The sequence below is a fragment of the Azolla caroliniana genome, unplaced genomic scaffold (assembly GCF_043228905.1).
Source record: "Azolla caroliniana isolate FFs.n. ecotype wild unplaced genomic scaffold, voAzoCaro1.0.p SCAF_15, whole genome shotgun sequence".
In the NCBI taxonomy this organism is placed as follows: domain Eukaryota; kingdom Viridiplantae; phylum Streptophyta; class Polypodiopsida; order Salviniales; family Salviniaceae; genus Azolla; species Azolla caroliniana.
The window spans coordinates 2708713-2779747 of record NW_028230450.1 but is presented as its reverse complement, the minus strand read 5'-3'; the positions used below and the strand labels follow the sequence as shown (position 1 = coordinate 2779747).

General features: G+C 39.8%; 6 protein-coding genes across 9 annotated transcripts; 4 read left to right on the top strand and 2 right to left on the bottom strand.

Moving 5' to 3' along the window:
- The first annotated feature begins 18445 nt into the window (after positions 1-18445).
- Positions 18446-22044, top strand: LOC147854351 (putative E3 ubiquitin-protein ligase BAH1-like 2). 2 transcript variants are annotated; one of them, XM_087331731.1, is made up of 6 exons: positions 18448-18721; positions 19927-20176; positions 20507-20752; positions 21265-21402; positions 21481-21539; positions 21730-22044. In XM_087331731.1, exons 1-6 carry the CDS (start codon positions 18531-18533, stop codon positions 21833-21835), a joined length of 990 nt encoding a protein of 329 aa, XP_087187857.1. In that variant the 5' UTR covers positions 18448-18530; the 3' UTR covers positions 21836-22044. The 2 variants fall into 2 exon arrangements, with proteins under 2 accessions (XP_087187858.1, XP_087187857.1); XM_087331732.1 differs by lacking the exons at positions 21265-21402; positions 21481-21539; positions 21730-22044 and adding an exon at positions 20843-21245 and having other exon boundaries at positions 18446-18721.
- Positions 22045-25348: 3304 nt separating this feature from the next.
- On the top strand, positions 25349-33786 carry LOC147854350 (uncharacterized). The gene is made up of 6 exons (XM_087331126.1): positions 25349-25493; positions 25614-25653; positions 26518-26598; positions 31870-32053; positions 33086-33344; positions 33424-33786. The coding sequence occupies exons 1-6, from the start codon at positions 25416-25418 to the stop codon at positions 33616-33618; spliced, it is 837 nt and encodes a 278-aa protein (XP_087187252.1). The 5' UTR covers positions 25349-25415; the 3' UTR covers positions 33619-33786.
- Positions 33787-37016: 3230 nt separating this feature from the next.
- LOC147854349 (cytochrome b5-like) lies at positions 37017-39516 on the top strand. Its single transcript, XM_087331274.1, has 4 exons — positions 37017-37073; positions 37357-37467; positions 38727-38793; positions 38877-39516. Exons 2-4 carry the CDS (start codon positions 37390-37392, stop codon positions 39128-39130), a joined length of 399 nt encoding a protein of 132 aa, XP_087187400.1. The 5' UTR covers positions 37017-37073; positions 37357-37389; the 3' UTR covers positions 39131-39516.
- A 1712-nt stretch (positions 39517-41228) lies between these two features.
- Positions 41229-43925, bottom strand: LOC147854348 (uncharacterized). 3 transcript variants are annotated; one of them, XM_087331344.1, is made up of 3 exons: positions 43827-43923; positions 42173-42401; positions 41378-42073 (listed from the first exon to the last, which is right to left on the bottom strand). In XM_087331344.1, exons 2-3 carry the CDS (start codon positions 42302-42304, stop codon positions 41717-41719), a joined length of 489 nt encoding a protein of 162 aa, XP_087187470.1. In that variant the 5' UTR covers positions 42305-42401; positions 43827-43923; the 3' UTR covers positions 41378-41716. The 3 variants fall into 3 exon arrangements, with proteins under 3 accessions (XP_087187471.1, XP_087187470.1, XP_087187469.1); XM_087331345.1 differs by lacking the exon at positions 42173-42401 and having other exon boundaries at positions 41229-42073; positions 43827-43925; XM_087331343.1 differs by lacking the exon at positions 43827-43923 and having other exon boundaries at positions 42173-42683.
- Positions 43926-44780: 855 nt separating this feature from the next.
- Positions 44781-46725, bottom strand: LOC147854347 (large ribosomal subunit protein uL6-like). The gene is made up of 3 exons (XM_087331733.1): positions 46266-46725; positions 45111-45233; positions 44781-44973 (listed from the first exon to the last, which is right to left on the bottom strand). The coding sequence occupies exons 1-3, from the start codon at positions 46626-46628 to the stop codon at positions 44887-44889; spliced, it is 573 nt and encodes a 190-aa protein (XP_087187859.1). The 5' UTR covers positions 46629-46725; the 3' UTR covers positions 44781-44886.
- A 2393-nt stretch (positions 46726-49118) lies between these two features.
- Positions 49119-50919, top strand: LOC147854346 (small ribosomal subunit protein eS25-like). The gene is made up of 4 exons (XM_087331759.1): positions 49119-49251; positions 49362-49439; positions 50414-50548; positions 50670-50919. Exons 1-4 carry the CDS (start codon positions 49249-49251, stop codon positions 50781-50783), a joined length of 330 nt encoding a protein of 109 aa, XP_087187885.1. The 5' UTR covers positions 49119-49248; the 3' UTR covers positions 50784-50919.
- Positions 50920-71035: the final 20116 nt, after the last annotated feature.

Below are 71035 nucleotides of genomic sequence, written 5' to 3'. Positions count from 1 at the left end.
ACTATAAGTATTCATTTTATTTTTAATAAATAAATAAAATAAAATAAAAGTTCATTAATTTTTCACTTTTTATTTCCTCAAAATTTATGGATATTTTTATCTTGACATTAAAAATAGGACTTGAAAGTTCACACTAATCATATTTTTATAATAAATATAAATATATTTATTTTTAAAAATTAATTAATTAATTAGCTAATTAAAATAAGTTTCATAAACTAATGAATAATTGTTCATTTTTTGGTGAAATAAATTTATTTAAATAAAACGAATGGATTTATAATATTCTTGGGGCGATTTCGTATTCTTGAATATTACGAATATCACACATGTGTTAATCTATGGTAACAAGAGAGATTCACTTATGTGACACCAATCCAAACCGAGGAGGCACAGGGTGTACAACACTTTCGGTGGGAGGATCCGAACTCAGATTGAGTGGTCACTATATTGTGTCTTGATGTTATACACAAAGGCTCCGAGGCAGCGTGATGTCAAACCATTGAAGCCAAGGAAGTTGTCGTTGCACGCTTCGAGGTCCGGGAAACCTAGATGCTCCCACGTTTCGAAAGAGAAAAGGGTTAGTGATGCTCCGGTATCGATTATTGTTGTTAGGGATACGCCTTCGGCGAAGCATGGTAGGTGTGTTGTCACGTCATTAGGGTATGTCGACCTAGCAATAGCCGTAGAGTGGGCTTCACCTTGTCTTTTCAGTTTCGCTTGCGCATTGGGAAGGTTGGTTTCTAGTCGGGCCATTTAGCCTTCGAATGCTTTAAGTTTGGCTTCCACTTCTTGTTTTCGAGCCGTGAGCAGGGCTTCCAGGGTGAAGGGTCCGTAGTAACGTTTGAGCTTGCTCCCATTGATGAATCATGGGATGTCGATTCCTTCGAGTGTGCGTATTCGACATGCTCTTGTCTTGGTAATCTCTGAGACTACGTAGGGGCCTTCACCTCGTAATATGAGCTTCTTCTTGTGTCGTTGAGAGGCGAATTTGAGAGCCATGTCCCCTTCAACTAGATCTTTATCCCTTACTTTGTTGTCGTGCTACGCCTTTCTATTGGCTTTCTCTGTCAAGAGTGCTTGGAATGCGAGAAGGCGAGTTTCGGTCAACCGTTCTAGGTTCTCTAGGCATGACGGGAGGAGGTTCCCATCCCATCGTTCTTGAATAGCTATCCTAAGGCTAGGGACGAGGAACTCGATGGGATGTACCTCCTCTTGTCCATATACCAGTTTGAATGGTATGTTGCGCGTTGCTACTTTGTAGGCGGTGCGGAAGGCCCACAATGCGGCTTGAAGTTTGGTGCTCCAATCGGACCGCGAAGCTGCAATTATCTTCGTGAGTACTGCGCACAACACCTTATTAGTGCTTTTCGCTTGTCTGTTGCACCGGGGGTAATAAGGGGAGCTCTTGCGGTTCATCACCATAAACTCGCCTAGTAGGTGTGTTATCACCTCATTGAGGAAATGGGAGCCTTGGTTGCTAATGATCTCAAGCGGACATCCAAACCGTGTGATGACATTTTCGAATAGGAATTTGGCGGTGCGACGTGCATCAGCATTAACACAATATTTGGCTTCAGCCCACTTGGTAGCATAATCAGTGGTGGTGATTATGTATCTATTGAGGTTGGAAGCTGGACTAATTGGGCTGATAAAGTCGATACCCCATTTCTCGAATGGTTGCCAAGCCACTACCGGGTTTAGTGTGTTGAAACCCGCTTTAAACGGGTGCTTGAAACGTTGACACTCATCACACCGGCGTACATACTCGTATGTGTCTTTGAATAGTGTTGGCCACCATAGGTCAGACTGGAGGATCTTGCGTGCGGTGGACTCATTATTGAAATGACCGCTTCCGCTTCCATAATGAGCTTGTTCGAGGATAGTGATGGCATCATGGTCGGCTACACACCTTTGAAGTACATAATCGTTGCCTCTTCGATACAAGCTGCCTCTGAGCATCGTGAAGGGGCCACATTTTCTTAACAAGACATGTGTTTGTGCCCGACTTAGTTGTTTTAGGAAGGATGCTCCTTTGGTTAAGACATGAACAATGTCGGATGCCCATGATGGTACAATGTCAATCGTGAATAATGCAGCATCTGGCATTTCATCATCAATGCCAGTGGCTTCTTCCCCATTTGGTATTCGTGAGAAATGATCGGCGAGTACATGGTCTTTTCCTTTTCTCACCACCACCTTGAAATCGAACTCGAGTAGAGTTACGATCCATCGTGATATGTGTCTTGTGGCGTGAGTCTTGTTTACCAAGTAGAGGAGGGCTTGATGATCTACAAAAAATGAGAAACATGACGCCAAGAGGTAATGTCGGAACTTCTTCACGTTGTAAACCATTCCTAAAGCTTCTCGTTCCGTTGTGGAGTAATTTCGTTCCGTAGAGTTCAATTGGCGGCTAGAAAAGGTGATTGGTAGATCAAGTGCACCTTCGCCAGGTTGAGCGAGTATTGCGCCAATCGCAAAGGTGGAAGCATCACTGTGAACATGGAACTCTTTGTTCTAGTCTGGGGATCGGTGGATGGGGGCTTTAGTTATGCACTCACTCAAGAGTTCGAACGAACGGGCGCACTCTTCCGTCCAGGTGTACTGCTTTAGTAATGCGTAGAGTGGTCTTGCTTTGTCTACGAACATCTTAATGAAGCGTGTATAGTAACCTACGTACCCCATGAATCCTTGTAGTTGTTTCTCGTTCGCGGGAGGTGGCATGTCAAGGATGAGCTTTGCTTTTACCTCATAAGTCGAGATCCCATGTCGGGACACAACATGACCTAATATGATTCCATGTTTGACCAAGAATTGACACTTGAGAGAGTTGAGGGAGAGTTGATATTCCCTGCACTTTTCAAACGTCAAGCGGAGTAGTGCCAGGTGGGCATGCCATTTCGAATGGCAACATAAATCATCAACGTAGGACTCCACTCCTTGTCGTAACCTTGATGTGAAGATGTGGTATGCTACCCTTTGATAGGTGCTTAGGGCACTTGTGAGCCTGAAAGGCATCTGTTTGCACGCGAACGTACCAAATTCGGTTGCAAAGGCCATCTTGTGTTGATCTTCGGGCACCACCGAGATTTGGTTGTACCCAGAGAACCCATTGATGAAGCTATAGGCTTTTGCTCCTGCAACTCTTTCGAGTAAGTGCTCGATGTAAGGTATCGGGTAGTTGTCTTTGATGGTGGCGTCGTTGACTTGTCAATAGTCAACACATATGCGGATTTGGCCATTCTTCTTCGAGATGACTACGATCGGGGAGACCCAAGTTGTTTGCTCAATCGGGTAGATGATGTCAACGTCTAACATTTTATTGATTTCGGCTTTTACTTGTTGAGCATAGTTAGGGTTCATTGGGCGCGGTCTTTGTCGAATTGGGCGGCCGTCGGCTCGCATGGGGATGCTATGGGTGACGACTTCGGCCGGTACACCTTTCATATCTACATACGACCATGCGAACACGTCTCTAAATTCTATGAGAAGGGTGATCAAGGACATCTCCTCGTCCGACTGGAGATTCATGGCAATGAACACTTGTTTGGGGTCCACCCCATTTCCGAGATTGATTTCTTTATCTCTCGTCGGTCCGTCGCATGCCTCGCCTAGGATGTTAGGGGTGTGTTGTGGTCTCTTACAAGCCACTGCCCTACTTCCTTGTTCATAGGTTTGAATTGCTCCGGGAAGTCCACTTTTGTCGAGGTCTTCCGAGTGGTCGCATTCTCTTCCTTGCACGTGATTCGTTGCGCTAGGTCTTCGTCTTTTACGTCCACCTATTTTCGTTGGGGTACGAGAGTAGTGACATTAAAACACGAAATCATGTCTCCATCCTCATCGCAACACTTTGTACCAATGGGGTACATTGCATCGGTCATGGCAAGAGTGTGCACCCAATTCATCTCGGACGCATCAGAGGCCACGGATTGGTCTTCCCTCGCATTCTCTGTCCTTGGGGTAGTGGATTTTGGGGAAGGGGTTGACCCCTAGCCAAGATTTGAATTGTCTTTGTGGGATTGCATGCTAGGAGGTTGTTCTCGAACTCGGTGGTTTCTGACCAGTCGTCCACGAGAGGACTACCTTCTTGTTCATGAACTTTTTGTGTGTATGCTTTGATGCGGAAGGTTTTGTTGTTTTTACGCATATAGATTGTATCCTTCCCAAAGTCCATCACAAGGCAGCTTTGACCTTTTGTTTTTCAGCCACTGGGTTTGGGTATGATGCTAGGTGTGCTGGCAGCTCTTGGTTAGGGTTGATAGGTATCGTTTCTACGTCTCCCTCCGGTTCTTGATCTTGCTTTGAGGTCCGTGTGGATGCATTTTTTTTTGGATTTTCGTCTCTTACACGTAGTCATGGGGAGGTCTTGGTCGTGATACTTTAAGTTATGAGCTATTCTTTGAGTTCGTGTAATGACGTTGGCGCCCACCGTTGATGGCACGATAGATAACAAATGGTATTAAGTGCTCTTTACCACACCCTGGGCATGATTCTTCTCTTTGGAACCACTCGATAAGGTCATGTGACTGTTGGGTGAGACTTTGTACCAGTGGTTGTCGGGGTGTTTCGAGTGGGGGGTGTCGTGGTCGTTGTGCCATCCTGTTGTAGTACTCATGTTTGGTTGGGCACTCGCTAACCATGTGTGGGCCTTGGCAATTGAAGCATTTCAATTCTGACCTTCTTAGACCATTATTGTTGCGATATCCCATCGACAGGCCCCTTTGTTCTCCTCTTAGGACGTACATTGGTATTTGGTCGCCTTCGAAGTCCACAAAGTGGGAAAGCTCCTCTTCTTCAACACCATACTCCCGATATGAATCTTCATATTCGGGGGCGCCCTCCCAACTTGGGTTGGGTTATCGGTGGTGTATTCTAGTTCGGCGAGGCAGGCTCCAATGCGCGGTAGTGGGGGTTGTTGGGGAAGTATTGCCGGTAGTTGTGGGCAGCTAAGCGGTGCAGGTGATTGTGGGAACTTGACCATTGGTGTTTGGCTATACCTTCCGTTTGGGGCTTGCCAGCAGTTCTCTTGAGAATGCATCACGAAGGCTTTGCACCACTTATAGTATTGAGGCCGTCCTTGGTGGAGGAGGGGACACTCATGCCCCGTGTGATGGTCGTGGCACACCATACACCTTACATTTTCACTTGGGGTCTTTCTATACGGGGTGGTCTTGGCGGTGTGGGTGGAGTGGGATCCGAGGGCTTCTCATGATTTTTCGTAGGCGCTTGGGTGGGTATCCGTAACCCGCTCATTGAATCTTCGAAAGTCATCACTACCGTGGAAGCTTCAGCGAATGACCGACACATCTTGGCAATCAGGAAATTTTGGAGTGTCAGGTCAAACAACCCATTGATGAAGTGGCTCATCAATTTGTCGTCTGACATCTTGTCCCCCGGGCTACAATGATGGTGAAGGCTTTTCATGCTGCGTATGTAGTCCCTGACAATCTCGTTCGCTTCTTGCTTGAGGGTGAAAAGTTGGTCGATCGGGTTCCATTTATTCCCTCGACAAGCGAAGTTTATCAAGAAATCTTCAATGACATTTTCGAAGTCCGCGACGATGTCCTCATTCAGGGTCTTAAACCAAATTCCGGCTTGGTCGTCGAGTGTAAGTCCGAATGCAGCTACTTTGGTAGTCTCTATGAGGGATTCATAAGCTCGACATATCTACTTGAACCTCTCTACATGGTCATATGCGTCACCGAAACCAATAAAACGAGGTACTAGTTTAGAAATGGAAGTGCTCTTCCCGTTGTCGTTTGTGGGGTTTCTCGAATTGTCCGTGGGTGCTTGTTCTTTTTCCATCAATGCCACGAGGGTTTGGATGGATTGTAATGCTAGTGCGAGTTCGGCATTCGGGGGTGTTGGGGTAGTTTTGTCGGGTGTAGGGGTTGTGTCCATAGGTGGCGATGTCGGGTGTCGTCGCCTGTGTGCTTCGTTTGGGCTGTTGCCCGCTGTGCTCGAATGCGGTGCAAGGCTAGGCTCGCAGTCTTGACAATGCGTATGTGACGATGCTTCTAGGAGGTTAAGTTTTTGTTGCACTCATGTGAACATGTCTTTCCTTTCTGCCAAAGTGGCTTCAATATCTCAGGTGATGATTTCCTATTGTCCCCCTTTTGAGAGTTGCATCGTCCATATATTGATTTCTTGTTCTATCACACGTAACTCTTGTGCGGCATCCTGTATGTGTCGCTCTACACTGAGCGGGTCTGCCATTGGGCTCTCCTATAGTGGGGGTGTGTTGAGAGGTGCTTTGATTGCTAGGTTCGATGGGAGGTTCATGTTTGGTAGCGTCCCTAGGGTTAACCACCCTCCGTGGTATCGAGTCGGGTTAGATGGGTCAGCACTGTGTGTTTGGTTGGTTTGTGTGAACTCCTCCTGGCATGTGGGTCAGGTTTTGAACATCCATGTCCATGAGGATCCGATCATGTTCTCTTGTCAAGCTTTGCGGGTTCTTCGAAAGATGATCTTTTATCAAACTTTGTGGGTTTGGCCGACTTTGATCTTTCATCGAAAGATGTGGGTTTGGCAAACTTTGATCTTCCGTCGAAGGATGTGGGTTTGGCAAACTTTGATCTTTCGTCAAAAGATGTTCCCCTTATCGAACTCTGATCTTTCAACAAAGGATGATCTTCCGTCGAAAGATATCCTCTTGTCAAGCTTTACGGGTTTGTCGAAAGATGATCTTTCGTCGAACTTTGTGGGTTTAGCAGACTTTGATCTTTTGTTGAAATATGTGGGTTTGGCAAACTTTGATCTTTCGTCGAAATATGTGGGTTTGGCAAACTTTGATCTTTTGTCGAAGGATGAGGGTTTGGCAAACTTTGATCTTTTGTCGAAGGATGTGGGTTTGGCAAACTTTGATCTTTCGTCAAAAGATGTTCCCCTTATCGAACTCTGATCTTTTGATGAAGGATAATCTTCCGTCAAAAGATATCCTCTTGTCAAGCTTTACGGGTTTGTCGAAAGATGTGGGTTTGGAGAACTTTGATCTTTCGTCGAAAGATGGTCTCTTGTCAAACTTGATCTTTCGACGAACTTTGAGTAGGAAATTTGAATTTTTTGGTGCCAACGGTCATTTTGTGTCCTGTAGGATGATCGTAATCAACGAGAATCGCGGTGATTATTCTTGCCCTGCAACGGCTAAATCTCAACCATGCTTAGCATTAACCGGACGAATAGTTTGCTAATGTCCAGTCGATTGAGGGGGAAAAAAAAACAGAAAATTAACTTAATGAAAACGTGAAATAGTGAGAATTTTAATTAACACAAATGGTGGTTTCCTTTCGATTTCTTCCCTCATTAAGTGGGTTGCCTACGAGTGTTTGGCCACTCGAAGTCGGCTTCAAGCGCCAGTCGTATCCCCAACAGCGGCGCAAATAGATGTGTAGGATCTATGTATCGACGGAGTTAACTCCTCGATGTCGTTTGCGGAGCTCGGACCAGCGTATACCCTTTTGATGGCGAATCGGGCAGAGATGGTTGTTGGACACCTCCGAGCCTCACACTCAATTAGCGATTAATAGATGATTAAGCACGATATCTCTCTCACTCTCTCAAGCTCGCTCTCATAGACAATAGGTTAATGAATATAGACAATAAGAGTAATGGATATGTTTATTAACCCTCTTTGCTAAGAGGTCTAGCACCAACAACGAAGAGAGGTAACTGTTCTCTAACTAAACACCTCACTAATCTCTCTTAAGCTTAAAGGTTACAAGAAGGAGGAGAGGAAGCTCTAGCTCTTAATCAATAGGGTGATCTTTACAAATGGAAGATACAAAGCCACCACCATGTGGTTTATATAGCATTTACATTTAGGGTATAGACCTTTCACATAGGAATGGCCTCCCTAGTAAACACTCGTAAGCCACATGATTGGATGATCTTGTGACGACGAAGGTGAGATTGAACTCGACCCCGTGGATAGTGAAGTGGTGTGCAGGAATCATGCCTTCTGGCCGTTGGATAGACCCATCTGCCATTCAGAGTTTGACGTCCGAAGGAAGCATTTTTAGGCTCCCCCACTTACACCAGCATTCGTAGCTAATTATGCTTACCCCCGCTCTGGTGTCAATGATCGCGTCACACGTCGTGCCGTTGACGCAGACGGGGAGAGTGAAACTAGTGTCGTCGCTCTCGAAGTGAGCTTCACATATATCTATCGGTGTTCCTTCAGGTTGTTTGGGGACTGTTGTAGACAAAGTCGTCTGTGCGGAAGATCAAGAAGCATTCGATTGCTGTTGAGTACCTGCGTATGACAGTTTGTAGGTCGTTGCACAGAGAGAGAGAGACAGAGAGAGACAGAGAGGCACAAAACAAATTTCTATTTCACAAAGCAATAATACAACACCCAACCTTACAAAAAGGTTACAAGGTCACTATATATAGTGACCGACTTAGGGCAACTACCCTTTATGCTAATTACATAAATGGCCAAAACGGGATAGTGTGAATACGTCCATTATACACATGTATTCGACACTCCCCCGTAATGGGCGTATACATGGGTTATCTAAGATTACAGGTATAGACTTAGGTTCTCGGACATATCAGCTTTGTTCGAGTCGGCAGGGTCCGAAGGCAGAAGACCGAACTGGTCGGGTCGGAACAGTTGAAGCCGATCATTAAGGAACTGATGTCGGTTGTCGGGAACCATCCTGCTCTATGTCCGGCTCTAACCGGACTGGTTTGTCGTTACGCCCATCTGATGCCGAAGAGACCGAAAACGGTCTGCCGAAAGACACTTGGTCATTCCATCTGCGACATTGTCGGTTGTGGATATTTTCTCTAGACCGATTTTCCCTGAAATGACGCAGTCCCGAACGAAGTGATATCGAACGTCGATATGTTTGGAGGCGTTGTGGTGAACCGGATTTTTCGACAAGGCAACAGCACCTTGACTGTCGCTGTAGACAACTGGAGCCGAGTCATGGTCGACTTGTCGAAACGTGTGTGCCAGCCGACCGAGCCACAAAGCTTCTTTTGCTGCGTCGGACGCAGCTACATATTCTGCTTCGGTCGTTGAGGTCGCTGTGCACTCCTGAAGTTTCGACTTCCACGAGATTGCTCCATTGCCGAATTTGAAGCAGTATCCGGTTGTTGATTTCCGACTGTCTATACAGCCGGCGAAGTCCGAGTCGGTGTAACCGACTACGCCTGAGGTTCGGTTCGGACCGAAAAGAATGCCATGGTCTTTTGTGCCAGCCAGATATCTGAACACATGCTTGACTGCGTTCCAATGCGATCGGCCAGGATTGTGCATAAATCTGCTAACGACTCCTACGGCGTGAGAAATATCAGGCCGTGTCGCGACCATCAGGTACATAAGGGAGCCGACTGCCGGTGCATACGGTACCGACTTCATATCTTCCCCCTCCGGACCGGATGTCGGGCAGTCTCGCTGAGAGAGCCGAAGATTCATAGGGAGCGGGGTTGAAGCAGATTTGGCTGATTGCATGTTGAAGCGTTCTAAGACACGTCGGATATAGTCGGTCTGAGACAGAAAAAGATGTCGTTTATCGCGATGCCGACTAATCTTCATGCTGAGTATGTGTCGTGCCGGACCGAGGTCCTTCATGGCAAACTTCAACCGCAGTTGCCGAATGAGATCGGCAAGTTCGCCCGCGTGGCGTCCAGAAATTAGCATGTCGTCCACGTAAATGATGAGGAAGATGGGTGATCCATCTTGAGCTGTGTTGGTGAAGAGACAATGGTCCTCATCGCTTTTGGAGAAGCCGATCGATTGGATGAAGTCGTCGAACTTCTTGTACCATTGTCGTGGTGCCTGTTTGAGGCCGTATAGACTCTTCCTGAGGCGGCAGACTAGATGTTCTTGGCCAGTTGCCACGAAGCCTTTTGGCTGCTCCATATAAATTTCCTCCTCGAGATCACCATGGAGGAAGGTTGTTTTGACATCTAGCTGAATCAGCTCCAAGTTGTCGGCTGCCACTACGCCGAGTAGGAAACGAAGGGTTGTCATTTTCACCACTGGTGAAAAAATCTCGTCGAAGTCGACGCCATATTCTTGTCGGAAGCCCTTCGCAACTAGTCTGGCCTTGTACTTTGGGGTGGTCGAATCAGACGTCTCTTTTAGTCGATAGACCCACTTGCAAGGAAGAGCACGTCGGTTCCTAGGTAATTCGACCAGATCCCAAGTCTTGTTTGCCCGAATGGAGTGCATTTCCGACTCCATCGCCAGATGCCAGGTGGCTGAATCGACAGATGTCGATGCTTCTTCGTAAGACGTCGGCTCGCCGGCGTCGGTGAAGAAAATTCCAGGAGAATACCTCTCCGGAGGTTGCGACAGTCTCTCAGATCGTCGAGGTAAGATTGGACTGGTCGCATCGGGTATCAAGGTCGGATGGTCCGAAAGCGGATTGTTCTGCTGTGCCGAGTCGGGGTTGTCCGAGTCGGTAGTGTAAGGTTCAGCTACCCGTGAAGCTGACCGTGTGTTAAGAGCGGGGCCTTCTTGAAGGGTCGGCACATCGGAAAATGTTACCCTTCGGACTTCGATCGGTTTTTCGACTGATGGATTCATAGCCGACTCGTTGAACACAACGTCCGAACTTCGAACGATTTGTCTGCGTTCGGGGTCCCAGAGTCGGTATCCCATTTCGCCGTCGGATCCATATCCAAGAAAAATGCATTTCCTGGACCGAGGTGCAAGTTTTCGGCGATCATCTTTCGGAATAAGGGCGTACGCCTCGCATCCGAAGATCCTCAGCTTGTCGTAATTCGGCTTACTGCCGATCCATAGTTCCTGAGGAATTTGAAGTCCTAGAGGTCTACTTGGCGACATATTGATTGTGTGTACTGCCGTGAGTAGAGCCTCTGCCCAGAAGCCATCCGACAGTCCGGAGTGTTGGAGCATGGAAACTATCCGTTCTTGGATTGTCCGATTCATGCGTTCGGCAATCCCGTTTTGCTCCGGACTGTGTGGTGCCGTAAATTCACGTCGGATGCCGCGTTGTCGGCAGAATTTGATGAATTCTTCGGATTTAAACTCTCCCCCATTGTCTGTCTGAAAGCATTTCAGCTTTCGGTCGGTTTGATTTTCTACCATAGCGAGCCAATCGGTGAAGATCGAGAAGACCCGATCTTTGGTGCGAATTGGATAAGCCCACACCTTTCGAGTCGAATCGTCAATAAAAGTGACGAAGTAAGAGGCACCGCCGAGAGACTGATGCGGCATTGGGCCACAGACGTCCGAGTGGACCAAATCGAGAGGTCTCGTTTCTCTTGGTGCTGATGTCGGGTGTGATCCGGCTGCTTGTTTGCCATACTGGCAATGCTCGCAGAATTGATGGTCCGAGAAGGAGAGTTTGGGGATGTATCCGGCTCTAGATAGGTGCGTGATGCCGGCCTTGCTGAGGTGTCCTAATCTTCGGTGCCATAGTGATGACACAGGAATATCCACCAAAAACAGGTTACCCTCTCTGAGCGTAACATGTAACGGATACAGGGAGTGTATCTTGGGTCCTCTAGCAAGCAGGAGGTTCCCCCTGTGGAGTGTCCACCCTCCCGAAGAAAAACCGGCACGAATGCCGTCTTCATCTAGTTGTCCGACTGAGATCAATGGCCTTGAGAGCTCGGGTACATGTCGGACATTGTGGAGTACAAGTGTAGAGCCACCTGCAAGGTTGAGCTCTATTGTGCCGATTCCGATGATGTCACAGTGTTGTGAGTTGCCGACTCGAACTGAGTCGGAGTGACGGATCGTATATTGCCGAAATTGGGATCGATGAGGAGTCACGTGAAATGACGCGCCCGAATCTAAGAGCCATGTGCTCGATTCTTCAGTCGTGAGTAGAACTTCTGATCCGACTGGATTTTCGATTGATAGTATATTCGGGTCGTCCGGTAGTACATCAGCTGAGAAGCTAACGTAATTGATCTCCTCATGCCGGCCACTCTTCTTGTTGTTCTTGTTCTTGAGTGCACGGCAGTCGGCTTTGATGTGTCCGGGTTTCTTGCAATAGTTGCAGATTCGGTTATCCCGTGACTGGCTCCGTCTTCGCTAATTGTTCGGCGGCCGTGAGGAATCTCTTCCTCGTATGTTCGATCGGTCTGTCGAACCTTGTACTACGTAAGCGTCGTCTGTTGAGTCTTTGGCGAAAGACTTTCTCCGAGCTGCTTCGGTCAGGATTGCGCTCGTGACTTCGGAGTATTTAACAGCCGTGGTTGACGCGTTGCACACGGTTGTGACGAAAGTTTCCCATGATGAGGGAAGGCTGCTCATGAGTATCATTGCTCTGAGTTCATCCTCGATTGCCGTCCCCTGTGACGAGATTTGGGAGCTTATGCTTTCGTACTCATTGAGGTGTGCTTGGACCGAATCGGATTCTTTCATCCGCAAGTTGTAGGGGCGCCGGATCAGAAACATCTTCGTTGCGGCGACCTTCTTTTCGTAAGTGTCCGACAGTGTTTTCCACAGTTCGAATGCTGTCGTACACGATTGCACCGTAAAGTATACCGATTCCGATAGGTGCATCCGAATCGTGGCGCGGACGATTCTGTCCAGCTTCTGCCACTCAATTGGTTTGTATCCTTCTGGAGGTTCTTCATTTTCGATGGGGTCGATTTGCCCCTTGACTATGAGATAGTCCTGCATTTGTTCCTTCCAGAAGTTGAAGTTCGATCCATCGAACTTTCGTAGACTCATTTCTGACGAGCCGGATGTTGATGCCATCAAATTTGGTTTCGGTTGACGAAGCTCGGTTCGGAGTTGACTACGAACCTTGTTGGAGTGCAGCCGGTTGGCTCACCCGATATCGTTCTAGTCGGATTTGAACTCGAGTCGGTTCGGCTTCGGAACTTGCTCGAATTGACTCCGGTAGCTTGAGGGACAGAACCGACTGGTCTTCCCGAATGTTGCCGAGTCGGAGTGAGCCCGGTTCGCTTCGGATATATATGCCGAATACCGATTATTGAAACCGATTATCTGGACCGATTCGGCTTCGGGTGACTGCAGCGACGAGAGAGATGGATCCAACTGATCCTCTCGAATGTCGATCAGCCGGATGAAGCACGAATTGGGGTTGTTGTCTTGAGACCGATCTGCACCGAGTGGTTACAATGAGCGGCGAGCAGCGTTTGATGACCTCTTCGGATGCCGTTTAACCGAATGGAGCACGATCGTGTCAAAGTTGCACAAGGGGATTTCACCTCGAGCGGTTACGATCACAAGGAACGGAGTACAACCTACTGGCTTACTCCAAGCAAAGATGATCTAACGCGATGAGATGCAGGCCTCGTTTTTCTTCTTCTTCTCTCTTCTTCGAATGACGCAGGAAACCGAATGCTGAGACGACGGCCGACAGCGGATTGAAGGACCGACTACTGTGCAGGCTCTGATACCAGATGTTGTAGACAAAGTCGTCTGTGCGGAAGATCAAGAAGCATTCGATTGCTGTTGAGTACATGCGTATGACAGTTTGTAGGTCGTTGCACAGAGAGAGAGAGAGACAGAGAGACAGAGAGGCACAAAACAAATTTCTATTTCACAAAGCAATAATACAACACCCAACCTTACAAAAAGGTTACAAGGTCACTATATATAGTGACCGACTTAGGGCAACTACCCTTTATGCTAATTACATAAATGGCCAAAACGGGATAGTGTGAATACGTCCATTATACACATGTATTCGATAGGGACTGTGGTCGTAAGAGGGATGTGGGTGTGTATCTTCTCTCCATAATCTGCTGACATGCCTCCATTGAGGCGGCGAAGGACGTCGTGCCATGGTTGGATGTTGAGTTTGAGCAGCTCTTCAAGTGTGAACTCTATTTCTTTGGCGAGTATAGGTCGTAGTTGGGGGTTGTCAGTCATGAAGGTGCCAGTGTAGCTCTGTACTTCGCGTAATGTGAGTCGTAATTTTAAATTTAATATTTGTTGGAGCAAGACCGTGTTGACTTCTTTGATTGGGGTAGATTAGGAGATGGGGGTGTCGGTTGGTGTTACGACGAGGGGGGGTTTCCTCTTGTCATTTCCTCTTCATGGGTTCTTTAGCCATACTACATCCTTGTTGATGCGTTCTTCTTCATGATTGGTCGTGGTGCAATCCAAGTGCTTAACAAAGGTCTCCTTCGAAGTCGATAGAGACATCGTAGAAAGGCCGACCCACCGGGCCGACTCAGAGATTCAACGAACAACTGAACTCAAACAAGCCGACAACACACCCGCCGACTCCGAATCGGTAAGAGGTCCACTAGTTGAACTCGAAGACAAAGCCATCAAAGACAAAAAGGCAAACTCAACAAGGGGCGAGCCGACCCACCCAAGGCCAAAGGGAAAAATAGAACCGAGTTGGCTAAGTCTTCTACCTCTAAGTCAATTGATCCCGAAGAAGGGGAGGATGCCATGACATCACCGAAATCCTACTATAGGGACGAGTCATCTAATAGGACTCCTGAAGACAGTTCAAGCAATTATGATCGGCCGACCGAGTCGACTGAAGAAATCGAACTGGCAAAACCGGCTCTCAGGAGATCCGAATGAGTCAAAAGGTCAACAGAGTTCTATCAACCGGGCCTCAACTATGCCAACTACACCAGTGCAGGTGAACCAAGCACATACGAAGAAGTTATAATTGCACCAAATGTCGATACATGGCTACAAGCCATTTAATCCGAGATGGACTTGATTCGACAGAATCAAACATGGGAGTTGGTCGAACTACCAACATGAAGAAAGCCACTACCTTGGAAATGGGTATTCTGATACAAATATGTATCTGATTCAAAGAAGCCCAAATACAAAGCTCAGCTCGTTGCGAAGGGGTTCAAGCAAGAACATGAAGTCGATTATGACGAGATATTTTCTCTAGTTGTCAAGATGACCACCCTTCGACTCCTACTCAGGCTCATGGCGACAGAAGACCTAGAGCTAGAACAAATGGACGTAAAGATGGGGTTCCAACACAGAGATTTGGAAGAAGACATCTACATGTCTCAACCGGCCGGCTTCACGACGACGGGGTAGGAAACTTACCTCATATGTCGATTGAAGAAAAGTCTCTATGGCCTAAAACAAGCGTCGAGGATACCAAAAGTTCGCCTCCTACATCAGGCAGCTTGGATACCGCCGATCTGACTCCGACCCATGTTTATATACTCGGCAACTGGCCGACGAGTCCCAGATCTATCTGATCTTATACATCGACGACATGCTCATTGCATGGAGCAATCGAGTAGAGATCGGAAAAATAAAGTGAAGCCTTCACAACAAGTTTGCGATGAAGGAACTTGGACAAGGCTGACACATGTTGGGCATGAGGATAGAGCGAAATCGGAAGACACGGACTCTTCGACTCTCCTAGTTTGACTACATCTGAAGGGTGTTGAGACGTTTCAACATGGAAAATTCCAAGCCAACACCAACACCGCTTTCGACGTCGATCCGACTATCGGACAGAGACTCTCCTTAGATGAACGAGGAGAAAGAGCTTAATGGAAAGATACCTCGCGCATCAGTCATAAGAAGTATCATGTATGCGATGGTGGTGACTCAACCCGACCTAGCCTATGTCGTAGGGGTCGTTAGCCGGTACATGTCAAACCCAAGACGGAAGCATTGGGAAGCCGGCAAGCACATCTTCAGGTACCTAAGAGGAACCGAAGATGCACAACTGACTTTCAAATCCGCAAATTCGACGTCGAAGCTACACCGACTCCGACAAGGTCGGAAATTTGACAATTGGAAGTCAACATCAGGCTACACATTCACCTATGGAGGCAGCACCATATCATGGAGGTTGAAGCTGTAAGAGTGCACGGCCCTGTCAACCACAAAGGTCGAGTACCTAGCAGCATTAGGCAGTGAAGGAAGCAATCTGGTTGCACCGACTGTCAACCAACTTCTCAGTAACAAGTTGAACCGACCATCCAGCGCTTACCATCTACTACGACTCACAGAGCGCAATACACCTCATTAATAATCATGTCTATCATGCGAAGACAAAGAACATTGAGGTGCGATATCATCATATTCGGGAGCTAGTAACCGAGAAGAAGCTCGAAGTTCAGAAGATCGACACTGAGGCGAACATCGCTAATTGCCTGACAAAATCACTCCTAGATCAACGCTTTGGAGCACTAAAAACACATTCACGTTCACAAATGGAAGGATAAGTAATATTCTATCTAATTTTGGGGCTTTTTTGGCCATTTCACAAAACACCTTGATACTAATATCACATGTTCTCGAAAACTTGATGAAAAAGCTAAAATTTTGGCCAAATACAAAAAGTAACTTTGTGTATTTTTAAGGAGAAATTACAACTAGTAGTATTTTAGATCCTAATGAAATCATAAACAAAAGATTTCAAAACAATCAACTTTTTTATTTCATTCAATAAAATGTTGTCTAAATTTGTTACATATCGTTGCACAAAAAAACATTTAGGAATTATTTGCATCACTATCATCGTTCCTTTCATGAGAATCACCACTATAGATAATATACAATTGTGACGCTTCCTCCTAATTTTCAAATGTACCAATCAAATCATTGTCTTCACTAAATGGTGTCTCCATATTGTGTGCACTAAATCTTGTTCGCCTTCAATCTAAGATATCTTCTAGACTTGGTAATATCTCTTTTATTATGTCTATTGTTGTCGTCCTTAAACATCCAACTTTTGTCAGTGTAAAGTCATACACAATGATATCCACCTCACTAATGTCAATGATAGATGTATTACAAAGGTTTAATGCATCACCACGTCCAAAACTTTACCAATGTAGAATTGGTGCCCTAGGTCATGGCCATAATGGTAGATGTATTACAAAGGTTTAAAGCATGACCACGTCCAAAACTTCACCAATGCAGAATTGGTGCCCTAGGTCATGGTCAACTACATGTGTAACTATTAATATCCCCACCTTGAGTTCTTGCAAGTTTCCTTGTCACCTAAGCTATGATTGTGTTGTCATCCTTAGTTCCACATAAATGTTTCTCTGTTGTAGATGAACCAAACTATGAAGATCAACATTAAGTGCTTGAAGTGGTGATTAAGAACCACGAGAATATTTTATAGACCACATAAATGACATTTGCAAGGTTCAATTACCATCAATACAATTATTAATGGTTTTTTGTTAATCAATGAAGCACATGTTCACCATAAGGTGTCTTGTTGTGCAACATACTTCTTTGCACTATCGATATGCATCTTTTTCTCTTGTAAAAATAAAGATTTTAGTACAATTTGAGTTCATGTAAACCCTAAACCTCTTTTATTTGAAAAAGAAGAAGATTTATAAACATGAACTCCATACATTGTATCGAATTGATGTAAAAAACAAAGATTTCATCACAATTCCATACAATGTATCAAATTCATGTTCAAAGTTTTTTTTCCCAGTTTTAAAAATAAAAAAATAAAAAAATCAAGCTTGAATTGATGAAAAAACTAGATTTTTTACCACAATTGAATACAATGTATCAAAGTCATGTTAAAAGTAATTTTTCTTAAACATGAATTCGATACATTGTATCGACTTGTGATGAAAACTCTGGTTTTTTAATCACTTCAATTTTAAATTTTTTTTAAAAACAAAAAGACCCAAAATAAGTAGAAAAAAAACTTTTTTTTTAAACCCCAAAAAAAACTTTAAACATGAACTCGATACATTGTATCGAGTGCTTGTCAAAAAATAAGATTTTCAACACGAACTTGATACAATGTATCGAATTCATGTTGAAAAGTCAACGTTTCAACACGAAATCGATACAGTGTTGAAAAATAGAGTTTTCAAGATTCCATACATTGTATCAAGTTCATGTTTAATGTTTTTTGGGGGTTTTTTTAAAAAAACAATTTTGATTTTTTTTCTATTTATTTTGGGTCTTTTTGTTTTTTTTTTTCTTTAAAAAAATTGAAGTGATGAAAAAACTAGAGTTTTCATCACAAGTCGATACAATGTATATATCGAATTCATGTTTAAAGTTTTTTTAAAAATAATAATAATAAATAATAATAATAAACAAAAAAAAATTAAAATATTTTACTTTAAACATGGACTTGATAATGGTATTCAATTGTGGTGAAAAATTTAGTTTTTTCATCAACTCAAACTTGATTTTTTCATTTTTTTATTTTTTAAAACTTGGAAAAAAAAACTTTGAACATGAAGTTGATACATTGTATGGAATTGTGATGAAATCTTTGTTTTTTACATCAACTCGATACAATGTATGGAGTTCATGTTTATAAATCTTTTGCTTTTTCAAATAAAAGAGGTTTAGGGTTTTTACATGAACTCAAATTGTACTAAAATCTCTCTTTTTCCAAGACTTTTGGAATATTATAATAGGATTAATAATAGATAAACGAGGAAATTAAATCGATTTATTTATTTATTAAGTAGCAAAATCTAACACGAAATGTTAACGAATGAAGAACTGTTTTCCTTCTTCTATTTTTCCTTTTTTTTCTGTGGGTTTCTCTGTCGCGATTTCTCGTCATCGCCATCGCCATCGCCATCGCCATCGCTCCAGCTTCATATATGTATATGCTCCCGCCATGAAGTTCAACAAGAAGTTCTCTGCGTACGTGGAGACGCAGAGAAGCCTCCTCCCTGGCGTCTCCAACGTGGAGTTCAAACGCCTCAAGAAGCTTCTCAAGCATTGCCCGTTCCATGGATCTAGGTACCAGGCGGAATTATCCTCAACTCCTGGTTCTTCTTCTTCTTCAACCGCACGATGTCCAGGTCTCTCTCTCTCTCTCTCTCTCTCTCTCTCTCTCTCTCTCTCTCTCTCTCTCGTTCGAGACGTATGAAAACATTACTTTGTTGGCAAAGATTTGAATGCCTTTTCTTGGAGGGGGGAAGAGAAGAGATGTATGAAAATCTTACTTTTGTAACATGAAAGATGTGGGGTGATAAGTAATGCATGAATATATCGCCTCTGGTGCATTAAAGATTTGAGAGTGATAGAGAGGTGTTTGTGTGTTGCAAAAATTTGAGCGAGGGAACAAGAGCGGGTGAGTGAGGCAGAAATTGGTCAATATTTCATTTTTATATATGCCTTTCAAGATCTCTTTATGTGTTTATGCGTCCGTGATTCACTTCAGATTTCATGTATTGAGTGGTTGATTCTCACTACTTATTTATTTTCAAAGACTGTAATAGAAGCCATTTGTTTCCAAAATTATGGTTTAATACCTCTAATTCAATGCGTGTGACATCGTTATATATATTCATTAAGTTTTGTTTGAAACAGATATCAATTTTAGGTGCCATGATCAAGTGCATGCTTATCCTTCTCTAGTTTTAGAGCAGAATTTTGTTTCCAAAATGGATGATTGCTATTCTTTCTACAACAAAAAATGTAATAGAAGAAATTTGTTTCCAAATGTATGGTTTAACACCACCATTGTAAAGAAGAATCTCATGCTTACTCGTTCATGAGGTTCTGTTTGAGATGTAAGAGACTTGTGTTCTTTATTCTGTATTAAATTCAAGTGCCATGATGAAGAGGAGGATTATCAGTGTGTTTTAGGTTTCGAGAATCAATGCTCTACGACTTCGAAACAAAAATAGTAATAGATTATTATTATTATTTTGAAATTCTGGACTATTATTTTAGATATTTGATGAAGTAACCATAAATGAATCTATTTTTCATGAAGCATTACAGTAATCTATATTTCGAACTTCATTCGATTATTCGTTTGGTTCATATCTAACATTTTGCATCAAGTCACAGTCTGCTAAATTTAAACCCTTTCTAGTAATCTCTCGTGTTTGATACCTTGGATTTTAGGATGTCAAATGAGTAAATTTCTTTATGGGTATTGGATTGAATAAATGATCAATTATTTTTTCCTGGTCTTGTATTTCAGTTGAAAACTTGTAAGTGTGATTCAAACTGGAAGTCTTTAAGAATTAATATTAAGAATCACATCTATTCTTCTTTACAGAATGTGACAACATATTTTTCCCCCTCCTAATGGAGGAGATAACTGATGTGCTGGGAAATTTTAACTCTCGAGTACAACGGCTATTAGATGTCCATCTTGCATCTGGTCTGCAGAAATTCGCACTTCGATTGAAATACAGATCTTCTTTTGGTAGACCTCCAGAGATGTTTGATGAGGGAAAGAATCTTGCAAGCTATGTTTCTATGAATGCCATGGCACTAAAAAAGATTTTGAAGAAATATGACAAAGTAATTATTATATTCCTACCACGATATGTATATATATTATATAAACATCCACGAGAGAGAGAGAGAGAGTCAGCATCACATTTGAATGTTAATCGTAAAAACAACCAATTGTCTGTGCTTGTGGATACACATGTGTCTTTATGTGTTGTGTAAATGCAGCTATTATATATGATTGTGTGATTTCTAGTGTATGTTTTTTATGATTCTCTTTTAGTGCGTCAAGTGATCATTATAGCCAAATCTTCAAGAGATTTCTGAATTTCATCTACACTTTCTGTGTATGCTTTTGATGTGGATGCATGTTGACACAAGAATTTACCCTTTCTGCAGGTTCATGACTCAACCACTGGTCAAATTTTCAAAAGCCAATTGCAAACAAAGCATGTGGAACTACTGCAATCACCATGGTTGGTTGAATTGATAGCCTTCCATTTGAATCTCATAGATAATATGAAGTCAGATTCAGAAATTGCTTCTCGATGTGTGTGTGATTTTGAGGGTCCAAGGCCAACTCTCTCTTTCTTGCTATCAGATGCTATCAAATTAGAAGTTGCTCTTACATGTTCTGTATGCTTGGTAAGTTACAGTATCAGTTGCATTAATTCTCTCTCTTTAAGCAAGAAACCTTGAGAGCAACATTTTAACAGTTAATTGAATCTGTTATAGGTAAATACACATCCTTACGATTTTATAACTGGGATTGTGTTGTCTTGGTTGCATTTGAAAAAATCTCTTCCTGTCTGGGGTAATTATGACACTCAAGGTGCTGATCCCCCAACAATCAGAACTGTGTCAATGTGTAGTCTCAATACTTTTATTGAGCACAATTCCTCTTCCATAGTAGAAGGAGAAATTCTTAAGATAATTCCTTTATGGACAGTCCTTTATCGTAAATAGTATGTATGGAATGTGGCAAGAGCAAATGTAGAACTCCTGCTTCACTCTTATCTTATCATTCATGACTGCATATGTTAATAGTCGGAATTTGGCAACCTTTCTACTAAGACTCAGAACCTTATGTGAGTTTTTTGTGACTGATTTGAATGTTCAATAATACGGTTTTTAACAAATTTTGTTGATATATGCAGGAGATTGTTTTTGACCCTGTATCTTTGAGATGCGGACACATGTTCTGCTATACTTGTGCTTGTTCAGCCGCATCAGTTTCTTCTGTAGAAGGGCTGAGATTCGCAGATAGGAAAGCAAAATGCCCTCTTTGTAGGGAGGTGAGGATCTTCAGAAACTTTTTCAATACAATCAATTCTCAAGCTTTTTATAACTTTGTGGATAATGGTTTTGTGTAGGAAAACATAAATTCAGGTGCTGTTCAGTTAGTAGAGCTCAACATGCTAATAAGTAAAAGGTAAGAGGGCTTAATTTGCTATTCTAAAACCACAATGCTTTATATGTTAGAATGCATGTAGCCCAAGAAAAGTCAGATAACAAACATCATGTTTTTCACTCAATTATCAGATTCAACGAATATCTATTTATGTACACCATGAAAGCAGAGTTTTGGCCTTACTAGTGTTGAACCATTTTTCTTGCTTTAGGTGTCATGATTATTGGGAGAAAAGGCTCCAGGAGGAACGTAAAGAAAGACTCCGACAAGTTAAGAAACATTGGGATCAGCAATGCCAAGCTGCACTTGGGTTTTAGCTTATATATTCGTTTTATGTACAAAAAAATAATGTAATATGTACGCTTTCTTTATGGTTAACGCATTCGGATTTCAGTATGGACCAATTTGAGCTGGGGGACACGGCATGCCATGTGCCTTGCTTGAGGTGGAGGGCAAATTAGCAACATTCAATCTACATACACAAGATGTTTGTCTCTCAATTTGATACTTTCTGCAAATTTCTTGATTCTTTTATGTAACTAAGGGAGTTTTTGATACGGAGTGTAGGACACAAAGCAGAATGTACAAAAACATTGATAGTGAAAGGACTAAAGTCGTTGTATATATATTTTGTATATTGTCTTTTGTTGCTTCTTTTAATTGGATACCCAGATAAATTAGGCTTTTTTTGTCAATTATTCCTTATTCCCCCTTCACTATATCTATCAAGGTACTAGGGTATTTATTATATTGGCTAAGCTTCTAAAGTTTTACTACCGAGATTTAGATTGTGTTTATGGATTTATGAACTTGGCTAGAACTTTTTAGAACATTGACACAAACATTTCTGATTAATTTATAAAATGTTCAAAAATTCAAGATAATGCGTATCATTGTAACTCGTCTTCTTGACTATGAATAGGAACATCCTCACAAAATATCATTGCTCTTTATTTTGATAGGCAAACATCTAATCGAGCCAATGATAGTATTAATTTAGATACATTCTCTGCTCATTAGTATGAAATGTACATTTGCAAAATACCTTTGGTGCTTCAAGAGTGAGTAAATTGATGGTCTTGGCTTGTTAGTATGAAGTCTCAAGTGAATAATACTAAAAAGTTAGTTGAATTTTATATTGAATTGAGAGATTTACCAATTTCTCTAGAGTTTGTGAATATGATTGAATTTCAATTTCAAGAGGCATTGGATGGAGTGGACAAAGGCTAATGTGAACATAGCTTAAAGGTTAGAGAGGCAAGATCAATGAAAAATGTTAATAATGTTCTTTTCTAAGAGGTTATTACATGGATGAAGTAAATGAAAATTAACATGAATTCATCATGTAAATGAAAACAAATAAATGCCAATAATGGATGAAAGTTGGCTTTCCATGTTTTCGTAAAGCAAATTGGAAGAATTTTGGTTGATCTATAATCATAGTTGAGATGCCATGGATAGGTTTAATTTTTCCTCAAAGTAGCAAACATATGATTATGTTATGTTTTCCACATGCAAACATTGTTCCATTTCATCAATAAACGATCGATTCCTTGATCAAATGAACAGATGATAGACTAGGGTGCCATTGGTAATGAGAGGGATGTTAGCTAGAAATGTGGTCGACTAACAGGCATGGCAAGTACTTTTGATAGAAAAACAGAGTGACTCGATAAGGCAAGGAACAAGGGTTAGATTTTTTTTTAAATAAATAAACTTAAGAAAATATCTTGTCATTAGTGTAACCATTTTTACAAGATTTTTAATTCTATGTGATCGGTGGGGGAAACAACCATTTCGGAGGTTGAAAATGCCAATAAGGAGTATCACAATTGGTTGTCATGAATGGAGTAGCTTTCCATATAGTGATAAACTCATGCCGTTGAGCAATTTTAGCATCAAAATCTCCAACAATACCATCCCATTGTCCTTTCAAAGTATGAACTATGTCTAACCAAATATTTAAAACCAATTCAGCCGGTAGTGTTTTAAGCTGATGGAAAATGAGAGAGCACCTAACCTTCCAAATGTGATATATAGTGGTACTACTAAGTATTTCCCATACTGATTGGACTTCCTTTCGTATACCTGTAAACTGTAATGAGAACAATGGTAATGTATGAACACTTCCAGATTTAGTGTAAAATCCATGGTCCATAGATTTGGTGTCATAATGAAATGCATCATGGAAAGAGATGTCCAAACCACCATGCCCCAAGTGAAAACCAATGGGGGGAAATGGTTAGCAAAAATCCTAAGGAGGCATTGCCATATCAATTGAGACTTAGTGCATTCCCATAAGCAATGTTTTTGAGTTTCCATTTGTACATGGCATCGTGCACAAGTAGAATCTACTCCCATCCTATGCATCCATGTGCCAACCGACAAGGCTCAGTGTACAAGTAACCACTGTACATGCAATATATTGATGTGGTTGTTTTCTTGCCCATAATACAACCCAGAAGTTTGCAAGGAATTGGGGAGACTTGTTGATTCCAATATTGAAATGTTGTCGATAACACATCTCGTGTATCTGAAAGCACATGTCTCCCTAATTGTACAGAATATTGGAAGAAATTAAACTTGTTACCCGTAAAAGGATTTGTCCGCTAATAATCAATCAGATCCCATTCTAATCTGAATACCGGTTTTTTAGCCAACACCTACTTCCAATGTGTCTTTATTTCCTTAATCATTGGATCAATATACCATTTACGGTCAACATATCCGATGACTCTTATCTTGTGTTCCATACCATAAGGGTAATCTATCCTCATTTCCCCCGACTGTGTCAATTGGTTTGCTTCATCCACCTCAAAAGATCTGTAGGTCTTATCATCTGAATATCCCTTAACAACCAAGAGTACTTCCAAACTTGAATAAACCCCAACCCATCAGTGGTTTGAGTTATATGGTGGAATGGGGAATCTACTCATAACTTCTTGAATTTGTTGTTACATTATTTGGCCACCATGCAGACTACCTAGGATTTCTTTTTTCTCTTCCCATGAACGTGATAAAAAACGTTGCCATGTATGAACTGTTTTTGCAAGACCTTCTGTCATTTTCCCCCATGATAACCATTGTCTAGAACCCAACACTAAACCATCTAATGTTGTAAACAACGGATTCCAGACCATCCTTTGTCTAAGATACTCAAGATAGTGTTTGGGTTTAGGTTTATTGCGAAGCAAACCAAGTAATACTTGTTTCCATGCTGAAAATAATGTCCTAATAAATTTGTCTTCCCACTTGTTAGCTGCAGGTACTTTGAAATTTTCCCTAAATATCCAATTTACATCCTTTGACCAGGGGGCACCTAATCGAGGGGAGCAATCTGAACAGTGGTCAAGCAATAGTACTTTCCATATCCCTTTCCCCAACATAAATCCTCTAATGAGCAACTTACTTAATAATGCTCTTGATTGGTCTACTAGATCAATAATGGCTAGTCCCCCTTTAGAACGAGGTAAGGTAATAACATCCCATTTTACTTTAGACCGAGCATTGCCTTCCACTTTACGAGGTAAGGGTTAGATTTGAAGGAATAATGTGACAAGATAGTATATGATGGTGAGTCTAAAGCATATTGGGAGACCACTGGAATAATTCTCCATCTTGAGTGTATATTATGTATGTATGTTATGTATGTATGTGATGACAAGACAATAGATAGATAGATAGACGTCTTTTGATGCACACAGGGAAGAGACAACACAAGAGTGGGGACGGATGGGTTTTGTCCGGTTGGACGGACGGATGGGCGGGCGGACAAGTGTGAAACGGACAGATGCAAGACCAAAACCTGCTTCCCCACAGAGGCTTTCTCCTCCATGAATCCTCTCTCTTTGCATCGTCTCCCGCAGAGAATCTAGGGTTTTCGCCCGCCGATCAACCATGGCAGATCCCAGCTATGCGGCCCCTCATGCAGGTTACTCCCCTTTGCCAGCTAGTCATCTCCCTGGATCAGTCCCGGTAAGTAAATTTCTTCATCTTCTTTGCGATTTCTTCTGCTCCAATGGCCATGCATCTGTCATTATCAAGCTTTTCTTCTGTTTCCAATCGTGTGAGATGAATGAAATTCACTGCTGCTAGGCTGTTGCTGATGCTGATCCCATGCTTTTTCCTTTTCAAGGTACATGCTTCCCTTCCATCCTTTTCTTGATGTAGATGTTCAAACCTTCCTTTTCTGGTTGATATATGTATTAGCGTTGATTCTTCCATTTATTTATATGACTGTATCTACGTGCTTGTAATGCTTCTTCAATGCATCCTATTCATGATTGATTTAAGCTGCCTGCAAGTCGTCCCTTTCTGTATGGTTGAAAGTCGTTGCAATTCTTGCTTCTAGAAATGTTTTTCTTGGCTCAAGAACCGTGGAAATGTATGTCTCTTCTGGAATACTCTCCAGGGAAAGCATATATAATCAGTAACAATCTAAATCGCGAGGATTTTGTGATGTCTACACTTGAAGATAAGGATTAGTTTTATCTCTTTTCTGACGTTTGTAGGATTTGAGACCCGTAAAAAAAATTTCTAGTTATTATATTTTTCATGTGGTAAAACCGTCATGATGAGTTACTGGTGGAGTGGACGTTGATGTTTATACACTATGATATTTGAGCAACTTGTACATGCTTTGCATAATGAGAACGCCCATACCTCGTAAGCTTGGCTGCCTCTTCAAAGATATTCTTCATATATACTGTCTTTTCTTATATTGATTCAAAATTTTAATGAATTATCTATGCATGAACAATTTCAATGCAATGGGGCTTACTAGAATCTGAAGGTGTAACTACCCATGGATCTTAGTTTCTGAACTTGGAACGTAAAACGTTACTACTGTGTGAAGTATATGTTATCTATCAAATTATGTGATGGAAATGCACATTTATTGGCAAAAACATGATGTTTGAATGTATGACCAGGGTAATAATACTGTTGTGGGAGGGCACTATATAGAGGGCTTGTTAATATTTGTGTTGGCTTTTTGCAGAGAGAGATTTGCAAACTTTTCCTCCAACTGATGCTCGAAGTAAATTATTGGGTTCATACCCACAAAGCCATGAAAGAGAAGGTATTGTTTTCTCGCTTATGTTATATGTCTCAATGTGAGGATGAATCGTATACCATAATAAGTGCCTTTAGATTTGTCTTTTGTCCCTCATGAAATCTGTTTTTAATGGGTTAGGTTCTATGTTTAGTTTCATATCATGAACACAATTCATGAATGCTTGTTATGAGGGTCAACTACGTTTGTCTCTATAATATGTTATCAAGGTCAACTATGTTTGTATCCTTAATATGTTATCAAGGGCAATGATGTTCTATAATATGTTGTCAAGGTCCACCATGCCAGTTGTGAATGAGGACACCTATTTCCCCAACAGTAGTTAACTGCTACTTTTATACTTCATGTTGTGTTGAGAGGTTGATTCCATACCATGTTTGTTGACGCACTAGATGCTTGAATCAGGCGATTCAGAACCCTTTGGCTCTCACATCCTTACAGTTGAAAGCATCTCATCACAAACCATATCCGTCAGTCTTTCATAATTCAAATACAAACAGGGAATCAATTTGAAGACTTCCAAAGTAGAGGGCCCTTCCCTTGTCTTGTGCCCACACCCTAGGTTCACCACTTACATTACAGTTAAAATCTGTATACAGCCTTGCAGATATGAGGAATCTAGAGCCTCTAGATTTCATCATGTGTGCAATGCTGTATACAGATTTTAACAGTAATGTTTAGGGCTGAACCTGAAATTTACTCACAAAACAAATTGAAGGCTCCATCATGCAAGAGAATTGGTTCGACTTTTTCTTACGAGTTCTTTTTATGCCGTTTTGAGGCCCAAAATCTGATTTTTCAAGTCTGTGCACACAGAAAAGTGGGCATTTTTGTTCATTGTTTAAAGATTTACAGGTATGGAATTCATTAAAAAAAACCTGAAAATTTGCAGAAGATTACAGTTTTTCAAATTTGACTTGCAAAGGCCCTTCTCGTTACTGTGCCATGTGTTTGCAAGAATTATGCCAAAAATAAAAAATTTCAGAAATTGATTCTGTTTGTTTCTGGAGCTTACTTCAATGGCTTTTAGATCTACTGATATTCAGATTCTCTTTGAGATAAAGAGTTTTGATGGCAAAGGTTTTGACCTTTGGAAAAATGGGATGGAAGAAATATTATTTCCGAAAGATTGCGATGGTGTAGGAGTAGCTGTAAAATAAATGGCATGACAGATAATGCTTGTTGTCACCCTTAACAAGAAAGCAATTACATACTTTAAATATATGTGTCAGATGCAAATTTGATAGATCTCAAGGGTCTTACACATGTTTGGGAGACCTAACGGAGAGACCGTTGGGCAAGTTGATTAACATTATATGTTGCATCATAAGACCCGTAAGGCAGAAGCCAAACTCTGCGATAGAGAGGTTCAGTTTCCTGGCTTAGGCAAGTGGTCGATCCCCAATGCTGAGTCTATACGTCGCAAACAAAGGACAGGCAGAAAGCTGAGGAATACCTATTAAATAACATTATTGTATTTATAAGTGCAATATCCAAGTTACAAGGTTCAAGTCTATCTCCCTTCGAATACAAATTGAATGCTATTTTATTGCTTATGACATTGCTTAATTCTTGGGGAACCTTGATGGTTTCATAATTGAATAACCCCAATCTTGCATGTAATGGACTTACAAGGTCGACCCTAAATAAAAAAAATCAGATGGAAAGCAAATGCTGAAGGCAATTCTTCAACTCTTATTGTTAGAGGGTCAGGGAAGGGTAACGTACAGCAAAGATACTGGAGCAAAAGCTGAAGTAAATAGTCTGATGTCACATGTTATCAGTGTGGCAGGAAAGGCCAGAAGGAGCTTGATTGCACTTAAGAAAGAATTTGAACTTAGGAAGAATGCCAATGGGAAGGGCACAAAAGAGACAAGTCTTCAAGGTACAAATAGCCCTAAGGGCAAAGAAAAGGCCAATTTGGTCTCTAATGTGGTTATTGAAGACCTATTTGATGCAAGGGAAATTCTGTGTACTACCTTGTCTTCAGATTATGCTTCCACACTCCATGTGCACAGTATGCAGATCATTAAATGGGAGATGATTGATACATTGCTTATTGTTAATGATGCAATGAATCAGATTTGAATGTAGATTTAGGTGCCTCATTCAATGTGACTCCTGTTGGGGATTGTTTTTACCATTTCTCACGTGGAAAACTATGGCAAAGTCTATTTAGGCAATAATCAAGCTTGCACAATTGATGGTATAGGCACTCTGCATTTGCCTCTCAATAATAGTCAAAAACTTGTATCATGTGATGTCAGACATGTTCCTAGCATTAAAACAATCGATTTTCTGTTGTTCACTGATGAATGTTGTACATGAATATAGCATCACTTTTGAGAGTGGATCATGGAGATTGATGAAAGGTTCAATACTTTTTGTCAAGGTTACAAAGAAGGACACTTGGTATTGTGATCAAGGAAAGGCCTTAGTAAGCAATTTTTTTGTTATTGTAGAGACTGATTCAGATATTGAGCCTTTGCATAAACTGTTGGGCGATATGATGCAAAAAGGATCAGATATCCATTCTTCATTACAAGAATTTAAGGGGCACTAAACTCTATTTTTGTAATGATCGCCGATATGTAAAGCAAGTGAGAAAGTCCTATTACAAGCAGAATCTTTGGATTGTGTATTCTAAGTTGTAGAATGCACACTAAATGCATGGGATCAGGTTGGATTTTCTTTTCTTTTTTTGAGGATTTTTCAAGCAGAGGTTTGGTTTATTTGGTGAAAAGCAAAAATGGAGCATTTGCTGCGTTTTAGTTTTTTCATGCACTTGTGACAACCCTACCAGGTAAGATAAAATTCTTTTGTACAGACAATGGGGGTGAGTTCACAAGTATTGAATTTAGAAGTATAAAGAAGGATGTAACAACTCCATACAACCCTCTTCTACAAATCTTTGCCTAAAATATGGCATCTGTGATGAGGTTTGGTCTGGCAAATCAGCCTCATATGACCATCTATGCATCTTTGTCCGTGATGCATTTATGTGCATTAGCCATGAGCTTAGGAATAAACTTCATGGAAAGTCCATGACAGGCATCTTCCTTGGATATGGCGAGGAAGGTGAAATGAGCTATAGGATATTGCGACTTCAGTTAAAAAAGGTCTTTAGAGAGGCTAAGCCTGTTCAGACCTTGTTATGTCTCTAAAAAAGATAATAAAAAGGCTAAAGTTCAACTTAATTAGCCAGTCATTTGTGATAATAATGTGCCTCAGGTAGACACATAGGGCTGAAAATCATGAGTATCCCTCGGTAATGTTGCTAGACGATGGAGAGCCATTACATGCATTTGGAAGTCATGAGCAGCCTATGCATACTGCTGAAAATAGGGTTGTGAATTATGAACAGTCTAAAATTTATTATTTTGTGATCTCATGCTTGATAATGTAGTTCATAGAGTAAGAAGGTTTACTAGATTAAAGGGGTCTTTGCAGAGATATAAACCCTCCTTGCAGTACGTAATACTGCTAATGATGGTGAGCCTCTTACATTAAAAGAGGCTCACCTTCAAAAAATTGGGAGCTTGCTTGCAATGCATGAACTTTGCATTGAAATGATACTTGGAACTTGATTGAATTGCACTGGGGTAAGATTGCCATTCCTAATAGGTGGGCGTATAAAATCAAGTTTGTGGATTAAAAACTCAAGTACAAAGCAAGGCTTATTGCTGAAGGCTATGTACAAGTAAATGGGGTTGACATTCAAGAAGTATTTTCCCAGTAGTAAATCACCACCTTTTGAACTTTCTTTCACTGCAGCTCTTGACTTGGACCTTTACCAGATGGATGTAAAAGCTGCTTTCTTGCATAGTAACATAAAAGCAGAGCTATATGCGTAACAATCAGGTGGATTTGCAATTCCTGCTAAGGAGCATTTAGTGTGAAAACTCAACTCTATATAGACTGAAACAAGCTCCTAAACAGTGGTACAAAAAGTTTGATGTTTTTTATGTTTTCACATGAATTTAAAAGGATCTGTGCAAATTATTGTCTTTAGACCAAAAGGGATGTAGATGGCAGCCCCATCATTTTGATGTTATATTGCTAGTAAAGAAAAAAGTACTGCTAATGCAGTTAAAATCAGTGTTTGCGATGAAAGCTATTGGCCCAGTTGGTCATACCTTGAGTATGACGACAAAAGGGGCAGGCAGCAGCAGTAGCTTTATATATCCCAAGAAAAGTACATTGAAAAAGTGTTCAAAAGTTTCAGCATGAGTGATGCAAAATAGTTAAGTGCCAAATTGAGCAAAAAGAACTGTCTAAAAGATGATGCAGGGTCTGATTCAATATGTGTCAGCTTGTGGTTCTTTGAAGTATGCCAAGGTTGCTATGAGATCAGACATTGCACACGTTGTGGCAGTTTCTAGCAGGTTCATGGCAATCTTGGCAACACATTGGGAAGCATCCAGTCAATTATGAAATACTTGAAGGGGACAAAAAGTAAATGTCTCTGTTAGGGAATGGATCTGATATGACAGATGATGTGGATACACAGATCCACGAGCAAATATGTATTTGCACTTGCTGTTAGTGTGGTTTCATGGTGTTCCAGATCGCAGAGGATTGTTGCATTATCTATTTCTGTGGGTGAACATATTTCAGCAATTGAGGCTTCCAAAGAAGCCACATGGTTGACATGTCTCTGCAATGAGCTTGGTCTACCAGAGAGGACATGATCTTTGGGTTGTGAGACAGTGCAATGTCTAACCAAGAATTTTATGTTTCATGCATGCCCAAAACAAATGTGCATTACCATTTCATCAGGGAGATCCTTGAGGATGGCTCTCTCTCCCTCTCTGTCTCAGCTTGCCTACACAATCTGTCTCTACCTATCTACCCAATTTTCTCCTCTTTAAGCACATCATTTTGTTTCAGTACAGACCAACAATCTCTGATATGAAGGAGACATCACAGAGTGAATCTCATGCTTAGAAACATATTTGACTCCCCAGATGTATCTGTAGAAAACGTGCCAGCAAAAAGTTCCGAAAAGACAACATAATTTGGGTTTTTATTACTGACCCACCCTAAACAGTATTAGGACGAGTTATAGCCTATACAAAGTTGGGAGTGGGATTTTTGCATAATGAAAGAACTCTCATGGGAGTGATACACATGAATGTAATAAAATCAAAGTGTCATATTGGATGGATTTGTTAACTTTGTCAATATCCTGTAGTTCTGAGGCCAATGTAACTCAGCTAAACATGTTTTTTATGTACAAAGATGTTCTGTATGTATTTCTTGCTTGGGTGTTGACAGAGACTTCTGACAGCAAATCAACAGAACCCAGAGACAGCGATAGCAGTATTCCTCGTCTGCTACGAATTAGCACTTACCAGCCTTATTTTAATGTAGATACAAGAGAAGTGTCAGACAGGATCATGCAGTCATTCTTTGTAAATCGTGGAGATTTCATGCAGTTGACTAGTGACAACCCTGATCTGTAAGTATCGTTGTCAACAATCTTGCATTTCTAACATCTTAGGGCATGGGACATTAAATCCTATCAACCTCGAAGAAATTTTTTACTTTCTTTGTGTTGTATGTGTTTCATCGGAACTATTTGTCACTTTGTGGGGCCTTTCTTTCTTTGACTTAGGGTTCATTGATGGACCCAACTCAATTATCTGAATATCAATCGTGACTCTGTAACTGCACATATGTATTTTTTCATTAATTAGTTGACCTAGGTTGAGATGTATTAATCTCGACCAGACACCAGCATCATGGTGAAAATGCTGGCAAAAAATTTCATCCTTGAAATACTGCATTGTTCTAGCATAATATCTTCCGATTTCCACGAGTCGTTCACCTTTAATTAAGGTGATGAATCTTGGCTCTTTTTGTTTTTGTCACCCTGCATTAACAACCTCTGCACACCTGGGCAAAGCATGCCACATTAGAGTCTCAGCAATATCTCTTATATGATAAATTCAAATATAGACTGTTTGAAGGCTTATAAACATCGCTAATACGTTTGTTTGCCTTCATTACAAATAGCCATGCTTAGATTTTGGAAATTTTGGTTTTAACTGTAATGTTCCATCACGAAGGGATAGAGCTTAGTTGTTCATCTCCTTGCAATTTTTGTCTGTGCCTTCAGTATTCTTGCCTTGATGTTTCTCATTTTTAAATTAATAGCAGGGTAAATTTTGCAGGGAGGTATCTTTGGATGCATTATCCTTATTTCATCCAAGGCTGTTCTATGTAGGATAGGAGACGGTGTGGGATAAAACATCCTGCAATATTAGTACCTTGTTGATTTTGTGACCGTCTTAATTGCATATTTACTGGCATATTGAGCTAAATATGTTCATGATGAAAAATGAGAAAACAGTTTTGTATCTGAACATGATAAGTGCATCTAGCTAAGGTCTTCATGACAGTTTGATGAAAATGCTTACATAATGAGAGTACTCTTAACAATTTTTAATGTGCAACTGTTTGACCATTAATTGTGTCTTTTGCCTTCCAGGTATGGGCCTTTCTGGATATGTACTACCTTGGTTTTTGTAGCAGCTGCCCTTGGAAACTATGCTGACTATCTTTCCAATAATGCTTCATGGCAGTTCAACATAAGTAAGGTCAATTGGGCAGCTGGGATCTTTTATGGTTACACGTGTATATTACCCTTGCTTCTATATTTCTTCTTTAACTACATTGGAGCTTCAGTGGGAGTTGTGCGGCTATGGTGTCTTTATGGCTATTCTCTCTTTGTGTTTATCCCAGCATCGGTGAGCTTTTTCTGCTCTCATACTTCAGGCATACTTGTTCACAAGTATAAAATGATACTTACTTGACATATATTTTCAGGTTCTTTCTATTATACCTGCAGAGACATTCAGATGGCTTATTATAGCCATGGCTGGATTTGTTTCTACATCTTTTGTGACTCTGAACATCAGGAGTCATCTGGCATCAAATGAATGGTCTTTCATTGTTGTTGTTGGGTGCTTGATATTGCATTGCTGTTTAGCATTAACATTGAAGTTTGTATTTTTTCGGTAAAAAATGCTTAATATGGTGTTTTGTACAGATTTAATTGTTGTGCCCTTCTATCATCAAAATATGTTCAGTGAAGTCAATTTCGATGTGGTTATTATATTAGAACAGAGATCTAAATTCTCAACGTCTTTTATATTCTTAAATTATGTACATCCTACAATTCGATGTGCTGGCTGTAATTGTTGAATAAGATGTGATTCAAGGTGAATAAGAGGCCATATTCAGTAAATTTTCTAAACCTCCTTGGTGCATCCTTTAACTATGTAGTGCTCGATACAATCAGCCCTTTGTACTTGATACCATCTATAATGGTTTAAATTGGTATTAGAAAATTCAGCTTATAATGCCATGCGTGCATTTTTTATCAGAACTATATTAGCAACTGCAAGCTAAGCTTCAAATTCAGAAATAAATTACTCAAGGTCACTTTATAATTGGAGAAGGATTACTATGTAAATCTGGTGATTAGCAAAACCCTCACATGCCTCTTAGGATATTATTCGTGAGCAAGGAAAATAATTTTAGAGTAAGAGACAAATATTTGTGGTTTGAAAGTATTGACAAATAATTTGTTGCTCTTGATGCACACTAATTACTTAAGAGTGCACAACCATTGTATAGAGAAACTTTAATTCCCTTTCCCCTTAACATCCAAGAAACATATCTATATGAACATTCATTGAGATCACAAAAAAATCATAAGGCTTTCCTAAACATAAGGTTTTACTAGTCCTAATAAGGTGATCGAAGGTGCATGTAGATGTTTTCTTAATTCAATGTTACTAAAGCGATTTTGGTGTAGAGACAACGTGCATGTAAGATAGGGAAGAGCTTAGTAGAAATGTACAAGGTCTTGATAGTGTTAATTGATATTGAAGTGATAGTGTGAAACCTTTCCTAAATAGGGGTGCAAAATACACTATTAAGACATCATTTTGTCACAACAACATGCTGACAGCAATGGATGGTGTTACATGTTGTGCAATTAGCTAGATTGAAAGGTAAGCTCTTGTTTGTATGTTGTAAAACAAATCTAATTTTTATTGATGTTGGTGTGGATCTTAGAAAATTAAGCATTTAGGAAACATTCCTTGTGTAAGCGAGTAGTGACCACGTCGTCGGAGTGGCCACAAACATCGTCCATTTGCCCTTGTAGGCAGCTGATAATCGTGAACCAAATATCCATGATCATTTCCTCTGAGGGTGTACCAGATCTTGGAAGACCTTTAGGCAACATGCTTTCCACACATACCAAAGGGTGAAGCCTACAATCAACATCCAAATCTCCCGGAAATGAGGGGATGTGATCTTTAAGCCTCTCGCAAAACGGCTTAATGAGTTTACCTCTTGTGCATCCATAGCACCAAGGCACATATGAAGATTGCTCAAAACAATGCGTATATACACCCAATAGTATATGAGAAATATGTCTTTTAATATTAAGAGATTACAATTATAAGTACATATTGCACATAAAGTTCATGTTATTATGGACACTTAAAAACCTCACTTTCAAATCTATGAAGATTGCAATGCCCTTCAAATGAAGTTGTAGCCTTCGTTGTGAAGTTCAATTTTTTTAAGAACCATTGAAACAAAAGTTCACCTTTCAACTTGCCCTTCATAACGTCTAGGATAGACGTTAATGTTAGTTTTCAAAAACTCTTTTGTATGTATGCATTGCACATGTATTTCACTTAATTGATCATTGATGTAATATGTTTAATTTATAGACATCCATTACGTAAAACATTTATGCATTAAAGAATTAAAAAATCTTAATGATCATGGAAGAGGAAAATGGTAGATCTATATAGAGCCTTTTGTGTATGTATGTATATAATCTAAATGTGCCTCGTGTTTAAGAACCAATATTTTTTAGGTTATTTGTAGGTTTGGAGTATATTGTGTCGCATTCGAAAGGTTTGCAATCACCTACACCGAATAGCCTAGAAAATATAGTGCTTTTTCAGTTGTCCACAACTCTATTACAATTTATACTTTTTCTTTTACCAACAACGTGATGGGAGATCTTTCATAGTTTTGTAGTTGTTTTACGGTGTCTTTCACTTTCAAAGACTAACAAAAAATTTGGCATATATTTACATTCATTGAGAATTGCGCTCGGGAATTCTCATATCAAGAGAAAGTGAGGTTTTAAAAAAAAAAACTTTCTTTCTGCAAAGACAGACTACCCTTGTAAGACCAATGCTATCTTGCTCTCCTTTGTAATTTGTAACCACACTTATTTCTTACGTCCATCGTGATGTAAATCGCGTGACGCACTCAATGGAAATGTTTTGCAAACCATAAATGCGTGCATGCTACACGCACATTAAATAATAGTTTGCATTATAACTCATAACCCATGGTGTGGGACACTTTAGCATGTTTCATTCCTTACCTCACAAAATATTCAAATCACTGGATATCATTGAAGGAAGGAGTCCTATGACTAAATTATTAATTGTTTGCGATTTGGTGTGCCGGAAATGCAAGACCGAAAGTGCCATGGAAAACACATTTATCATATCAGATGACTTTAATAACCCCGAACAGCAGGCTACACAACCGCTAGGGAGAACACGTGTTACAATAGCCATTCGAGACGAAAACACATGACAGTTTGTTTTCTTACATGCGTCAATTCAGAAGCATCTACGAGATGGAAATGGCTGGCAGCTCGGGATTTGACTATCAAGATCGATCCGACAACTTGTCTCAGCTTCTCTTTCCCCCCACCCAAACCCTAAGGCCTTGAGTAAACGTCACGACCCCTCAGAAGGGATATAGTGAAGAAGACAGACAGTCCGAGTGGCTGACTTCTTTACACAGAGAGCCAAGCCTAAGTAGGGTACGCGCAAAAAGATGGCCATGCTCGGGAATCCATCTGAGAGAGTGTGTGTGCCCGCCCCGCGGAAGACCGTCCCGGAGCCTGTGGCAAAGAGAGAGAGAGAGAGAGTGTGTGTGTGTGTGTGTGTGTGTGTTATGAAGCAAAGTGAATGAAGTAGAGAGAGAGAGAGAGTGTGTGTGTGTGTGTTATGAAGCAAAGTGAATGAAGTAGAGAGAGAGAGAGAGTGTGTGTGTGTGTGTGTGTGTGTGTTATGAAGCAAAGTGAATGAAGTATGTGGCAAAGAGTGAGTGTGTGTGTGTGTGTGGAGAGAGAGAGAGAGAGAGAGAGAGAGAGAGAGAGAGAGAAAGAGAGAGAGAGAGAGAGAGAGAGAAAGAGAGAGAGTGTGTGTGTGTGTAAAGGAGAGAGAGAGAGAGAGTGTGTGTGTGTGTGTAAAGGAGAGATAGAGAGAGAGAGAGAGAGAGTGTGTGTGTGTGTGTGTGTGTGTGTGTGTGAGCACACTGTTTTTTATTTCTTTCCTATTTCCTGCTGTTTTTTTTCTTCTTCTTTACTTCTTCAACACACAGAAGAAGAAGAAGAAGAAGAAGAAGAAGAAGAAGACGACGAGGTGAGTGGACTCTTCCACTGCTCCTCTTTCCTGTTTTTTTGCCTCTCTCTCTCTCTCTCTCTCTCTCTCTCTCTTGACTTGTCTTCTCTTCTCTTTCTTCAACTCACCCCCCTTACTTATAATTACAGTCCCAAAAGGTTCTTCCCCGCCTGCTTTCCTTTCTCTCCGCTACTTGTTTTAGGGTTTTGATTGCTCGTATATCTGCTCAATCTTAGGGTCCCTTCCCCCTCCCCTCTCTCTCCCTTTGTGTTGTTTCATCCCCTCCATCCCTCCGTTTCTGCAGAATTTCCAGCTTTTGCACGGCTCTTGAAACGCCATGTCGAAGGTCTTCAACTTTAAGGATGTCTCTGAACACAGTGATTCTAATGATTGCTGGATAATTCTCCATGGAAAGGTACAAATCACTTCGATCCCCTCCTTTTTGCTCACCTCTATTGCATCAGATTTTATAGATCTACTTCCATTTCTTCTACCTTCCGGCTCTTTATTAAGTAGCTTGGCTGTGTGCGTCTTTTTATTCTGCTGATATACGTAAAAATCTAGATTTTGTACCTCTCCCTTTCTCTGTTTTATGTGTACTGAAGAAATTAACGGATCTGAGAGTATTTCTGTTTTTAAACACGGAAGTCTGTAATCTATGTGGAATTGTGAAGACAAAGTTGTTCCAGGTAACCATATTGTTAAGATCGAGGTTTTCATCACCATCTAAATTATTGTCATACTATAGCTACCAATGATTAGATTTTGTGTTAGCTCTTTAACTGAAATTCCGAGATCCGAAAGTAGCTAGGTTTGAAACACAGGTATTCTGGAATCCAGACCCCAAATGAGAGTCTGACATGGAAGTTTCTCTAGTTAATGATGTGATTATCGTTGAGATTTACCATTGAGAGCTACTTAACGAGTGAATCTTAGCTTTAAAACAGTATAACCGGGTTTCAGTTGGATTTTGGCTCTGCTTATGCTTTAACAGTGGTTCCATGTGAAATTGAGACAATGACTCCTTTCCAGAGTCATTAGGATGTACAATGAACGCATTTTAACAAGTTGATTGAAGCATCTTTTATTTGGTTAGACAGTACAAAGTCGTTTCATTGGATCCTATGTGTTTATATAAAAAACTGTAAAGAGGAAGTTTTTTTCAGTTCAACTTTGATTAGATATGGTAAAACACGGTGAAGTCATGTTTCACGAGCATTTTCATTATCGTTTAGTATCACCTTTGGTTCCACATGAAACTGTGAACATGAATCTTGTCTGGTTATCCTTAATTGTTAGATGTAGCATAAACTCAGTAAAACTTGGTTTTTTAGCTGGATTGTAGTTTTTTCATTTTGTTTTTACCCATGCGTTCAAAACCACAAAGCATGGTGTTATTAATTTCAATCTGCTATTAAAGCTTCTATGCATGCATCTTCTTTGTACTTCATCGGCTGTCCGTTGAATGCATATTTTGTGATGTTCCTATCCTCACTTTTATACATGCATTATCTGATTCAATGTCCATTTGTTAGTCACAAGCAGTTTATTCATCGAGAACGTCTATGTTTCTTTTCCTTCCTACATGTAAAGGCTCAGTTTGTGATTCGTCTTTATGCTCCTTTAGTAATGTTACCTTAAAACTCATGACATCTGTCCATTTTTTTCTCCCAGGTGTATGACGTTACTAAATTCTTGAGTGAGCATCCTGGAGGAGATGATGTGATTCTGTCAGCAACAGGTATCAAAACATATCTCATACATCCCATTTATTTTCATTTCAGAATTGTATATTAATGTGATTTATTGTTTTCTCCTCAACAGGGAAAGATGCATCTGATGATTTTGATGATGTTGGCCATTCCAAGAGTGCAAAAGAGATGTTGCAAGGTTTTTACATCGGAGAAATTGATGTTTCCACTATCCCTAAGAACACAACATATGTAGCTCCCAAGCAGCCTGCATATCATCATGATAAAAGTATGGAATTCTTTATCAGAATATTGCAAGTCCTTGTCCCGATTGCTATCTTGGCACTGGCACTTGCAGTGCGTTTTTATACTAAAACCTCTGAATAGCTCAAGATTCCTCAGCATTTTAGCCTGGAGCAATTTGCTCTACCGATTTTTAATCTCACCTGTTTCGTTTTTGAAATTAAATATTGTGTTTGGTTGAATAGAGACTTGAATTGCGATCTCCTCATTGTGATTCAGATAGTATGACCATGATGAGGTAGCTTATGACAACATGATTTTATCATTTGCATTCATGCTTCTGTTCAGACATTAGGAGAAGTGTTTTGCTGCAGCAATAATGCGAGATTTGAGAGCATTATGAAATAAAATGGATAACTACAAATACAAAGGGAAGATCCATTCTGTAAACATGATGGATACGCTAATCGAAAGATGTAATAGATTTTCTTCCTATTTAGTATATATGCAACTTTGTGATGCTTTGAGAACACTTTTTCCAATACTTTTTTCTAACGTGATGTAATTTTACTTATGTTAAGATGCTTGCATGTATTGTAAAACCATGGTTAAACACAAGAGGTGATTATGCAGTATAGACAAAATTCCTGTATCAAAAATGGACTCTAGTTAAGTTAAATTGTCATTTAATTGTAGTGGAACTTAATGATAATTTACTTGCCATCAATCACGCTTTGTTTATCATTCAAAGTTGCACTCTCTTTTGTTTGAGCATTTGGATTACATGGAATGGACACTATTATTTAACAGATGGAAACACTCTGAAGTACATGTTTCTTTGGGCAATTTGTTTCCTCGTGCATTTTCAATTATCTGTCCACTAGCACACATGTCATATAAGTTATTGATGTGTATATTTTCTCATGCATTGTCTCAGTTATCTATATCTATTGGAACGTGTATCATCATAGATTGACTTGGAACATGGAAATATATATTGACTTGGGGACATTTCCATATGCGTCTATTCTATGTGTCATCTATATATAGCTTGTGAAAGATGCATTTTGTTATGTGATGTCATGAGGATTATTCAATTGTTGTTGTAGATTGTGCAATACACTTAAATAGTAGTCAAATAAGCTAAAAGCCTGTTTTACTAGGACAAGACATTGAATATTCTAACACATGTGGTTGATCTAACCATGGTATGGCCTTTTAAGCACATTGATGGTATGACCTTTTACACTATCTTGAGAGTGGAGGGTGCTCCTTGGGATCCAAATAAGAATGTTCGCTATATAACATCATCATTGAAGGAATGCATCACTAGTCATGCACGTTATGCTTCCACCTTGTGCATCTTGAGAGAGGAGAGTTGTAAATTTAAAAGGATGTCACAATTGGAAGTTTGTACATATAATGAGGATTCAATATATGACACAATTAAGAGATATTTGGACTTTAGTGGAAGAGGTATATGAAGAAGCTAATCACCTTCTGCATTGCAAATGATCCCTTTGAAAACAAATCTGGGATCCCTTAAATAACTTCCAAATCCATGTAAATTAATGGACTAGCACTAAAATTATCATAAAAAAAGACATTCCATCTAGATGGGACATTTTTATTATATAGGGCTATGTGAGGTCAATTTGAGAGTGATGATCCGTGACAACTGTCTAAGGTCAAATTGCAACTACAACGTACCAAACTATATACATCATGATTAAAAGATATTGTGTTCAAATGTCCAAACTTTGCATTCAATATGTCATCCTAATTGAAGTTGACATTTTTCTTATTAGGATGATAGGTTTGAACTTCAAATAATTTGATTCTAGTGGCTTTACAACAATAACATTGGCATAGTTTTCTCAACGTAAACAATGATAATGGAATGTTAACAAAGTGATAACTTTAGTTTGCAATCACAGACATTAATAATTTGCTCCTAAACTTTGGATTCTTGTCATTGGCATTGACACATTTTCGCTACATAAGAAGTGAAAATAATTATGCAACGTGATCAAAGGGTAATGAAGAAAGCGAGAGCGAGGAGCTCAAGATAGTATCGTAGGACATGAACTTTAATGCAAACAAGGGAAGAAATAAGTTTTTAGCACACATGATTTTTTGTCTTTGTTTGGTTGTCTTTCATAAAAGAGAACTCTGTCAAACATTTAAAGAAGACAAAAACTCTGACCAATCCAAGATAACCAAAAACATTTCCCACAAATATACAAGAACATTCAAAAGCATATAATGCCCCACGATCTTGCTTGTCACCATGCCTTCCATACACAACTACTCCAATGCCACAATCTCTTTGGCTTGATAATGATTTTTCTTTAAGAAAGAAGAGAAGAAACACAAATAATAGGTTACTCAAATAGTATTCCAACCACCAATGGATGTAACTAGCAATGAAAAACAAACTTCTCTTCGAGAGCAATTTACATAACGCACAATGACGAGATGGGGTGAAAGAGTGCAAGTTACGTGACAACTACGAAATGGGTTAGGAACTAAGATGGGGAACCAATGTATGTATGTAAGTTCATGGAAAGTGTAGATACTTGAGCATTCATACATCAAATGCATATAATAATAAGAATGCATGTAAGAGATAATGGAGGAACTCATGTCTAAAATAATTGGGAGACTAGGTCGAACATGAGTGTATCGAATGGAAATACTGGAAGAGCAATGTACGGGGTTTAATAAGAGTTAGCAAGAGAGGCAATTGCAAGTGGATGGTGTGAACGAGCAAAGGCCGAAAGGAAGGTTGGGAACATTGCAGACAATGGAGAAGCAACAAGGAACTTTAGTACAAATGCTTTGGTTGCCATCACAACATAGGCAAAGGGAGCAAGTGTGAAAGCTACTACTACTACTATTACCATTACTACTTGCAAAAAATCTTCTTCTCTTCCACTTCTTCTTAATGTTGAACTTGTCATCTAATGTTGCCATTGGAAATATGGGCACCTTTGTGCCATTGCCCAACATGGCCCAATCCATCATATCCTTCTTCATGTTATATTTCTTCTTCTTTTTGGTGCCTCCTCCTCCATCTAATAGCTCCTGCCACAAAGAATCAAGTTCAAATCCGAAATTGCATAACATTCTTTACATCAATTAAACAATGATAATGGGTCAATTTATGAACCCTTTTGTATACACCTTGCTAATTGTTATGAATTGAGGCCGATACTTGTGAATAGTGGATGGTTTCTCACGATTCCCAACTTCAGGTGAGCCAAAGGCTGAGATTGTGAGGAGGAGGAAGAAAGAAATAGCTATGAAGGGTGCCATAGTAATACAAATAGATAGTTGAACATCCAAGGGAGGAGCGCTATGTGTGACAGAGAAAGACAGATTTCTCTATAAATAGCTCATGAGACATTGGTACCTAAGTTGGGAAAACCACCATCATTATCGCTGCAATCCTTGCTCATGCATACCATGAAATTAACAACTTTCTTTAGATACAAAGTTTTCCATGTGAGAAAAAGCTCCAACAAGCCTTGTCTAATTTATTTGGTTGATGCATCAAAGTAAGAGACCTATTATCAACCCAACACTTGTCTTTATAAATTTGTTTCCACACGGCACGCCCACACACGCGCACTTAAAGCAAAGTAGTTGCAAAGTGTGTGGCGAAGCTGAATGAAGATCAATAATCTCTAAAGAAACTATTTATACGAACACCGAGAAACCGAAAACTATTTACTAAGAGAGAGGTCCATACATCGATAAGTATATCTACTAGTGTCCTTGAGGGCTAAACATGGCCTATGGACCAAATGTGACTCCATCTAGTATTAGGATGTAGATTTTAGATCTTTCCATTCAATTCTCCTCAGAATTTTGTTCGATGATAAAACTAAATCTAATGGAGGAAAAGAATTGGCACATATACTGTCAATGCTAGTCACCAATTTAACAACCGTTATAAAGGTAGAACTTATGATATAGCATGGGTAGCCATAATAATAGTTATTTGAAAATGACAAAGCCGGCAACTCACATTCGCCAAGAAAATATTTCATAAGTTTTTGTTCAATTATTGATATCACATGATGGGTAAGCACTCTCATTGTGAAGGTGGCAAGGACGGGCACATTTTCTATTTTATGCACTAGGCTTACATAAATCAATTTTACTATCTTCCTTGGAGGTCAATTAGAGAGAGGGATGTCAATTTCGCAACTCGGTATTTTGTACTAATTTGGCGGTCACCAATGAATCATTTGGACAATTGGGAGATAGATAGATATTATAATCTATCTCGAAAGTCAAACATGACTTATGGGACCAAAGTGAAACAGTTTTATGAAGTCTCTTTTGGCCAAGTAGATCTCGTTTCTATAAATTTGCAAGCTGCAAATCTAAGAGAAAGATTATGCTTTATTACATAAAAGGAATAACCCAAACTCATATGTTACGAATTACCAAGGGAGTAGCTATGAACTCAACACAATAATTTTGGAAACCCTTGCATAGGTATCAATTATCGCCCAAGGCCATAGTAATTACATCTCTAACTATTTCATTTCCTTTTGCTTCCTTAAAGGTACTGTAATTGTGGAATGTGCATTTAAATGACATTTTTTAATAGATGACCACATGCAACAGATGGACACTGAGTACAAACCCCAACAATTTTCCTAGACCGACCATGAAAAAAACAGGCAATCAAATGGTTGGTATCCTTGTCCAACATTACTAATGGCATCTGATTTATGGTTTCATATTATGTTTCCCCTGTTTATATAACCTCAAGAAGTTACTAAAAAATATAGTTTCTTTTTTGTATGATCATCAATTATATCACCTTCATGGCCATTGTGCAATCTCCATTTTCATCTACATACTACAAAGATTCATTTGTCAATGTCATTCACAATCTTGTCCACACCCTTTGACAACACATCATTAATATCTCGCACATAAGGACCATAAAACCACTCTTTTTTCATAATCCGTTTGTCATCTCTTGAAGGTTGAATTACAATAACAATAGAAGCAAGGTATATACTCTTTATAATCATAATGGCAATTTGGCCTTTTATGAGCCTCAACATCATAATGAAGAATATGCATTTTGTTGCTTGGATAATACAGTAACCATACATCATCACATCATCAATTTACAAGAGCAACAATGAGAAGATTTTCTTATGCCATGAACATTTAAACATTAACAAACGTTGAGAGGGAAGAAGCTTCTGTATGAACACATCTTTGCTATTAACAAAAATAACAGTGAGGATCATCACTTGAAATGAGCTCAATACCAAACAGATGTTATGGTAGAAATGAGACAGCTATTTACAACCGCAAAATGGAAAACATAAACAGTGATATGGAAAAGCTCATACAACTAATTCCTTTGTACTGGACGACATATACTAAACGCTATGTTCTTTTCAAATAAATTACATTTCTAGGGAACATAAACTAAATCAAATTCTACAACTTAAGGTGTGGCAGATGCATCCTATGGACATAACTCAAAACAATACATGAAAAATATCTACGAACTAAGATTCAATCATCAAAACAAATTAGACTAGCTCTACTCCAGCACTGCAAACCCATCCAGGTGCCAATAGTTCATCATTACTTTATGTAGACAATAGAATTAGCCACTCTCAACTAGAAAAGCCAAAAGGTAGTGTAAAATGGATATTCGATCTAGGCCATCCTACATGGAGCACATTAAAAAACCTCAAAACATTTGAATATACAACAAATAAAACAAAAGACAATACCGAAATACCAGAAGGAAACAAGGAGAAACCTACTAAATTCTATAAATTTTGAAACAGCTCTTCCACAAAAAAGAAAACCAAAATGTTAATTCTATACTCAATGTGAACAATGGGAGAAATCTACTCTTCAACAGCCATTGTACCCTTCTCACTAACATAAATACCATCAAGAAACTTTCTGATATCCTTCTTCTTCACGTGGCATTTCTACAAACCAAAAGAGTAATGATTAGAAAGAATAACATTTTGTAGAGAGTAGGGGGAAAAATCAGAAGATTTCTTCGTAGGATAAATTACATCATTTAAAACATCAACTCCTATATAGTAACTGAAGATATAAATACCTGATTGATGAGAGCACACGAACGTGAAACAAGTTCAATATCATTTCCTTCCAATACTAGTTCATCCTTGACCTTATCTGATCGAGTTACGGTAACACCTCCCAACATGTCTACCTTGCGGACCTACATGTCAAAAAGTGGAAGTTAAGATATATCGAAAAATAGAAATGAAATTACTGGGAAATGAATAAGCTGAGAAAAAAACAATATATGTCATAACCAGTTTAAAATGTAATACGTGCAGCATCTTCCACGAGGATAAGGCTCAAACACATTTACAAATAAATTTTAGACGTGTAGAGAGACATCATACTACAGCTATTCATACCTCTTCACATATAGAAACATTAGCATTGTGAATGCCAAAAATCTTCAAAAACAAATTCATAATTAGAAAGCTCAACAAAATCTAGTTTTGCTCATAATAAACACAGTGAATCAATGCTCAGAAAACTTTTCGATGTATCATGATTTAAGAATCCATTGAAGGGATTCTCACATTCAATGAACGGAAGAATAATTCCTCGTTTAACTTTTGCATGTAAAGTGTATAGCATAAAAAATTCTTAATGATTCTCGAACACTTTTGAATCATAAAATATATAATCAATTTAAATAAGACTGAATTAAGGTGGAAAAAAACTCCAATTTGGTCGCAGGAAAATAACACAGGTATGAAATTTTCACTCACTTCTTGGTAGTGCAATCCATGACCTAGAAGTAAAATATACATCCTTCGATGATAAGCATATCTAGAATTACAGGATCACTTGTTTCTTACGAAGTAAATTAGCTCTATACTTTGTTATTTCTTTAGTATCCAAAACAAATCACTTCAGGATGCTAAAGCTAAACTGCTGTATGATAAACGTTTTCATGCTTGCTTTTAAAAGTTCAATCATACGAGATTGTACGTATCAAAAAAAATTAGATAGCAAAACCAAAGTACAACATTTTCAAGAAATTTTATGATTTCTTCCAAAAATTTCCTACTTTTCCAGGGATATCAATGAAAACTCCTTTATTTAACAAAAACACGGTTCTCAGATAAGAGTGGTGCGTATGTAAGTATCGAATATTTATAGATAACGAAACAAGATCATGATAAAACCAAATTTATATGAGAGGGAAAAAGGGGGGAAACGTTCAACACACCCGTTTTTCACCGAGGAAATTCCTGATTTCGATGTTATCTTTGGAGGACGAGATGCTCGCATTGATAGGAAAATGAGCATACACAAATCTCATCTTGTATTGATAACCTTTGGTGACGCCAGTGATGAGGTTCTGGACATGGCTAAGCGCGGTTCGAATGGCGGCCATTGTTTTGCGAGAGCCAAACCAAGCTTCAACCTTAAGCTTAGTACCTCCTTCGATCATCTGGAGGTCTAAGTTGAGGTGCTTGAAATTGCGAGTTAGCTGTCCACGGGGACCGGTGACGCGGATCTGTTTGGCTTTGATCTCGACCTTGACACCCGAAGGGATGTCCATGGTCTGCGAAGCGAGGATGGTCTTCATCTCTGCAGATTGGTGGCAGAAGCAGGAGGAGATCTGCAGAAGAGGGAGGAGAAGACGGAAAAGGACGACGTCGATGAAGAAGACGGCGATGGAAACGGGGGCAGGAGAATTAGGGTTTTGAAGCTTGTATAATTAGGGCAAACTATAAAACTAGGCCTAGTCTGTCTGCCTAAAGTCTATTCACGTTACATATATTCTTTTGGGTTTTAGTTAGTGTATGAACGTTTTGTGAAGCTTCTTCTTGACGCTACGGTGAGATTTGAGAGGGATGGCCACTTTCTTTACTTTCACTTGGGACATAACATTTGTGTACACACACTTGAATATTTCATCGACAAACATTGGTCTCAAACTAATGCCGAGCAAAAAAAATAGAAGGAATCTGAAGATTAAGGAGATGAAAGAAAAAAAAAAGGAACCATAAATTAAGAAGAAAGAAAGAAAAAACGAACGGATCGAATATTAAGAAGAAGAAACAAAAAACAAACGAATCAGAGATTAAGAAGAAGAACAAGAAGAACAAAGAATGGATGGATGGATAGATTAAGGGCGATTAACTAGCTACCACGCTGAGTGCAAGCCATGAGAACCAACAAAATGCCTATCGGTGTCCACATACCACCCATTGTACCTTGGTTGCTGAAAAAACAGACCGAACACAAGAGCTTTGCCTCAACAATAACACCTCAAGATGCCCCACGGTGAAGGGGTTGTCGGTCATCTTTTAAAAGCTTGATATCGATGACTCTCCTAGCCACCACCGCCACCACATGTTCCCATGTTATAGGCTCACATGGGTTTGTCTCAAATCCCATGATAGTGTCAGTCCATCCTACCATTGCCCATCAAAATCAACTAGCGAATCAGTTCGTGAGTTTATGGCCATAACAACAATGGTAAACATTGGAGGATATATATACAAGTGCGCATCAATGTGCCACAACGTCATTTATTGTGAAATAACATGTTGATGTGCCATGAGTTGTATTGGTTACAAGCAACATACCTCTAATGCTTGAAATCTTGAGAGGGGACAAATATTCCTCAACATGCAAGCAACGAAATTGCACCCAAGTATGTACAATCTCATTGAAAGAACAATGGGCATGGAAGCCTTTACATTGCTACTCAAGCATTTGTTTTGTATGAACGTTGGTGTGTTTGGTTTTAGCCATGAACATGATTTGAGAGCGAGACTGTAAGAAGAAGCCTTACACAAGGTTTCTTGCTTGTTATGACTTTACTATTCTACTTTTGGAGAGAAAAAGGACTACCATTTGTGTATCAATAGATGACTGATTGTTAATTTGTTTTCATTGTCACACGTTCCTCTTTTATACACGATGTCACATTGAACTATTTGTGTTTAGGCTCGATATCATAACGCGCACAATGGTTGTCATCCTTACATTGATCTATTATGCTAGGTATTTAAACAAATCAATTGGCCACTTTGTTACGTGCCAAAGAAAGTTGTAGTAGCTTAGGACAATCATACTTTCTTATTAGCTCTTTGTTATATGGGTTGGCATTCATTATGAAACATGATGATATAGAAAAGGATCATGTACATATTCTCACAATCCTAATATTCATGAACAAAAGTTAGTAGCCGCACAAAGCTACCTCCGATGCAATAGGAAAAATGGCAAATTGATATAAGTGACACATGTATCCATCTAAACATTTAAAGGTAGGACATTCTAAGAATGCTCCATCTGGTATGCACACAGATGTCGATCGGAAAAATGGCAAATTGATATAAGTGACACATATATCCATCTAAACATTTAAAGGTAGGACATTCTAAGAACGCTCCATCTGGTATGCACACAGATGTCGATCAGTAAATAAGCACGCGGAGAATGCAAGCATCGCTCAAGCAACTCGGTATCCTAAAATTCAACCACAGAGTACTACTAGAAACGAGCACATAGATGTTGCATTCAATCCATATAGTCTTTAAAATCCACACATGACCCGTTTCATCAAACTGTGTGGAGCTCAGGCCAAATCGAAGAAGAAGGAAGGCTATATGTATATATACATTTGTGGGTAGAGAAATTAAATATGATCCAAAAAAACATATATGTATTGAAGCATTGATAGATATTTGAGAATTTAGGAATACAAGGAGGCCATATTTGTGAGATACATCGTAGTACGTAATATACACGAATGCACAGGCAATCATTCGTGGTTCATACGAATGATAACGAATGCGTAGGTTACCAAAACATTCTTATGTTTTTTTTTTTCTTCACTTTTTCACTTAAAAACAAATTTACATTATAACAAATAATCAATATACAAAAGTATGCTATTGACCATACGTCGAGGGTGTTTACCATATTCGAATGATTGAAAACATTCTCGAATGCGAATGCGATTACATTATGAAAGAAATAGATACATAGTAGGAGCCCTTCTTCTTCATTGAATCTCACACACCCATCATAGGAAAAAAGATCACACACACACACACACATATATATATATATATATAAAGGGAAATTTAGGGTTTCCTTACTCCTTCGTCTCGTTCCCTTTTCTTTTCTTTTCTTCGACGCAGGAAAGGAGCTGCTTGCTGCCTCTTGTCTGAGACGTCTCCACAGCTTCCATGGTCTCTCTCTCTCTCTCTCTCTCTCTCTCTCTCTCTCTCTGTTGCTTGTTCATGGTGTTTTGTTTTATCATCTCCGCTGACACTTTGTTTCCATGCTCTCTTCTCCGCAGGCTCCCAAGAAAGATCAGAAGGCCGCAGCGCCTTCCAAGCCTGCTAAAAGCGGTGGTGGAGGAAAGCAGAAGAAGAAGGTCGGGACTCTTCTCTTCTCCCTTTTCTTCTGTAGCCTCACGTTTGGTTTAAATCTTCTGTGTTTTCTTAAGATTCGTACACTATGCTTGCGTTAAGAGCTTGTTCGTTTAGTTCGTCGCGCAGTTCAGAGTTTCCTTTGTCTAGAACTAGGGTTCCACCGAGCCACTATAAACACAACTTGCAATATTTTCATGTATTGGTATCGTCTCTTGTGCAACATCTGACTTCACTTGAGATTTAGTTGGACGAAAGGAATTTCCTGTTTAGTTGCTCTTAAAGCTGCTACATTATCCTTTCAAATGTTGCTGTTCCCGAATTTCTACTGAAATGAATGATTGTGTGTTGGAATTTCTGGCTTATTATGCTCGGATTGTCCAATATTTCCTTTCTTAGTAATACATTTAAGCAATTAAGAGCAAAAATAAATAGAAAATTTCCTTTCGTCTACATTCAAAACTGTCTGACAAGCTCTTGTAGCTCAACTAATGATCACATTTTGTTCGTTTTATTTTGTTTATGTCATCTAAAAGTAGAACCAAAATATATTTTCCTTATCCATTTATGAAGCAATGAAGGGGAAAAAATGTTTCACGTTCGTCTTTTTGTATTAACCAGTTAGGCATATACTTGTTCGTGAAATGGTAAGTTCGATGGGTGTTTTTTTTCCTGTCCTACATTGGCTACTCCAGAAATGAAGAAGTAGAAATAGAAGAATGTCCGATTGCGAAACATTTATTTGAAACTAGCCTGGCATGTTCTTGTAATTTTTTTTTTCTTATGTAAGACCAAACGAGTTGTGCCATATTCTGAACTTATGATTATTGAAATTTTCATTCACAATGGTCCTAAGATATGCCATTCCTTTGAATCAAATAAGTCATAGTACAATCTCATATCACCAATAAATTATAAATTTATGATGTCTCTTTGCATTATCTATTATTAATCAAAATATTCCTCAACTGTACTGTAGAAATGGAGCAAGGGAAAGCAAAAGGAGAAGGTGAACAACATGGTTTTATTTGACCAAGCTACCTATGACAAGCTTCTGTCTGAAGTTCCCAAGTACAAGCTAATCACACCGTCAATTCTGTCTGATCGCTTGAGGGTGAGGAAAATTCAGCATATTGTCATTGCCTGATGTCAATCCTTTCTTGGATATTGTTTGATATACAATTGATGATGTCTTGATTAAAGAGTTTTTGTTTTTCAATGGATGTTGTTTGAAGATCAATGGATCGTTGGCAAGGAAGGCAATCAGGGACTTGATGTCCAAGGGAACTATTCGGTTGGTAGCTGCTCATGCGAATCAGCAAATCTACACTCGTGCAACCAACACATAGTCTAGGTCTTTGAACTGTTTTTTGTTATGAGTCTCATTCTGGGAGTAGAGAAAATGTGGTGCAAGTATCTGTGTGAAACTGCGCGAATGCGTTTTCCATAACTATATTTTCAAGGAAATTGGTCAAAGTTTTGTTTTTAATATATTGGTAATTGTTTCTTCAGTGTATTGTTTAAAAAAGTGATTTCAAGTTGTCGATATTTCATTCCCCTCTCTTCTGTACTGAGGAGTTCTGCAAGCTTGGTAATGTTTATGTACTTTTTAATCCGATCCTATCATGTAATAGTGGTAATCTGGGCGTATCTCAGTTGCTTTACCTACTGTTTTTAATTCATGATTTTGTGTAATTACCTACCTATCGGTTGAAAGATATATAATGATACTCCTGCCTTCCATTTTCTGGGATGACTTCTTCATATTGAACAGAAATTACTTCATTCATATACATGGCCTACATGTTTACTTCATATACATGGCCTACACGTGTCTAGGTTTGCAAGTGTGTAGTGACAAAATGAGAATCATAATTAGGGAAAATAGGTTACAATCACTAATGTTAGTTTTAGGAGTGTATAATTCCCAATAGCACATGTTATTGCTTAGTATTATTTTGTCTTCTGTGATTGTGATGATCTTAACAATGCAGATGTAGTTAACTACAATGTTTGGTAAATGACATTACCTACATATTAGTCGATGCAATTATTGGAAATTGTCTGAATCTACTGCTTGCTAAACTTGACTTTTAGTTGAGTTGTTCCTGTTGCACAGGCCACATCTTGCCACCCTTCATTTTCTCTGCTGTGGTGGTGTCGACAGATATTGAACTTCTGTTCTTGTCTTATGTCTTTAATTACAGTGCCTATAATGGATCAATGGTCTTTTGCTATATATTTGCCAGTTATTGGTATGTTAATTGTATTAGTTGACCATGTTTTGTTGTACTGAGTAATTCATGCTCAATTGTATGTTTTAGCTGCAAGCATTTTGTAAGTAGGAAATATAAGAAATTACTGTTTTGCAAGTAGGAGGAATGCCTTGAGAAATTACTGTCTGTGAGCCTTCAATCAAGAATCATATGCACCATGGAGCTGTAATGATATGGCTTGTGGATTCATATTGGGCGGAGGAACTTGCCACTACTTGGGAAATAAATAATGGAAGGAGTTATTTTTTCGGGGAAAAAGAAAGTGCCCATATCCTTAATCCATGAAGGATACATGAGGTAAGCATGCTGAAGGGTTTTTGTATGAGACATTAATCTTGAAATGAAATGAATAGGTCCATTGCCTTTGGGTTCAAATATGCAAAACATTGTTTGTGTGATTTATATTGCATTATGCTACTTTCCCATGTTGGTGTTTGAATTCATCCTCCAAAGAGTCTTAACATGAATTGCTACATGTAGGCACATGATATACATGAATGATGACATTGTATGAAGGAGATTTTTATGTCATAGTATGTGCAACCAATCAAAATATTCTATGAAGCAACATTCTTTTTTTCCCAAAAAAGAATATATTCCATTAGTTAAAATGTCATTTACTACACAACTTTAGTCCCTTTATCGAGTTGTCCTTGCCTACTTCCATATGGGCGCTTATTTATCTTACACCACTTGCATTCAATAGCCCACATGTTTGTTCTCTATGTATCTCATGTATTCTCACCCGTCTTTCATCTAATGGGAGGGGGGAACAACAATCTGGGTACTACATATTGCCATTGTATATCCAATCCAGTTTTTGCAGCCATCGGTGTAGTACATCAAAGTTTTTTGAAATTCAGCCTCGTTAGTTTTGAAGCATCATTTGTTCCATCAATCCACTCATATTGTGCCCTCAATGTAGTTATTAATGTGTGCCATACTAGCTTAATAGATTCAGCTAGATGCCGTTTGTTTGCTGAAAATACCCTGGTACATCTTGCTGTCCATTTTGGACTATATGATAATGGGTGCAAGCAACGTCCATAGATCTCCAATTTTCTGCTTTTGTGCACAAACTGTAGGTGCCCTGTTATCAATGATCAATCGAATAGTTCCATTCTCCCCTATGTACATTGCTTTGCATGTGCGATCAAATTTTTCCACGTCATCATCAAGACAATTCCAACAAACATGTCCCCGTTTGAGGGTAAATGAGCTAGCAATCGTAATACCCTTCCCTACACAACCGTTGCCTCACGACATTCTCATAGACAATGGGAAATGCTTTCTAGTTGTCCACATGCACTACATCTAGGGTCTACATTGGGGCCTTTACCCCATGTCCCTATCGGCAAGGTTCTATGTGCAATAAGCCATAAGCACATCATTATCTTGTGGTCACCACCGTCATGCCATATCATTTTCCAGAATTGATCTAATCTCCTTTCACTAATGCCCTCTTGTATCCAATATTTACGCGTTGCAATATCTTTGTGTTCTTGTTCTAGAATAATTTGCCTCCCGATTTCGTGTTGTACATGAAAAATTGAAGTAACTTGGCACCCTCTGTTGGTCCTTGAGTTCTCCAGAAATACATTGTTGGGTCCCATGATAGCTGATCTGAATGCCCTTCTATCGGCCAACACACTGTTGTCGGTGTGATGTCACTTGGCTTGGGGTCAACTATCATATCCTTTCCATTTTTTGCAATCAACCTAATTGACCTTTCAGTTTGATAGGTGTCAGGAATAATACTAAAATAGAGAGAGAATTAGTACTAGAGAAGGGAAGTACTATTAGTAATAAGAGGACGGGACCACATAAGACTCCCGAGAGGGAGGAAAGAGAAGAGAGAGAGAGAGAGAGGACAAGAGAGAGAGATGATGATAATAGATGATATATCATAGGAAGAGTAAGTACAAGATGGCTATGAGGCTTAAGACTGGCGTTGAACCAATTTGGTTCAACATAATGCTTAGTGCCTTCTTTTATAGTGTTCTTAGGAGTAATCCTGAAGTTTCTAGAATGTCCCAGAGAAATATGGAATATACATTAATTTCCTATAATAAAACTTAAATGAAAATAATATCTTACGTATTACAATAGATGGTGTAGTGGTCAAGAGCTCGACCCATATAACATAAGGTCATGGGTTCGAGTCTTGCCATATCATGACACTATCTCCTCCTTAAGACCATGAGTGGAACGAGTCGGCACTGATTGCGGACCGGGTTTGTCCGGATACTTTTAGTGGAACTCAACAAGAAGATCCTGAGCATTGGCGACATGCTCGACGGGTTCCCAAGTACGTTCGTTCGGACTATAGCCGAACCAATCGACCAAATAATAAAGTTTGTTGCGAACAAGTTTGGAATCGAGAACGACAACAACTTCATACTCCGGGCTCGCTTCCAACTCAAGCGGGGGCAGCGGAAGTGTAACACGATCGGGAATAGTGTTTGCTTTATAAGGTTCAAGAAGAGAGCTATGGAAAACCGGTTGTATCTGAAGATGTGGTGGGAGATCAAGGCGGAACGTGACATCATTAACCTTACTAGTAATATGTCGCACAATCGAGTAATCGTGATGTGACGACGTAAGAGCCATACTCGATCTCCGATGGCAAAAGAGGAGGGAAGTCGATGACGATCCACATAAGTCTTCTCTGTGTGTTGAGCATGACGAAGATTAGTAGAGAGATCCATCTGGATCTTGCGTAGCCTCTCCAAATGATCCCCGACACGAGGATTGGTAGGTAGCTCTAGGGTGTCGATCACTGACCAACGAGGATGAGAACTGGTATAAGCGTAAAATGGGGAGACCCGAGTCGAAGAGTGAACAACATTATTATATGCAAACTCCGCAAAGTGGAGAATCTCGGCCCAATCGTCTTGTTGATAACTCAAAAAACACCAGAGATATTGTTCCAGCGTTTGGTTTGTTCGTTCCGCCTGCCCATCGGTTTGGGGATGGTAGCCGAAGGAGAGGTTGCAAGAGACCTTGAGCATCTTAAAGAGATGCTGCCAAAATTTGGAGACGAATTGAGGTCCTTGGTCACTGATGATACTGTCTGGGAGGCCATGATGCCGAAATACCTCACGCATGACAAGGGCGACAATTTCCTCGTTAATGATGGCCTTAGTACACGGCACAAAATGTGCCATCTTAGTATATCGATCGACGACGGTTAAGATAGCATCAAACCCTTTCGAGACCGGCAGATCTGTGATAAAATCAAGACAAATAGACTGCCATGGCTTACTTGGAATCGGTAAGGGTTCCAACAAGCCATATGGATGGTGTCGGGGCATCTTTACTCGGCAACAAGCATCACAAGTCCGAACATAATTGTCGACAAAACGATGCATATGGGGCCACCAAAAAGATCGTTGAACGAGATCCAACGTCTTTGTGCTACCGAAATGTCCCGCCGTATGGATGTCGTGACAAATTTGGACGATTTGAAGGCGATAGGAGCAATCAGGGACATATACACGCTTTTTAAAGAATAACAAACCATCATGATATTCGAATTGTCGGTAGTCCATACCTGGTTGTTGAGATTGAGAACAGGATGCTCAAGAGGTATCAATGTGCGCTAGAATTTCTTGAGCAAAACTGTCTATCTTCAATTTCGCACGTATGGCATCGGTAATCCGGGAATCCATTGGGGTGTGAAAAGTCCGCGTTGTGTGCAATCGTGTTGGTCCCAAGATTACTTGCTTTTGATTATCAAACGTTGGATCACCAGGACGAGGTGCAAGATATGAACGCTGTGATAGCGCATTTGCTTTTCCTTGCTGCTTCCCTGATCGATATGTGATTTTGAAGTCAAAACGCGTGAGGAATTGAGCCCACCGAGCTTGCCGTCGATTTAGCACCCGAGCGTTTTGGAAATAAGCAAGATTTTTGTGATCACTAAAGACGATGACATGATGTGGAGAGCCCTCTAAGAAATGCCGCCATTGCAGAAAGGAATCCACGATGGCTAATAACTCCTTGTCATGTATTTCATAGTTGATTTCCGCGGCATCGAATTTGCGCGAATGAAAAACCACAAGATGTAACTCGTCTTTATCTCCTTGTTGAGAAAGGATGCTACCGAGGGCGAAATCCAATGTGTCGGCCTCCATGATGAATGGTTTATTTGTATCCACATGAGCTAGAATAGGAGCTGATGTAAAGGCTTTCTTAAGATACCGAAAAGCCATGTCTGCTTCATTGGACCAAAGAAATGCTTGTCCCTTCTTCGTAAGTTGTGTGAGAGGTAAAATAATCTTCGAGTAATCCTGTATAAACTTGCGGTAGAAGTTAGCAAAACCTAGAAAACATTGTACATCTTGTACCGACCGTGGAATTTGCCACTCTAGCACAATTTGGACTTTAACTGGATCCATGGAGATGCCCTTTGAGGAGATGACGTAGCCTAGAAATTCCACTTGCTTGCAGTCAAAGCTACATTTTTCTAGCTTGGCATAAAGACCATTCTCACGGAGTTAACACCGGGACATTTGAAACAGGTAATATGTCGCATTTTGACAACTGTCCATCAAAAAATGACACAAATTAGGGTGATTCACAAAAAGGGGTGCCGCATGCGTAAAGGAATTTTAAAAATGACCCAAAAATATATTGATTTTTAACATGTATGGAAATTTAGGTGTTCAAAAAAATGCCTAAATAATGGACATGCCAAACTTACAAATGAATGTCCAAAATGACTAATCCCAATATTTATAGAAATTCTGAATCCAAATCTTGATGTGCAATACAATATTTATAGTTAACGTATCAGGACAATCATTTTTCAAGTTTATGTCATCATCTTCATACCCATTAGATGAACTAGTACGAGTTTATGAGGTCTCATCCTCATCATCAATGGCAACTAATGCATTGTGTTGATCCAATTGCAATCCAACCTCATCGAGTTTATGAGTCATGCTTCTTGTTTGTCTTTGTGTTGTGTCTGAAGCCATATTCCAGATCCTCTTTTAGTATCTTCATTGTGGTTTGTCACAGATAACTTGTTTTGGTCAAAGATAAGTCATACACTAATATATAAACATTATCCAATGTAAGAGTAGATGTGCTTGATGCATCTTTCCTCCTCACTTTTTGGTTATGATATTTCATTATGTACTTTCCATTTACAAGATTAGATTATGTGAGAGAAGCTTTCTACCAAAATCATTAGAATCTAAAAAATGTCTTAAAGATGTTTTCCATTTTTCTTAGATTCTCATAGTAAGCCTTTGATGTCGTACAGAAATCCGATTCATTCCATCTAGATTTGACGCAACATGTCGTATTTTACTCTATACATCTAGAATTGGATATAATGCATCAGATTCCTGTAAGTCTTGGAATTTTTTTAAAAATTTCCATTAAAAAAATACTCTTGCATTTTAATGCATTGCATTGAATTCTAGCTACATAGACTAAAATATGATACATTGCATGGATTTCCCGAAAATACATAAATAAATACAAATTGAAAAAATAAAACATTTTCCCATAAATAAATAAATAAACATTTTTTATTTTACTTGTAAATAAATAAATAAAAATTGAAAAATTAGATTTCAATAGAAATCCAATTCTGTGCATCGGATTCAATCGAAAATCCAATTTCTCTTATTTTTTTGAAAATTTTCTTATTTTTTGAATTGTTTTTGAATTTTTTTTTATTTTTCCCATAAAAAAATAAATAAAAATTGAAAAAATGGATTTTCAACGGAAATCCGATGCAATGCATCGGATTTTGGTTGAAAGTCCACTTTTACGTATTTTTTTCCAAATTTGCTTTTTTTTTTGAATTTTATTGAATTTTATTGAATTTTTTCTATAAAAAATAAATAAATATTGAAAAAATAGATTTTCAATGGAAATCCGATGCACTGCATCGGATTTCCGTAGAAAATCCACTTTTTCTTATTTTTTTCCAAATTTTCATAGTTTTTAGAATTTTTTTGGTATTTTGTTTGTCTATTTTCTCATAAATAACTATATAGAAATTGAAAAAATGAATTTTCAAAGGAAATCCGATGCATTGCATCAGATTTCTATTGAAAGTCCACTTTTTGCTATTTGTTACCAAATTTTGATATTTTAAAATATTTTTTTGTATTTTTTAATTTCTTTTTCATTTTTTCCCATAAATAAATAAATAAAAATTGCAAAAAATGGGTTTTCAACAGAAATCCGATGCACTACATCGGATTTCTACTAAAAATCCATTTTTTCTTATTTGTTTCCAATTTTTCTGATATTTTGAATTTGTTTTTGTATTTGTTTTGAATTGTTTTTGTTTTTATCATAAATAAATATATAGGAATTGAGAAAAATGGATTTTCAACGGAAATCCGATGCACTGCATCGGATTTCCATTGAAAGTCCACTTTTTCTTGTTTGTTTACAAATTTTCTTATTTGTTTATATTTTTCTCTAAAAAAGTGTTAAAAATAAACAAATTGTGATTTTCTCCATTTAAAATGATGTGTTTTCAACGAGAATCCGATACAGTGCATCGGATTCCCGTTGAAAACAGATCATTTTCAACAGGATTTTCAATGGAAATCCGATGCATTGCATCGGATTTCCGTTCAAAATCACTGAGTTTCAACAGAAATCCGATGCACTGCATCGGATTTCTGTTGAAAGTCCAATATTTTTCTTATGTTTTTTCATAAAACATTAATTTGCAATTGAAATCCGACTCAATGGTTCAGATTTTGTTGAAAATGTAATATTTTTTTATTATCTCATTGTTTTATGAAAAACCTAAAAGAAATTTGGATTTTTAATTGAAATTCGATGTAGTGCATTAGATTTCAGTTGGAAATCCACTTTTTTAATATATTTTTATTTATTTTTTGAAAAAATGAAAAACAATTGAAAAGAAAGAGGATTGCCAGCTAAAATCTGATGCAATGCATCAATGTCTAGCTGTATAGACTACGATCTGATGTAGTGTATCGGATTTCAGTTGAAAAGCCGTTTATTATTATTTTATATGGAAAATAAATAAATAAATAACATTGGAAAAAGAAAAAAGAAAAAAGGATTTTCGACTCTAATCCAACGCATTGCATTAGATTCTAGCTATATATACTAAAATATAATGTAGTGCATAGTATTTTAGCTGAAAATCCATTTTTTATTTTTTAATGAAAATTTTTTAAAAAATTACAAAAAAAAAAACTTGGATTTTCAACTGAAATCTAGTGCATCACATTGGATTCCAATTAAAAATCCAAGATTTTTTAATTTTTCAAATTTTATTGTTTCAAATTTTCAATGGGTTTTAGATTAGTTTTCTGACACAGGTATATAATATAAAACTTACATCAATTTAGATTAACGTTATATTCTATTCTTCAGTTTGATGTTACCTGTGCAATTTCATTCTACTGTCATGTACTACTAAAACATACGCCTTAAAGATTATCAGGAACTCTGTTGTATTAGAGAAGGACCTTGAGCAAGTTAATGTCATCAAAATGAGGATCCAAGGTATCTGGGGTTGTCCTGATCAAGACCAAGAAGTTGGGGCAAAGCATATCAATAAAACTTAGATGTTCCAGATGACTTTTAGAAAACTTGTGGAACTATAGATGAAGATGCAGGGCAACTTGTTGAATTAGAAGACGTTTCAGAGTCTGAACATACTAACAATTCAACTTAGCGTACTGACAAAGCCAATGAGGACAATCCTGATGAAAGAGCTAATCCTGAGTAGACGGCTTTACCAGACTTATTATTCGATTGAATGGTTATGGCTTATTGTAAATTTTGAACAATATGAATTGTTAAATATTGACGTAATATATAAGTTGAGCTTACTTATAATTTTCGTGTAACAATCATTGAACTTAGAAATTAAGTATACTTGTATGTGTACATGTTATCTAAACTCTCCTTTATCATTTGGGGTATATCGGAGATAAGTTTATACTCTATCATTTACTCGTATGATTGGAATGTTATTGTAGACTAGTTTATTTATACATTGACAGTGTCATGTATCACGTGTCAATGGAAATTTTCTCTTGACATAGTAGTATCTCTTAATTGCAAGGTTCACAATTTGCTTTAAGATGTATTATATTTAAATATACACACATAATTAGAAGAAGTCACTTATTCAATGGGGCATGCTTTTTAGAATATGCACAAGGACCCGTGTTACTATTATACTTGTGTTGACAAATACACCCCTGTCTAAGATTTGGACAAAAACATGGTAGATAGAATATACGTCGGATGATTTTGTTGACGTGATATTAGTTAGTTCTTTTTTTCGCTATGTTTTCATAAACCACATACACATGTGTCGTGCCTTGTTGAAATTCTACTTAAATAAGGCATTTTTTAACATCTCACTAAGATATGAAAAAGAGAATGCGACATATTACCTATTTCAAATGACCCGGTGTTAGTTGTTTTAGTACTAATAGCACATGATAATCGTGCTCTTCTTGGGTCTTCGAATAAATCAATAGATCATCCAGATAGATGATCAAACATATATCCAAGAGGTCTCTGAATATATCATTTGCCATGTGTTGGAAGATTGTGGGTGCATTGGTTAGACCAAACGGTGTCGTGTTATTACGCGCGTGCGTGTAGAAAGAGGCAGGACCATGGGGGTCTCAGACCAAGGAGAGAGAGAGAGAGAGAGAGAGAGAGAGAGAGAGAGAGAGAGAGAGAGAGAGATTCACAGACACGCAGAAGCGAGAAGGAGAGATATAGAACGGAACACTTGATTACAATAACAAGAGATTACAAACTCCGACGGTTACAACCGGCAAAGCGGCGATGGGCCCGACACGGGGACCCTACTCACACACATAGACGGAACACACTGGACCCAGAGAAACGCAAAAGAAAAAGCCTCTGCTGGCAGCGCACGGGCTACCCACGAAGCAGAGGCGTCGAACTCCCCGCACCCACAGAGAATGACGGTCGGAGGAGGAGAGAGAGTTCGCCCTCGGTCCTGCAGCACTTCGTCCTCCTTCACGCGCCCCCCTTGGTCTCCTTTCTCTCCTCTCCTTAAATAGTTCCCAAAAGGGGGTGCGCTTTCTCCCTAGTCAAATCGCTTTATTCCCTGTCCCTTCTGACAGAGATACACACAATCCCCTAATAAATGTGTACTACTTAGTATTTTCATCAGCCGATCCATTTATGAATCATGTACAAAATATCAATTCATGCGCCCATCCATGTAAGAGCCGGTTTGTGCGCCTTTTTCTCCGATTCCGCATATGCCCGGTTTTCTTCACGACAACGACATAACAGTATATTCGAAATGCCCATACCTCGTGCGAAAGGCGGTCTTCCATTTATCTCCCGGTCGGATCCGCACGAGGTTATACGGTCCTCGTAGATCGATTTTTGTAAAAAACTTGGCACCATTAACTCGCTCTAAAAGACTTGATATAAGAGGAAGTGCATACCTATTCCGGATGGTGACTTTATTCAAGCTGCGGTAATCAACGACGAGACGAAGTGAGCCATCTTTCTTCTTGACAAAGAAGATGGTTGCACCGGCCGGTGATTTCGAATGACGAATAAACTTGCTTGCCAAGTTCTCCTCTATGTAGGCTCGAAGGACTTCTAACTCGGTGGGTGACAAGTTGTAAATTGGTCCCCATGGTGGCTCTGCTCCTGGTTGTAAATCGATGGGACAATCATAGGGACGATGATGAGGAAGAGTACCGGCTTTTACCTTGTCAAATACATCAGCATAAGGATGATATTTTGCCGGAAGTTGCACTAAGGATTCCTCCTTAATAGTGCTGGAAGGATGTACTGATATTGCAAATAGGAACATTGCCTCCTTGTGTCCTTCTTCGTGTAATTGACGTAGTGAAATGGTCGAAACTTGATGAGTAGATTCTTGGGGTTGTCGATGTCGGGCTTCTCTTGTTCTCCAATCAATGTCTGGATTATGTAATTCAAACCAAGGTAATCCCAGGACAATGGGATGCTCTGGACTATTAATTATATTAAATGATACTACACACACAAAACTACCTAGGACAACTTGAATGGGTTCTGAATCTTCTACAATATTCCCGGAAGCAATGGAACGACCATCAATGACTACTACAGATGCGGGGCAAGGAAGTTTTCTTAAGTATATCTGAGAAGCTTGGGCAAAATTTCGATCCATGAAACAAGAATTAGCTCTGGAATCTAGAAGTGCTAGGACTTGTACTGGGGGAGTACTTTTAGTACTAACCATGACTTGGGCTAGGAACACATTGCTAACTTGCTTGGAGGGAATGGAACCACTAATGGGCTTTACAGATCTAGGGCTGTCCAACCAAATGACTCCTATTTTGGCTGGATTCAATCGTTTAACTCTTCATCTAATTGACTAAGGATTTCAAATTTGTTTGAGATACTTGGGCTATTAGTATTATTAATACTATCAGACACTCTTGAGGGAAGAATTGACTCGGGTTTAGTACAGGCTACGATTTGATTTACTTGTCTTCTTGGCCTATGGGGACAATTGATTGCGATATGCCCTGGTCCGCCGCAATAAAGACATAATCGATTTGCACGTCGTCGTTGCTTTTCTTCTTCCGATAACGGGCCACGTCGACGCATGGTGTCGATCTCCATCGGTGTCGGAGTATTTTCTTGAGGTATGTCTCGTGCAAACGGTTTTACCGCGATTGAGGCGTAAGTGGGCTTCTGCCTAGAGCACAGTATTTGTAATTGACGTTCCGAACGTCGTTCGAAAAGGCGGTTGTCACATCGGACCGCTCGACTGATTGCCTTCGTAAGAGACTTTGGTTCTTCGGGGAAGGTTAGAAGTAGATCTTTGACATCGTTTCGTAGGCCGTAGAGAAACTGCTCCATTAGTGCCTAGTCATCCCAGGGGATATCTGAAGTGAGTAGATGGAAATCCGCCGCGTAGGCAGAGGCTGGACGATCACCTTGACGCAATCGTCAGATTTTGTTGATCGCCATCCGGATGCTGTCTGTATCTCCAAAGCAAGCTTTAAACTCACTAATAAAGTCTTCAAAGTTATTAAGTAAGGGCGATTGTTTTTTTCCAGAAGTGGAGCAAACCATGCCAAGGCTGAGCCGCTAAGCAACGTGCCTATTAGGCCGACTCGGGATGCATCAGTGGGGTATCGAGAAGGATGCATTTGAATGACTAAGTGTACCTGATTGAGGAATCCCCTAAATTGCAATCGTGTTCCATCAAATTTCACAGGAAGTCCAATCTTGGGCTCTTTATGAAATCTGTGGGGACTTGATCCTTGTTGTTGCAACACTGCCTCAAGTTGTTGCACACGTAACGCTAAGTCCCCATGTTGTTGCTGCATTTGCTGTTTTTCTAGGGCGATTTGTTGAAGATCCCCTTACAACCGTTGGTTTTCTTGTTCCAAGGCAACAAATTTTTCTTTTAGACACTGTGGCTCGGAGAAAACGGATTGGTATTCTTGGGCGCTAACAGAGGCCATTGTATAGAAAAAGGATAAGAGGATGAGGGAAACCAAAAGAAAGACTAGAGAGGAAAATTGGTTCAAACTGTCAGGAATAGTACTAAAACAGAGAGAGAATTAGTACTACAGAAGGGTAGTACTATTAGTACTAAGAGGATGGGACCGCGTAAGACTCCCGAGAGGAAGGAAAGAGAAGAGAGAGAGAGAGAGAGAGAGAGAGAGAGAGAGAGAGAGAGAGAGAGAGAGAGAGAGAGAGAGATGATGATAACAGATGATATATCATAGGAAGAGTAAGTACAAGATGGCTATGAGGCTTAAGACTGGTGTTGAACCAATTTGGTTCAACATAATGCTTAGTGCCTTCTTTTATAGTGTTCTCAGGAGTAATCTTGAACTTTCTAGAATGTTCTAGAGAAATCTGGAATATACATTAATTTCCTATAATAAAACTTAAATGAAAATATTATCTTAAGTATTACAATAGATGGTATAATGGTCAAGAGCTCAACCCATATAACATAAGGTCATGGGTTCGAGTCTTACCATATCATGACAATAGGTTGATTGCTCACATATTGCCATTCCATGGTCTATTTTGTAGTAACATGCCTCATTAGAGCATGCCTTCATTCCCTTAATTCTAATTAGACAATTTCCAACATCTATAAGTCCAGTCCATTCAATTTCAGAGGTAATGATAGCTTCATCTTCCAAGGTTTGCTTGCTGCATGCAATGACATCTGTAATTCTCATTAGCATGCTTTTACCCATGTTTACCTTCCATATTCTAGCCTTTTGAGTGCCCACATCATTAGACAAAAATCTCTTTCAATCCACTAACCATTCTCGTGGGCATTGATTAAGTTGGCCCATTTGAAGCCTTCTTTTTGTCATATCATCAGGCCATCCATAGATTCTTTGATCAGTGGGTTCCAAACAATTGGCATGTACATCCAGGCATATGCATCATTTCTCCACCTACAAATGATTCCCTTTCTGATTCTTTGCCATGCCTTCATAATACTAACAACACATATACTCTGCGTACATCCCTAGTATTGGGTCCCATTTCTGGCACAAAACCCCAAAAAGGGTTGATTGGCCAGCTTCCACCTTGTCTCAGCAACCACATCTTCCATCTGCGTCTCCAAAGAATTTTCCAAGGTGCCTGAGGTGGTTGCAAGCTCCTGACCACCAATTTACCTAGCAAGGCCTTTGTTTGCACCATGGGATCTATTAGTCCCACCCCACCTTCACTTTTTTTCTTTTATAATTGTGGCCTAGGCAACCTTGCACGAGCATGTTTTTTCTCGATGCCCCTCCATAAGAAATTTTTTATAACCCTTTTTATCACTTTCATCGACTTGGGCGTGATTATCAAGTATGCGACAATATGCCATATAGTGGCTATTAGAATTTGATTTGCAAAGGATAGTTTTCTTGCATTCCACCATATTAGCTTCATTTTTTTTTGTCCATGAGTACATTGTAGTGTTATGATTGATCAATGTCCATACCGATTTTGAAAGCCAAGTATCTAGTACCTTCTCCTCTCCTCAACCATTTGAAATTGGGGTCCAGAGGCTAATTTAACACAGACTTATTACTAATTTATTCTAGTTTATTTTAGCACCCGAGCCCCTACAAACCTCATTAATTGCACTTTGCAGTCCGTCCAAGTTGTTTGCATCCCCCCTAATGTAAGTCATTGTATCATTAGCATATTCTGTATCAAGCAACATTCCTGCATCATCGGGCAAGGGAAGGCCTTGTATTTGCCAAGATCTATCAATACTCTGATAATGCAAAGCTGTTGTTGCAATAATGAATAGGTACGGGGCCAATGGGCATCCTTGGCGTACCGATCATGATGTCTTAAAGCTCTTCCCCATGTTTCTAGCCATTAAAACCTGGATGGATGCATCCCTATAAAAGGCATCCATTGTTGCTCGAAGCCTAGGGCCTCCATCACTACTTCTAGGAATTCCCATGAGATCCTGTCATATGCTTTTTCGAAGTTGAGTAGCATTATTGTGAGGTCCACTTCTTGCTCCTCCGCCCATGTTGAATACTCCCAGAAAGTTATCAAATTGTCCATAATGCTCTGGTTTTCTAGGAAACTAGTTTGCGTTGTATGTATAATGTCCCCTAGTACCATTGTCGTGAAGGTTTCCGGCTACGGTGAGAAACTCGGGTAAGACAAATAAAATGGGGATGTGCAACATTGCACATGCACTTGTAATTTGTATAATGAGAATAAGATAACAAAATGTAAGGGGAAGGGTAATAATCTAAGGTGCTAAAGGTGCACCATGAGGTTTGTAGAGGCATAAAGGTGATGTGCACTTTGTAGACTAGAGGAAAGTACATGAAGAATGGGTGTAGGGAGTAGTGGGCATTGAGTGTCAATGTGAGAGGAGAGAATATTTAAGATCAAGGAAAAATATTCCACATTGAAAGAAAGGGATTTGACCTCTCCTTTTGTAATGTGCCTCACCCCTTACTACTATAAAAGGGAATGAGGGGTCTCTTGTGAAGGGGTTGCCTATTTTGAGTGAGGAGGGGCTTCCACTTTTTGGGTTTCTTTGGGTTGCCATTTCGGAATTTTGGGTTTTAGGATCTCATTTTAGGGTTTTCATTCGTCGTCTTCTTCTTCTTCTTTTCCCCTATCCGGTTAGGGTTTCATCTAGAGGGTTTACATTCGGCCTACACGGCCATGATTGTAATTGGTGTGGTGCTTTCCATAATGTATCTTGTCTTGTTTAGATATTATTCTTTTGAATCTTAATTGCTTGAATCTTAATCTTTCTCTTCCTTCTCGGTTGAACTCCCAATCTTCTCTCCCTCCTCTTACTCCCTAGTCCAAGACCCCGTGGTCCCGTCCTATTCGACACGCATGCGCGGATTTCTGTGACATTGTTTTCAATCAATTACACACAACTTTAGCCATGATCTTATAGGCATTGGTGAGAATAGACAATGGTCGCCGATTATTGAGTATTGTAAGATCTTTTCCATCCTTGGGCATTAAATAAATAACATGTTCATGTTCACAAGTTGAACGATCGTGCATTCCACTTTTAGATTCCTTTTGTAGTAGTACAAATTTAGGTTATTGTGAAATATTGGGTGCACCAGTATACATGAGCAACCACCTATATAGGATTTGCTAAATTATTAATATGTAACAAGTCTCTAAATAGAGAACATATAGTTTAAATTTAAGAATATCACAAGCAAATCTGCCACATTAACTTTTTGAAGCTTCAAGAACTGTAGTCGAAACAGGTGGTATTCGGACTGCCAAAGTTCAACGGTCGGAAAGGCCGAGTATGTGAAGCTTGCCAGCTCGGGAAGCAACATAGGCTTCCATTCCCCGCTAGGAAGAATCAGAGCCGGAATCGGTTCGATCTAATCCACACGGATGTATGGGGACCGACGAGTTGCATGAGCATGGGGGGGAGCCGATACTTTGTCTCCTTCATCGACGATTTTAGTTGACACACTTGGGTCTACCTATTTGAAAAGAAGAGCAAAGTCTTCTCATGTTTCCAGGACTTAAAGAACGTTGTCGAATGGGAAACTGAACGGAAGATCAAGTGTCGAAGGTCGGATGGTGGGAAAAAATACTTTTCCAGCCAGTTCAAGAGCAATCCGCAGACAAAGGGAATCCAGAGGGAGTTTTCCTAGAAATACACGCCAGAGCAAAACGGTGTGGCTGAGAGACAGAACTAGATGATGGTCGAAGCGATCGGGGCGATGTTGGAGGAGAAGAGCATGGCCAGGCTCTATTGGGCCGAAGAGATCCGGACGACCGTCTATATACAGAATCAGATCTCTACTCCTGGAGGGAAGGTGTCGCCACATGAGCTAGATTTTGGGCGAAAGCCGAATTTGGCACACCTCACGGTGTTCGGTAGTATTGCATATGTGCATACACCGGATGAGAGACAAAGGAAGCTGAATGCCAAGGTTGAGAAGTGTATCTTGGTCAGCTATTCGCGTGAATAGAAGGGGTACAAGTGTTACAACTCCCGGAGGAAGCAAGTGCGGGTGAGCCGCGACATCGTGTTTGACGAATCAACGTCTAGGTACTCCCTTCCATCTCCAACTCCCGAAGACTACGAGTTGATTTCTAGAGAAGAGGCCAGTGAGTCCAACCCTCTGAATGAGGAACATATCGGCACTCTAGAAGAGAGTTCGATTTCATTCTGGTTAAGTGGGCCGAATGGAGATTGAGTCGGAACGACTGGTTAGATGAGGAGCCGACAAACAATGAATACTCGGCCGTGTAGTCCCCACAACAGAAACCGAGGAGATGGCTTACCCGCAAGGAGAAGGGAAAGATAAAGATGTTGGAATATGGGACAGAGGCCAGTGCATCAGATCAGAGTGAATCCGAAGCGGTCCGGACAAAGATGAACCTCTTGAAATGAGGTTGCAGTCGGCCAAGAAGGCCATTGTGAAAGTTAGCGTGCGGAAGCGTTAGACAAACCGGCTCAGCCGGATAGCAACAGAAAATGAGAAAAGATGTAATGAAGAACTTAACATAGAGAATACGTGTGGGGGAGAGAGAGAGAGAGAGCATAACATGAATTTAATTCAAAATAATGACAATACTCTCTGTACATAGAATGTGCTCATAGAGCACTTTTATACAAGTCCATAAAGGATTGGCAGAAGTACTGACAAGTACTTCAATATTCCTATGTGCGATTGACACTAACTACGAGACCATGATTACCTAGTAGTCTAGGCTACTACTAGGCTTCCGGTTCGTAGTCAAATCCGGCTCTCTGATCCGTCTCCCCAATCTGGCTGGTTGTATCCGGATACCGATTCGGCTCATCCTTCCGGATATCATCTGGATACCGATCCGGATATGGTTGAGCTTGCTCGCTCAACAACCATGAAATCGGCAAAGCAGAAGTTGCACCGATCAACCCGCCAAAAGAACCTCGTAGTTTGGTATGGGCACAACGACTATATGACACATCATTATGCATACATGGCAAAGGTGGCGGAAGTGTGTGAGCTGGAGAGCTACGCAAGGTAGCGAAAGATGCTAATTGGTGTGCCACTATGGAGGAAGAGATGCACGCATTAGTGGAGAACGAGACATGGGACCTGGTTGACGCCATCAAAAGTGTGAAGCCAATCGGGTGCAGGTGGGTGTACAAGGTCAAGTACAATGTTGACGGCTCTATGAACCGGTACAAGGCCCGATTGGTGGCAAAAGGCTACGCGCAGTAGCACGCCATTGACTACGACGAGACATTTGCGCCGGTTGCCAAAAGGACAACCGTTCGGGTGCCACTGCGGCGGTAGCGGTCATGAAGGGATGGCACCTACACTAGATGGATGTGAAGAACATGTTCCTGCAAGGAGAGCTTGAGGAATAAGTGTACATGGTGTAACCTCCCAAATCTCAAATCTCAGTCCGGATTGAACACATCGTCTGTTTGCCAACTGAAGAAGTCACTCTACAGACTAAAGCAAGCCCCACGTGGTTGGAGTGTGAAGATCACGCAGCAATTGCATCGGATGGGGTTTGCTATGTCGAAATCGAACTCTTCACTATTGATCCGGCCAAGTCGGAATGGGCCGGTAAGCATTCTGCTTTATGTTGATGATCTAGTCATTGTCACGCCGACTTAGAGGAGATCGGTCATGTAAAGTCCTAGCTTGCGGCATCATTCGACATGCAGGATATGGGTACCTTCATTACTTCGGTTGGATCAAAGTGATCCGCACCTCGACATGCATACTAATTAGCCAAAGGCATTATGTGCTGAGTATGCTCTTCAAGTTCAGAATGACGGATTGAAAATCTGTCTCGACTCCTCTAGACCGAAATGTGAAACATTGCCAAGGTGCGGGAATGGCATGCGACCCGACACAGTTCCGATAGATTGTCGAAAGCCTAATCTACTTGACCATCACCTGACTGGACCTCAATTATCTGGTCGGCTTGATTAGTCAATTTATGTCGCACTAACGACCGAACACCTTCAGTGCGCACAAAGGATCTTGAGATATGTAAGCGGCATGAAGGATCGGGCAATGCTATATCAGACCGGCGCAACCGAAAAAATGGTTAGCGATACGGATGCTGGCTGGGCCAGAAATGCTAACGATCGTAAATCTACATCAGGTTTTGCGTTTTCGCTTGGAATCGTTGCGATCGCCTGGAGCAGTAAGAAGTAGCCGGCAATTGTATTGAAGAGCACCGAGGCCGAGTACATGCAAGGCCATATGGCTCAAGTGGCTTCGAATTTTTTTAATTGTTCTCTCGTCCTGAGGCTCAATAGAGCTAATATTTCACTAACAGAAAAATCAATGTTACTCCAAGGTTCAAGTTCTTATTGGAGCTTCAAATATAGAAAAAAATGCAAATGATGAAAAAATGGCCATAAAACCTATAATTTAGCATCTTTTGTGAATTACAATTCTATCTAAAATCAAGCATTTTGAGCTCTAAAGTTTCAATTTAAATTAGCTTATTGAGACTAATTTCCGGGTTTTTTGGTAGTTAAAGACCAGACAACCCTTGGTTTTGTCCATGAATACCTCCCTTCTATACATTGTATAGAGAGTAGCTCATATGCAATGAAAAGTTGATACAATGTATCGAGTTGGTGCACCTAGGAGCCTCAACTTGATATAATGTATGGAGTTTGGATTGCAACTCGATACATTGTATCGAGTTGAAGTCCCACAAGCCTCAAATCGATACAATGTAGCGATTTGGGACTCCAACTCGATACATTGTATCAAGTTGGTGCACCTAAGAGCCTCAACTCAATACACTGTATCTAGTTGGAAGGTCAACTCCAAAATCTCCAAAATCGCAAAGTTCGCCTTATCCCTCGATGGGCCATTAGAGCGTTGGTACTCCTAGCATGCGACAACATGTTCCTTACTCTCTCCATGATCGTTTGATTCATCCTCTCTGCAAGCCCGTTCAACTCAGGAGCCTTAGGAACAATGTATTCTATTAGAATACCTTGGGCCTTGCAATATTCTTCGAACTGCCTTTTGTATTCGCCACCATTGTTGGTTCGGACGGCCTTTAGCTTCTGACTCGACTCTCTTTTTACCTTTGCCTGGAAGTCCTTGAATACCGACAATACTTGATCTTTCTACTTAAGCACGAAAACCCACAACTTTCTGTTGTATTCGTCGATGAATGTCAGAAAGTATTGTCCCCCCCGATGTGATGGAGCATCTATGTTGCACACATCTGTGTGCAGTAGTTCCACTACAACTTCTCTTCTCCTTGGTGGTCTCATGTGGAATGCAGTTCTGTTCTGCTTTCCGACTAGGCAGTCGACACACTTCTCCAGGTGCACTCCTTTCACTTCTGGGAGAAGCTTCTGATTGGCTAGGATGTGCATTCTCTTTTCACTCATGTGGCCAAGCCTCCTATGGCATAACTCACCACTCGAGTTGGCTGCCGCATTTTCTTCATTCTTGCACAGCTTGGGTTGCATCACATACAAAGTGCCCTGTTTTTGTGCTCGGGCTACTATGAGATTTCCCCGACAAAACCTCCACTTGCCATTTCGAAAGCTACCACTATAGCCTTCATCGTCCATTCTTCTGGTTGATATCAGATTCAACATGATATCGGGCACATGTTGGACATCCTTCAGAGTTAGCCAACAATTAGTCGACATTGTCAGGCATACATTTCCAACGCTGACTATCTTGCATTCCCTGTTATCTCCCATCTTTACATAGCCATGGTCTCTGACTATGTAAGTCGAGAAACACTCTCTCGAGGGAGTTATATGAAAAGATGCGCTGGAGTCAATCACCCAAGCGCTCTCTTCACTTGCAAGATTTGCACTT

Coding starts and splice junctions, on each gene's coding strand:
- LOC147854346 (XM_087331759.1), top strand. Junction 49,440..50,413: donor GAGGAAAGCAGAAGAAGAAG/GTCGGGACTCTT, acceptor ACTGTACTGTAG/AAATGGAGCAAGGGAAAGCA. Junction 50,549..50,669: donor TTCTGTCTGATCGCTTGAGG/GTGAGGAAAATT, acceptor TGTTGTTTGAAG/ATCAATGGATCGTTGGCAAG.
- LOC147854347 (XM_087331733.1), bottom strand. CDS start 46,628: ATGAAGACCATCCTCGCTTCGCAGACCATGGACATCCCTTCGGGTGTC. Junction 45,234..46,265: donor ATTTCCTCGGTGAAAAACGG/GTGTGTTGAACG, acceptor TTTGACATGTAG/GTCCGCAAGGTAGACATGTT. Junction 44,974..45,110: donor CGTGTGCTCTCATCAATCAG/GTATTTATATCT, acceptor TTTGGTTTGTAG/AAATGCCACGTGAAGAAGAA.
- LOC147854351 (XM_087331731.1), top strand. CDS start 18,531: ATGAAGTTCAACAAGAAGTTCTCTGCGTACGTGGAGACGCAGAGAAGC. Junction 18,722..19,926: donor ACCGCACGATGTCCAGGTCT/CTCTCTCTCTCT, acceptor ATTCTTCTTTAC/AGAATGTGACAACATATTTT. Junction 21,403..21,480: donor AATGCCCTCTTTGTAGGGAG/GTGAGGATCTTC, acceptor GGTTTTGTGTAG/GAAAACATAAATTCAGGTGC.
- LOC147854350 (XM_087331126.1), top strand. CDS start 25,416: ATGGCAGATCCCAGCTATGCGGCCCCTCATGCAGGTTACTCCCCTTTG. Junction 25,494..25,613: donor ATCTCCCTGGATCAGTCCCG/GTAAGTAAATTT, acceptor CACTGCTGCTAG/GCTGTTGCTGATGCTGATCC. Junction 26,599..31,869: donor ACAAAGCCATGAAAGAGAAG/GTATTGTTTTCT, acceptor GGGTGTTGACAG/AGACTTCTGACAGCAAATCA.
- LOC147854348 (XM_087331344.1), bottom strand. CDS start 42,304: ATGGCACCCTTCATAGCTATTTCTTTCTTCCTCCTCCTCACAATCTCA. Junction 42,074..42,172: donor AATTCATAACAATTAGCAAG/GTGTATACAAAA, acceptor TCTTTGTGGCAG/GAGCTATTAGATGGAGGAGG.
- LOC147854349 (XM_087331274.1), top strand. CDS start 37,390: ATGTCGAAGGTCTTCAACTTTAAGGATGTCTCTGAACACAGTGATTCT. Junction 37,468..38,726: donor GGATAATTCTCCATGGAAAG/GTACAAATCACT, acceptor TTTTTCTCCCAG/GTGTATGACGTTACTAAATT. Junction 38,794..38,876: donor TGTGATTCTGTCAGCAACAG/GTATCAAAACAT, acceptor TCTCCTCAACAG/GGAAAGATGCATCTGATGAT.